The sequence below is a fragment of the Salvia miltiorrhiza genome, chromosome 5 (assembly GCF_028751815.1).
Source record: "Salvia miltiorrhiza cultivar Shanhuang (shh) chromosome 5, IMPLAD_Smil_shh, whole genome shotgun sequence".
Lineage (NCBI taxonomy): Eukaryota > Viridiplantae > Streptophyta > Magnoliopsida > Lamiales > Lamiaceae > Salvia > Salvia miltiorrhiza.
This window is the reverse complement of record NC_080391.1, coordinates 12,890,223-12,962,311: the sequence shown is the minus strand read 5'-3', so window position 1 is coordinate 12,962,311 and position 72,089 is coordinate 12,890,223. Positions and strand designations below refer to the sequence as shown.

Below are 72,089 nucleotides of genomic sequence, written 5' to 3'. Positions count from 1 at the left end.
AAAATCCCTAGCCTAAGTCCCCGATTACAGAGAGTCTGTTCTCTGTAATCTAGTTGGTATTTCGAACCTCTTTTCAATCGAGCGAAAAGAGAGTTTGAGAGAGAGAGAGTTCAAGACGGTGGTCTGAACTCAAGAGTTCTTAGCCCCGTAAGCAAGGTGTGTGTAGTCTTTGCAACTGCGAGCTGAGAAGGAGACAAGACCAATCCAGAGTATTGGCACTAAAACCTTGTTTCAATTGAAGGTTTGTTGTGCACCCGTAAGCACAAGCCCATAGTGATTGTCAGTGTGATCAACTGACCGTGGACGTAGGAACTTGTTTCCGAACCATTTAAAAATTTCGAGTTGTTTATCGCTTTCAGTATTTACTTTCCCTTTTTGTACTCAACCTTCTTACTTAACTAAAACTGATAAATTGAAAAGAGAAACTTTAAATCTGATCACAAAGTGCTAATCACAAAGGCTATTTCTTAAGTTTACTAACAAATCTTTGGATAGTCAGTAAGATTCATAACTCTTATCTGATTTCAAAATCTAGACTGAAACCTTACGTGGATTATCAGTTAAAGATTTGTGCCTAACTGAAATCAAAATACTGAAGTTGTTTCAGTATCAGTCTACACCCCTGTTTTAACTGAAACTTTCTTTGACTATTGTATTTCAGTCTAAACCTTTCAGTATCAGTTGATACTCTTCAGTCATACAAAAAAAAATTAAAAATAGCCTACTGGTGTATCCCCCCTCGCCCCCCCCCCCCCCTCGTACACCACTTCAGTGACCCTCCGGGACCTAACAGACCAATTAATTATTTCTTAATGCAAACGGAATTTCATAGTCTTAATACTAAGATAAACTTGGTGAGTTTGTAACTAAATTCGAGTGATATAATTATAATTACTCAAATATAAGAGGTACCAGAAAGTTTAAAAAATATTTTTGATAATTTAGAATATAACTGATGGTCTGATAATGCAAAAATAGTTTGATGGTCTGATAATGCAAAAATAGTTTGAAGTTAAACTAATATTTACTCCAAAAAAAAAAAACGTTGTTGATCGAGTACAAACTAATACTAATATTTTGTCTAAAAAAAAAACTTATACTCTACCACTCAAGTTTGATTTAGTGAAACTATGAGTTACTCAATTATAAATCAACTAATTAATTCTACGCGAATCCGATAGTTTTAGATACTAAAAAATCACTATATATAATAAGTGAAATATTATTACGTATAAGTTGCACCCAACATGGGCCGGCAGAAAAAAAATATTATAGTCCGAAATATGTGTCTCGTTTCCATTTTATTATCAAAATGAAAGTTTCATGAAGTAATGACAGACATGGTTAGCTTACTACAGGGTGTAATAATAGTAGCAAACATGTCAACGTGATATTTCGCAATCTGGAGTTTCAACATCAAATGGGCCCCATATGATTAGTTTAATTAATACCAACTTCCCCATATATATTAATCATAATTATATGGAGTATTGACACACTCTTGGTCTTTCTTTATTTCTAAACTTCATATTGACCAACCGCAGCTAGCTAGCACGACTTAATTAGCTATACTAGACTACTAGTTTTGAATTATTTATACTTTTTTTTTGTGGTTTTCAATGCTAAGGAATGAATGTCAGCGTGTAAGAGCATCCACTATGGTGTTACGTACCTCATAGCGGTGTCATCTCAACAACTACCTTCTTTTTTAACTACCTCATATTTTTTTTACTGTGCCACTACTTCATTTTTAATTATTCAAGGACTCCACTATCATTATTACTACTTCTACCATAATACACACATAATATATATATATATATATATAACTTGTGTATTTTAATTTGAGTAAATTACAAGAAAATACCCCACTTTATACTCAAATCTGATTTTTTGACAATCTTTTTAATTGTAGCAAAAATTTCAACGAGATTTCAATTTGTTGCAATTAACTTCCGGAGTGATTTTCCGGCCAAATTAAATCTGAGTTGGCAGCCGGACCACCAATGTGGAAGCCGGAATGCCAACGTGGCATCAAAAATGCCAAATCATACCCACCCACACACTCTTCACTCTCTCTCTCACACACACACTCTCTCTCTCTCAACTCCATTCTCTCTCTCATCAGAAATGTCAAATCTGAGTCGCGCAAACCTCTCACAGCCGGAATTCCCTCACCCCTCCGTCGACCTCCCCCTTCGCCGTCCCCCCCCACCAACAGAATCGACACACCAATCGCCTCAAACACAACTCTCCAGCCCTCAAATTTCAGATACCGAATTGCAACGACGGTTGTGGCGGCGGATCTTCCGGGAGGTATCCAGGTGATTGTGACTGGGGACGAACCCCAAGCCCGACGGCGAATCGAGAAACCTAAGCGTGTCGACTCTTGCTGGTCTCCCAGAAGCGGCAGCAACATATCTGTTAAAGGAGAAGTTGGGGTTCGACTTTTCTCCCCCAATTGTGTGTTTCCGTTGAGATTGAGGAAGAGAGGATATTTAGGGCTCAACCGCAAATTGTGAAGTGAGAGAAGATTTAGGGCTTACTGGAGTGCAAGGCAACATCGGTCGCGGCTGATTTCTTGGGGCAGAATTAGGGATCGCCCATTTCTCCTTGAGCATATGAAATTAAGGCAAAGAAGTCGGCGTTCGCCGGATTTGCAGAGCCGCGGCGGCTGCGGCAGAACTTGGCAGAGAGAAGGAGCGGTCGATTGGGCTAAAATCAGCCGCTTATGGAAAGAGTAGGAAGATTGGGCCCCCCCTTCATTCCTTTGTAATTTCCTGCTTGAATCCACCGGGAATCGAGTGGATGAGAGAGTGAGAGAGAGAGGGGGAGGGAGCGGAGGAAGTGGCAGCGGTGGAGAAAGGGGGAGAGCCGACTGGGAGAGGGGGAGGGGGAAGAGGGAAGAGTGACGTGGAGGAGGATGAGGATGGTGATGTGGTAGGAAGAGGGTGACATATCAGATACTAATGACACGCAAGAAAAACCCCTAATTTAATTTGGCCGGAAAATCACTTCGGAAGTCAATTGCAATAAATTGAAATCTCGTTGAAATTTTTGCTACAATTAAAAAGATTGTCAAAAAATCAGATTTTGGTATAAAATGGGGTATTTTCGTGCAGTTTACCCTTTTAATTTTTATATTATATTTTACTTCAATAAAATTAATATAATTATATGAATAAATTAATTTTTTAATAATAAAATATAATTGAAAAGTTATAGTTATGCTATAAAAATGAAAAGAAAAATAAAACAGAACCTAAGATTGTAAAATAAAAGTAACAAAAAAATAGAAAAAAAAATAAAATAATTAACGGGAAAAAAAACAAAAACTCAGAAAAATAAATAAACAGAAGGAAACTCAAAAGCAAAATAGAACAGGGTTTAGAATTTTAAAACAAAGGTAAAAAAAGAAAGAAAAAAGAAAAAAAAAACTAAAAATCGAAACAAAATAAATAAAAAGCAACTTGAATACTTGCACAAAAAGAAAGAAGCAAAAAAAGAAAGAAAAAATTAAAACAATAACATACGAAAATTATAGTAAAAAATTAGCGTGGGACCCATCTCTGAGATAAGGAATCGGGTAGCAACATTGCTACCTCAATTTTTTGCTACCCCATTTTTTAAGACCTCCACTATGGTACTATCCTCTAACTACCCCATTACTACCTAGCGTAGTAGAAGCCCTAAGTAAAAATCTGTTATGACTGTTATGGTCAATTTATACTCCCTCCGTTCCAATATTGTATTATCCTCTATTATGGTACTATCCTCTAACTACCCCATTACTACCTAGCGTAGTGGAAGCCCTAAGTAAAAGTCTGTTATAACTGTTATGGTCAATTTATACTCCCTTCGTCTCAATATTGTTGGCCACATTTCTTTTTTAGTTTGTCCCACTATTCTTGGTTACTTTCTAAAAGAAAGAAAAATTAGACTTAATTAAAGTCACTAACTAAACCCTAAATCCCCTTTAAACACATACACTCACAAAACACACATACACCACAAGCGCCACACCCTCTCTCTCGTCTGCACTCTCCAGTCGACGGCGGCAGCGCCGCCGCTACGCCGTGACCGCGTCTCCTCCCCTTCTCGCATCTTTCTCTGTCTTCCACTCTTTCACCCTCTACCGCCGCCGTCTTCATGTCGCCGCCAGCCTCCATCCTCGCCGCCTCCACCTCGCCAAAAATTATGGCTCTTTCATCTCACGTCGCCACCGTTCTTTCCACAGCTGCTTCCACCCTCCTCCCTCCTCCGTCGTCGCACCAGAATTTAGGGCTCTTTTGGGTGTGCTATTTTTTTAGGGGCTCTAATTTTCAGTTTTTGGGGCTCTGTTTTTAGTTGTGCGATTTGGAGTTTGGTTTGGAGGAGAAATAGAGTGGCGATTCAGAAAGGTGAAGGTGCGATGGCTGCGCCTAGTCGGGGAGAGAGAGGCGATGGCCGTTGCACCTTGTGGGTATCTGGTTTAGGGCCTTCGCCGCCGCCTCTGAAATTTTCAGCGAGGTCGGTGGGCTTCGTCCCCACGGTTCCCTTCCTCAACTCTCTCTCTCACCTCTTTGATTTTGGGGGAAATTTTGAATTTTGGTATTTGGAAAGATGAGATTTTTAGGGTTTGGATATTGAGTGGAGTTGGCGGTGTCGAGGGTGGTGGTTGTTGGCAAATTTGAGGAAGGCAGACGGTGGTGGGGGTGGTGCTCTTGAATCTAAAGGTGGCGGCGACGAGAATGGAGAAAAAAGTGAGGGTGTGTTCTGGTTTAAGGGTGAGGGTGGCTGATTCCGGCGACTTCGCCGGAGGTGAGGGTGGCTGATGGCGGTGACTTCGCCGGAGGAGGGAGGCGGTGGATGAAGAAGAAAGTAAAAGGAGGAAGAAAGTCTCTTAATTAACTCATTAATTTTGGTGGGTCACACTCAAATAAAACATAACACTCAAATTCTTAATCTACGTGCCGAAAAGAATGTGGCCAACAATATTGGGATGCAGGAAGTACAATTTTTTATGTGGAAATCATTAGCAAATTATGGTCTAGTACAGTGTATAGTAAAATTTGGCAGGACCCCACAGCAGAATTTCCCGGGCTCGTCGATTTGGGATTTCCTGCGAGGATCAACTGATTTGGCGTTTCTATTTAATTAAAAGCACTCTAATAATCACTAATAATAAAAATCAACCCTAGGCCTACTATATGAATACAGAACTTAATATAAGGAAATATAATAAACGGCTACTAATACAATCGAACATGTTATATTTATATTTGATTATTCACGAAATCCAATTACCGAATTTTGTAATAATTACCATACATATATAGACACGGATAGAAACTTCATATTATATTTCATTTAAATTACTCATAAATTACAGTATATTATCTACACACGAATTAGAAAACATAAATATAAAAAGTTGCATTAGTACGTACAATTTTGATCATATATATAATTAAACATTGATAAGTTTTATAAACGAAAAAATTGGATTGGATTATATTAGTGGGTCAACAAACCTTAACTCGTCGTGTGGTCCAAACGAGCCAACCATTTGATCCCACCTTCAAGTTGGCCTTTAAAATCTGGAACAATGGGAGGGACAGATAGTTTAATACATATTGACACACCTCTCTCTAATTAGGAAAATCCTTCTCTTCACCAAATTCCACTTCCTTCATTAATATATTATCCGTTCCCGTGAAATTTTCATTGTCGATCAATCAATCTTTTTTTGTCCTATATATCAAAAATGAGACTTGTCAATTATTGTCCTAGTGGTAGAATGGTTAATGTTATCAAAAGTTTTGAATTCAAGTTTATCGTGACACAATCTTTAAATTTAATTGTTAGTTGATAAAAAACATCTACGTATAATTGAAGCTTTAGAATTTTATCAAATTTTGAATAGCTTCTCTTAGTACATACTATATATTATTTTCCCCATCCCCAGCCGCTATGGACTCATGACCAGTTCTTAGTCTTTCTTTATATTTCAGCTATATATAATCGTATCTTCAATTTCATTGTGCTATGCATGACTTTGTTCATCTCAGTTTTCATCAGCATATTGAGTCCATAATTACTAATATAATGTCCATGAAACGTATCAATTTTTCTCAAATTCTTTTCAGAAGTGCTTAAATCTTCTTAAGGCGCATTAAATTAAGTTTTTTTTTCTCTCTCTCTTAAAAATTAAAGAGGTTCAATAATGGCTCCTCATTTTCTTCCCTTGATGATTTGAAGTTACACGTTAATTGTTTATATCCCGATCTCATTACAAGAAAATGCAAAAATAACCACAGAAATTAGCGACGAAAATGATGCCATCGTTATTTCTTCCACCTTAAACATCGATCAATCTGAATATTTAAAACATTCCGCCGTTGATGAATCGCTAAAATTAGTGTTATTAACTGTTAATTTTATTAAATAAATGATGCCTCAATAATTTGTTGCCTATTTATTTTTTTTTATTTTAAAACCTTTGGCGCATTAAATAAAATACTAATATTTTTAGTTTTTTTTTATTATTTTAATATCTCGTCTTTGTAGCATCGCTATTTAACATACTTTATATACATATATATAGGGAAGGGATCAATGAAGAATGCTAAATATAGAAGGAAACAACGAAGGCTGAATAACTCAATACATTTACTGAATAAATCACGCGGGCGCATAAACGAAAAATGTATGTGTTTATTCAGTAAAATAACTATTCATGCGGTCGCGTGATTTATTCGGTAAATTTATTGACTTATTCAGAACGAAATATAGTTATACACTAAAAATATGCATTGTTAATAATGGAGTACATTTTTAGTTCTTTTTTATATAAAAAAAAAATCATCGTAAATGCATCATTGATTTTACTTTTTTAAAGCTCGCGGACAAGGCATCGGGAGGCTGTTGTAATTTACCGATAAACCTGATCATGACCGGCTCCCGAAATAAGTTCTTAACCTAAGCTCCAATTTCCTAATTCAAATGGGTTCAGGTAAGTAACAGTATTTAATTATATATGTTTGAGACAAAAATAAATATAGTAAAATCACTTTTTAATTGAATTTGAGGCAATACGAACACATAAATTATAGATGGGTTTAAATATTTGAACTGCATATATATAGCATCATCATTTTGGTTTGTCGTCGGTATACTTCGTTATCAATGATTCTAAACGGTTTAATCTTACCTTAATACGAAGTTACTTTTATAATTTTAAATTATAAATTACTCCAACGTAGACTGATTATTCATCGAAACTCGACGTGCTAAGCGCAAGTAACTTCTTATACAAGTTTATAACCATTGTACTATATATCGATCCAAGGAAAACTAGGCCACTTACCCGGTCAGTATTTGTGTTGTTATTGCTACAAATAATATTCCTAAAGTTGAAAGTATTATTAGAAATCAGGTTAAACAAATACTCCCTCCGTTTTTTTTTAAGTGTCCTATTAAGATAAATTTATTGTTCCTTTTTAAGTGTCATATTTCAAAATTTGAGAATAAAAAATGACAAAGTTCCTACTTTATCCCTTTTTAAGTGTCCTATTTCAAAATTTGAGAATAAATTTATTACACTTTGAAAATAATAAATATGGGCACAAAAGTAATACTTCAACTTCCTTGATATATGTACTTTTTTTTCATGGGACACTTAAAGAAAAACGGAGGGAGTATGTATTTCTAACAACTAATTACGAAATAATTTATTGCGTTAAGATTGTACCTGTTTATTTGTTTAGCTAGCTAAAAACGAAATATTTAATAATTTAATATGAATAGTTATAAGCAAAAAGGTGACATGTTAATCAAATTTAGATTTAAAAACATAACTAGGAGTGGGGATAAAATACATTTTCATGTACATAAATAAAACAATACTATATATATATATATATATATATATATATATATATATATATATATATATATATATATATATATATATATAGGATTCCAATAAATTAATAAATTAAATAAAAATTGTCGTGCAAAAAGAAATTAAACCAGCCAGCTATATTTCTAGTGCTTCCAAATATACTTAATTATCTCTCTAATTTAAGTAATATTGTCACGGTACAACAAAGTTGTACGGTAAACTTTCTTTGTTGACAAATTAAAGTTTGTGCATGTGCCGAATGAACAATGAATAATAAAAAAATTAGGTCAACTGCGAAAATGTCATTCGGTAATTGAAAAATATTGTTTCAAGACAGCCACGCTCTTACTTCCTTTTTCTTTGTTTCCGTTGAAGTATGTAGTTGAGAATTCGTAACATAATTTGATTATTGGCGCCGATTTTTTCTTGCTTTTAATGGTGTCCGAATATAGTTTCGTACGTGTGTGTATGTGAATAATATTCAAGGCATGCATGATTTATCATAAAGATTTGGAAAGCTATCCAAAATTAATTGATTTACGAGACCTGTGAGTCAAAATTATTTGAAAATAATAAATTAAGGAGAGTTGCATATCCTGAGAAATTGCACAACGTATGATATGATAAAATCATAAAATATAGTGAAACAAGCCGCGTGGATTGATTTATGGGAAATTGAAGACTATTAATTTGGTTTCTGTTATTTGTTGATTAATTAATATCGTACTCTAGTTTAAAGTGGTCGTTCAAAAGGTTCCTTAGTCTCAATATATTTATTGATTTTTAAACTTCAATATGAAAAATAGAAGATAATGTCCTTCCGACCGTAAATGATATTATTATTAATATTACCAAGTTAATTGAATTGGTTTCCAATTTCTTCCCTATTCTACGTAAAATATGTTGGTCGGTCTTCAAACCACACACGGTGCATGACACACATTTTCATACATATTTAATTTTGTCATGCATGCATATACAAAATTGCAAACGTACGCAGATTTTTCTCCCTATAAATTGCAAGATTTGTGCAATGAAACTCCCAAATTGAGGAACCGACGTGAGCTCCGGAATATGCTTTGCTCAATCAACACATGCAGATGACTAATTTCATTTGCATATACTGAATGATTTAATTTGTTCTGTAGCAAAAGATTGTGATGCATGTGCCCATGCACAGTGACAAGGCTAAGTCCAAGGCCATGAAGATTATGCATATATATACAGGGACGGAGCCAGGGGGGGCTAGAGCACCCTCCCAAATTCTGAGTTTTTTTTTTTTTTTTAATATATATAAATATATGTTTATACCTATTATAAAATACTCTAATTTTGTTTTGTAAAAGAGTATTTGGTTATTATATTCTATCATATATACTTAATTTAAGGATAATTCTGTTATTTAAAACTATATAATCTATTAAATATTGTTTGTTATTATTACTATTATACTTGTCTTTTAATAAAAAAATGCCTAATATGTATGAAATGCTAAAAAAAATTATAATGTATTGAAACTAATTTGTAATACATAGAAAATATATAATCTATGAACATGTTGTTTGTTATTATTATTATTATGCTTGCCTTTTAATAAAAAATATCTTAAATATACGGAATGTCCAAAAAAAGTTTTGTGATATATTGAAACTATATAATCTATGAAAATATTGTTTGTTATTATTAGTATTATGCTCGTATTTTAATAAAAAAAATACCTTAAATATACAAAATGCCCAAAAAAATTTTCTCGGGGGCTGCCGCCCCCGAACCCCCGCACAAGTTCAGCCCCCCGAACTTAATTCCTGGCTCCGTCCCTGTATATATATATACATGCATAATCTTCTTGTTGTAATATGTAAAATCGAGTACGGAATACGAAACATTCACTATTAATTCAAAGTAAGATTATAAAAACACCCCTCCAAGAGTAGTTTTGAACTTTCAGACATTTAAGTTATTTTGATACATCCTTGTCTTATCGTCCTCTCACAAAAGCATATCTTATTCATCTCGCATAACATAATTCAATCATAAATTTTCAATCGTTCTCTCTTCAATTATTTTAATTCATCCTAAAAAAAAGAATTTTTTAATTCATTACAATTCCCATAAATACTTGATAATGTAAACACACGTACGCACTCTCACAATTTGATCCTCATTAATTGAATGACTCCAATTTAGGCCTGCTGTGAGAAACACTTAATGAGTTTAGATTATTTAAGAAAAGATGAAGGATGAAAATGAATCAAATAATTTTGGTTCAAATCGGTATTTTATTCGAATTTTTTATATTCGAATACGAAATTTTATAATTTGAATATGTATACAAATATGTTTTTATATAATCTTACTTTGAATATTGAATACTTCTTTTGATTCGAGTAGTTATCAAATAAGATTCAAAAATTATGGTATTTGATTCGATATTCGATATATATATATATTAAGAAACGTTTATATTTTATACACTTAACAGTGTTTTTATTCTAGCCCTCCCCTATATATATATATATATATATATATATATATATATATATATATATATATATATATCTTAAGAAATGCTCTTATTTTAGCCAGGGAGGGCTAGAATAAAAATACTCTTAAGTGTATAAAATATAAATGATTTTCAGCCCTTAGATCATCAAGATCTACGGTTGATTCGTAACCCAGTTGGATGAATTCGTGGTCCTGAGTTCGAATCCCAAAGGTAACAAAAATTTATTTTTCGCAATTCGTAACTTTGTTGGATAAATTCATACGTGTTCTACATAAAATTCGTACATTAAGAAACGTTTATATTTTATACACTTAAGAGTGTTTTTATTCTAGCCCACCCTATATATATAGGGAAGGGCTAAAATAAGAGCATTTCTTAAGATATAAAATAAGAATCATTTTCAGCCCTTAGATCATCAAGATTTACGGTTGATTCGTAATCCTGTTGGATGGATTTATGGTCCTGAGTTCGAATTCCAAAGGTAGCAAAAACTTATTTTTCACAATTCATACCTTTATACAGCGAATTCATACGTGTTCTATATAAAATTCATACATTAAAAATTGTTCTGATTTCTTATTTTAAGATGTGTTCTCACGGTAGCTCACCCATATATATATATATATATATATATATATATATATATATATATAAGTAAAGAATTAAATAAATATAAAGTAAAATAAATAAAAAGTATTTATTTAAATAAGAATGAACAACAATAATAATAATCAAAGCTTTAAAAAGACTTTGAATCAAAATATAATTCAAACGAAAGTGTTTTATTTGAAATATTATTTTATAAACTTTCTCTATATTATATATATATAGGGGAGGGCTAGAATAAAAACACTCTTAAGTGTATAAAATATAAATGATTTTCAGCCCTTAGATCATCAAGATCTACGGTTGATTCGTAACCCTGTTGGATGAATATGTGGTCCTGAGTTCGAATCCCAAAGGTAACAAAAATTTATTTTTCGCAATTCGTAACTCTGTTGGATGAATTCGTAACCCTGTTGGATAATATTCGTACATTAAAAAACATTTATATTTATATTTTAAAAAGTGTTTTCACTGTAGCCCTCCCCTATATATATATATGAGCGCGCACGCTTAGTGATGACTTTTGTGCTTGTCATCATGTTGTGAGTACAAGCACCGACACTAAATGAGGGATGTGATGATGGTAAAGTAGAAATTAAATTAATAAACTTAATAACCAATTTGTGTGTTAATCTAGAGACTGGGTGATTAATATTTGAAGTCAAAAGTCTCAAATATTTGAATTCATCGTAACACGGTATCTCAATTCATCGGGGAAGCTGGCGTCTCACTGGTTATTACGGTTTCCCTGAAAGAAATAGACGAAGGGATTCTTGGCGTCTTCTCAGACAACTTGCTCATCTTCACTCACTCCCTTGGATCATTTTGGGAGACTTTAAGAAGTTTGACAGTTTTATGTTGGAGATTGGCTACGCGAGATGCCACGCTGATCATTGTTGCTACTACAAGAGGTTCGACAAAAGTTATCTTATCCTTTTGCTATACGTTGACGATATGTTGATCGCAGGAGCTGATGTAAAGGAAATGGATAAGTTGAAGAAGCAATTGTCTGAACGATTCTCCATGAAAGATCTTGGAGAGGCCAATCAGATTCTTGGCATGAGGATCAAAAGAGACAAGGCGGCAGGAAAGTTGTATCTTTCACAAGCCAACTACATTGAGAAGGTATTGGAAAGATTTAACATGCAGAATTCGAAGCCGGTGAACATCCCGTTGGGTTGTCACTTCAAGCTGTCGAAGAAGGAGTCGCCATGTACAAAGGAGGAACGTGCCGAGATGATAAAAGTTCCTTATGCATCGGCAATAGGCAGCATTATGTACGCCATGGTGTGTACCAGGCCAGATATTGCGCATGCAGTGGGAGTAGTAAGCCGATTCATGGGTGATCCGGGCAAGCAACATTGGGAAGCAGTCAAGTGGATTCTTCGTTACTTAAGAGGTACCACGGACAAGGCTTTATGTTTTGATGGCAAGAGTGCCAAGTTGGTTGGCTATGTTGATGCAGATTTGGCATCAAATGACCTGGAAGGTCGGAAGAGTACAACCGGGTATGTATTTACTTTTGGTGGTACTGCTATTTCTTGGTCTTCTAAGTTGCAGAAGATTGTCACGTTGTCTACTACGGAAGCTGAGTATGTAGCCGTGACGGAAGCAAGCAAGGAGATGGTATGGTTGCAGAATTTCTTGGGAGAACTTGGGAAGAAGCATGAGAATAGTACACTCTTTAGTGACAGTCAAAGTGCTATTTTCTTGGCTAAGAATCCAGCGTTTCAGTCAAGGACAAAGCACATTGAGTTGAAGTATCACTACATCCGTCACCTGCTGGAGATGAAGATCTTACAACTTGAGAAGATCCAGGGAAGCAAGAACTCAGCCGATATGTTTACAAAGGCAGTAACCATTGATAAATTGAAGTTGTGCTCAGCTTCAATTGGTTTGCTAGAATAACAAAGACAGAAAGGCTGCTGCGTTGATCAAGGTGTGAAGACAGATTGAAATCAGTCTTCAAGTGGGAGATTGTTAGTAAAAAAATGGAGGTAGGTAGCTACCTACCACCTCCACCATTTGCCACCTACCACCATGAGTGCCACCTACCACCATGAATTTGCCTATAAATACCTTCTTCCTCAACATTGCAAAGACACACCAAAAACACAATCAAAGCATTCTCTAGAGAGAGAGAGATAGAGAGAGAGAGATAGAGAGAAAACTTCAGTGTGGAAGTTATACACGAGTGATAAAAGTGAGTCGAGAGATAGCCTCTGTGTAGGCAAGATACAAAATACAGTGTGGTATTGTTGTACTCCTCCTTTTGTGAGATTCTCTAATATATTGGGGTGGGTCCGTGGACGTAGGCAGTTTGGCCGAACCACGTTAAATATCGGTGTCATTATTTTTCCCGTCTTAGATAATTAATATCTTTGATATTGCTTTCGATTTGATAATGGGTGGAATTATTTGTGTATATTTCCCAACAACTGGTATCAGAGCCACGTTTGTGGCGGTCTGATAATTTTCTTGTGCTGTTACTATTCATCGTGAATAGTGATTTCGTTGTGAACAGTTATTGTTCTTTTGTAATTCTTAGTATGCTCTGTGGTTGCAGTAATTACTGAACCTCCACATCAGAAAAGAATTACTTTGAGAAAATTATCTTGTTTATCAATTGGGAGCAGTTACGATGGGCGACGGAAAGATTACGATTGAGAAGTTCGATGGTACGGATTTCGGTTTCTGGAAGATGCAGATCGAGGATTATCTTTATGGAAAAGATCTACATCAGCCCCTCAAAGAAAAACCAGATAAGATGGATCCGGACGAGTGGGAGCTGCTGGACAGAAAGGCAATGAGTGCAATACGTTTATCGCTGTCCAGGAACGTTGCCTACCACACGACTGGAGCAAAGTCAACAAAGGAGATGTTGGCGATTCTGGCGGAGATGTACCAGAAACCATCAACTGCAAACAAAGTACATTTGATGAGACGATTGTTCAATCTAAAAATGTCCGAGAGCACACCAGTGCAGAATCATTTGAACGAGTTCAATATGATCACCACACAGCTGAGCTCGGTGGAGATCGAGTTTGATGATGAAGTTCGTGCCCTAATATTGCTATCTTCTTTGCCAGAAAGTTGGGCCGGAACAGTGACAGCAGTTAGCGCTTCATCGGCAAAGGCAAAGTTGCGCTTTGACGAAGTAAGAGATCTGATGATCAGCGAGGAGATTCGCAGGAAAGAATCTCCATCTACTTCAGGGTCAGGGACTGCACTGAACACGGAATATCGAGGAAGATCGAAAGGAAGGCAGAACAGGGGAAGGTCAAAGTCCAGAGGAAAGAGCCAATCCAGGACGGATAAGGGTTCAATCCAGTGCTAGAACTGTGAAGAGTTCGGGCACTTTAAGAATCAGTGTAAAGCGCCACCGAAGAAAAAGGATCACAAAAAGACAGCGAACGCAGCCACAACAGAAGATGTAGGCGAGGCGTTGGTCCTGAGCGTGACCAGTCCGATGGAGTCGTGGGTGCTGGATTCTGGAGCGTCTTTCCATTCATGCAGTAATAAAGATATAATTGAAAATTATGTCTCTGGCGATTTTGGACAGGTGTATCTTGCTGATGATGAGCCCCTGAAAATCGTGGGAAAGGGAGATGTGCGAGTTGTGACATCCAACGGATCCGAGTTGAAGCTGAATCAAGTCAGACATATTCCTGGACTGAAAAGGAACTTACTTTCAATTGGGCAGCTTGATGCAGAGGGCTACACAGTGACATTTGGCTGCAGTAATTGGAAGATAATCAAGGGAGCTATGATTATAGCTCGTGGAAAGAAGGAGGGCACGTTGTATATGACAACTAACTCCAAAGATTGCATTGATCTTGCAGGAGGAGTGAACAATGCAGATTTGTGGCATTGTCGGCTTGGCCACATGAGCGAAAAGGGGATGAAGATAATGTGTTCGAAGGGTAGGCTGCCTGGCCTGGAAACTGTTGAAGTTGGCCTGTGCGAGGATTGCGTGTTCGGAAAGCAGAAAAGGGTAAGCTTCTCGAGAGGCGGCAGAACCTTGAAGACGCAGAAGCTGGAGCTAGTCCATAGTGATCTATGGGGACCGGCGCCTGTAAAATCCCTTGGTGGCTCGGAATACTACATAACCTTCATTGATGATTCCACTCGAAAGGTATGGGTTTATTTTCTTAAAAATAAATCCGATGCATTTGATACTTTCAAGAAGTGGAAAGCCCTTGTAGAAACTGAAACAGGGCTGAAAGTAAAGTGTCTACGATCCGACAATGGAGGAGAATATGAACTTAAGGAGTTCAAAGACTACTGTGCTGAGAATGGGATTCGTATGGAGAAAACCGTGAGAGGAACTCCCCAGCAGAATGGTGTAGCAGAACGGATGAACAGAACACTAAATGAGCGAGCAAGATGCATGAGGCTGAAAAGTGGGTTGCCTAAGATGTTTTGGGCAGATGCAATTAACACAGCTGCATACCTAATCAATAGAGGTCCATCAGTTCCATTGGAGTTTCGGATACCTGAGGAAGAATGGACAGGAAAAGAGGTAAACCTATCTTTTCTACGCATCTTTGGATGTGTTGCTTATGCTCATATTGATCATGTTAATAGAAGCAAGTTAGATGCTAAATCTCTTAAGTGTACGTTCATTGGTTATGGTGGAGACGAGTTCGGTTATAGGCTCTGGGATGAGCAGAACCGAAAGGTTATTCGAAGTAGAGATGTGGTTTTCAATGAACAGGTGTTGTACAAGGAAAGAGTGAAAGCATCTAGCCCTGGCAATTCTGATTCCCAAGTAGTTGAGTTAGACATCTCAAACTCGAGTGGGAGCAAGGAGAGCCAAAATTTTGAAGAGGTTCCAGATGAGGAGCCAAGAACCCCACCACCAAGCAATCCGCTGCCAAGACCGGTTAGAGAGCGACGTGCACCTGATAGGTACTCGCCCTCTAACTTTTATTTACTACTTACTGATGGTGGTGAGCCTGAATGCTATGCAGAGGCAGATACTGGTAGTAATAAGCGGATGTGGAGAGTTGCTATGGATGATGAGATTGCATCTCTTATCCTAAACGGCACTTGGGAACTTGTAGAGCTCCCGAAGGGGAAGAAGGCATTGCATTGCAAGTGGATCTATCGAATCAAGATTGAAGCTGATGGTAGCAAACGCTACAAGGCAAGGCTGGTTGTCAAAGTGTTTGAGCAACGATACGGTATTGATTATACCGATATTTTTACTCCTGTTGTGAAACTGACCACTATTCGTTTAGTGTTGAGCATGGTAGTTGCAGAAAACTTGTTGTTACATCAGATGGATGTAAAGACAGCGTTCCTTCATGGTGATTTGGAGGAAAACTTGTACATGACACAGCCCGAGGGATTCGTGGTGAAAGGAAAAGAAAATCTTGTGTGCAAGTTGAAAAAGAGCTTGTATGGCCTAAAGCAAGCTCCGAAGCAGTGGTATAAGAAGTTTGACAGTTTTATGTTGGAGATTGGCTACGCGAGATGCCACGCTGATCATTGTTGCTACTACAAGAGGTTCGACAAAAGTTATCTTATCCTTTTGCTATACGTTGACGATATGTTGATCGCAGGAGCTGATGCAAAGGAAATGGATAAGTTGAAGAAGCAATTGTCTGAACGATTCTCCATGAAAGATCTTGGAGAGGCCAATCAGATTCTTGGCATGAGGATCAAAAGAGACAAGGCGGCAGGAAAGTTGTATCTTTCACAAGCCAACTACATTGAGAAGGTATTGGAAAGATTTAACATGCAGAATTCGAAGCCGGTGAACATCCCGTTGGGTTGTCACTTCAAGCTGTCGAAGAAGGAGTCGCCATGTACAAAGGAGGAACGTGCCGAGATGATAAAAGTTCCTTATGCATCGGCAATAGGCAGCATTATGTACGCCATGGTGTGTACCAGGCCAGATATTGCGCATGCAGTGGGAGTAGTAAGCCGATTCATGGGTGATCCGGGCAAGCAACATTGGGAAGCAGTCAAGTGGATTCTTCGTTACTTAAGAGGTACCACGGACAAGGCTTTATGTTTTGATGGCAAGAGTGCCAAGTTGGTTGGCTATGTTGATGCAGATTTGGCATCAAATGACCTGGAAGGTCGGAAGAGTACAACCGGGTATGTATTTACTTTTGGTGGTACTGCTATTTCTTGGTCTTCTAAGTTGCAGAAGATTGTCACGTTGTCTACTACGGAAGCTGAGTATGTAGCCGTGACGGAAGCAAGCAAGGAGATGGTATGGTTGCAGAATTTCTTGGGAGAACTTGGGAAGAAGCATGAGAATAGTACACTCTTTAGTGACAGTCAAAGTGCTATTTTCTTGGCTAAGAATCCAGCGTTTCACTCAAGGACAAAGCACATTGAGTTGAAGTATCACTACATTCGTCACCTGCTGGAGATGAAGATCTTACAACTTGAGAAGATCCAGGGAAGCAAGAACTCAGCCGATATGTTTACAAAGGCAGTAACCATTGATAAATTGAAGTTGTGCTCAGCTTCAATTGGTTTGCTAGAATAACAAAGACAGAAAGGCTACTGCGTTGATCAAGGTGTGAAGACAGATTGAAATCAGTCTTCAAGTGGGAGATTGTTAGTAAAAAAATGGAGGTAGGTAGCTACCTACCACCTCCACCATTTGCCACCTACCACCATGAGTGCCACCTACCACCATGAATTTGCCTATAAATACCTTCTTCCTCAACATTGCAAAGACACACCAAAAACACAATCAAAGCATTCTCTAGAGAGAGAGAGATAGAGAGAGAGATAGAGAGAAAACATCTTGTGAGAGAAAACTTCAGTGTGGAAGTTATACACGAGTGATAAAAGTGAGTCGAGAGATAGCCTCTGTGTAGGCAAGATACAAAATACAGTGTGGTATTGTTGTACTCCTCCTTTTGTGAGATTCTCTAATATATTGGGGTGGGTCCGTGGACGTAGGCAGTTTGGCCGAACCACGTTAAATATCGGTGTCATTATTTTTCCCGTCTTAGATAATTAATATCTTTGATATTGCTTTCGATTTGATAATGGGTGGAATTATTTGTGTATATTTCCCAACAATTGTTGGACCAACTTAAACGGCATCGAAATCTTGGATAGGCTCACGGCTGTTTCGGATTCTATTTCCACTTGGGCACGGCATCTCCACCATGATGAGCGTCAAACTAAAGCTCGTTTGCAGCGTGAAATCTCTGCTCTTTTGGGGCGCACGGATAACCTCTCTATAGGAAAGTTTAACCATGCTAGACGTCAACTCGCAGATCTTTATCTTAGGGAAGAAGCTCATTGGAGGCAGCGAGCAAAGCAACATTGGCTTAAAGATGGGGACGGTAATACCAAATTTTTCTTTGCTATGGCGTCAGCTCGACGCAAGAGGAATTCTATTATTAAGTTACAACGTGGGGATGGCAACTGGACTACCAGTATTGATGACCTCAAACAGGTTGCAATGGAGTATTTTGTGAAGCTCTTCGACGCCCCGAACTATAATGTTGATTACCATCAAGTGTTGGACAGACTTCGTCCTTGTGTCAATGATGCTCAGAATATGGAGCTCACTAAGGATTTCACAAATGAGGAATTTCAGAATGCTATTTCACAGATGCAACCCGACAAAGCGCCGGGTCCTGACGGTTTTAATCCTAAATTCTATCAGAAATTCTGGTCTTTGCTTGGGCCGGATATCACTCACAGCTGCTCCTCTTGGTTAACAGCAGGTATGTTTCCTCCCGGTCTTAACCATACGCTAATCTCCTTGATTCCGAAGGTGGACTCTCCTTCTAATATGAAAGAACTTCGCCTCATTGCTTTGTACAATGTGCTCTATAAGATCATCTCCAAGGTCTTATGCAACAGATTGAAGCATGTGCTGCCAGGGCTCATTGACCGGGCCCAATCGGCCTTTGTGGAAGGTCGTCAGATTCAGGATAATATTCTTATTGCGTTCGAGGCAATCCATACTATGAAGAGGAAGGTTAGAGGTAAATTTGGCACTCTTGCTTTGAAAATCGATATCAGCAAAGCCTATGATAGAGTGAATTGGAGCTACCTCGATGCGGTGCTAAGACGTCTTGGTTTTTGTGACAAATGGCGCGAATGGATGAATCTTTGCGTTCAAACTGTGACGTATGACATTCTGGTGAATGGCGCAGCGGTGGGGCCGATTACTCCGGGGCGTGGCCTTCGTCAAGGGGACCCCCTCTCTCCCTATCTCTTTATTTTGTGCGCCGAAGGTCTTTCGGCTATGATGAATCACGAGATTGATAGAGGTTCACTCCATGGCATCCAACTTGGGAGAGGTGGTCCGGCTATTTCCCACCTTATGTTCGCAGACGACTGCATGTTCTTCTGTAGAGCCTCAGCACAAGAGTGCGGTGTTCTTAAACGAGTCTTGGAGATGTACGAAGGAGCATCTGGACAGGCTATTAACCTACAAAAGTCTGGGGTTTTTTTCAGTGCCAACGTGGGTGATGATACTCGTGGGGTAGTCTCGGCTATGTTGGGTGTCTCTGCGCCCCTCAACACGGGCCGTTACCTTGGTCTTCCTTCGCTTGTTGGGCGAAAGAAAAAGGAGATATTCCAGTTTCTCCGGGATAGAATGTGGAATAGAATCCAAGAGTGGAACAACAAGAAGCTCTCAAAAGCCGGAAAAGAAATCCTTATCAAAAGTGTCGCTCAAGCGATTCCGTCCTATTGCATGGCAATTTTCTCCCTCCCTATAGGGCTGATGGATGAGATGGAACGAATGCTCAACACGTTTTGGTGGGGTCACAAAGGAACGGTTGGAAAGGGCATTAATTGGATGAAATGGGAGAAACTTTGTGTTGATAAGAAGTTGGGTGGCCTTGGTTTTCGAAGCTTACAACTTTTGAACGTAGCCATGCTCGGGAAAATAGGCTGGCGGCTCATCGACGAGCCGGATTCGCTCTTGAGTCGTGTTCTCAAAGCTAAATATTATCCTCGAGATACCTTCCTCACGGCCAAGCTTGGCTATAGTCCGAGCTTCACATGGCGTAGCCTCCTTTCTGCACAGCATCTTGTTAGAAAAGACATAAGGTGGAGGATTGGGGACGGCACGAGGGTTCGTTTCTTTGAGGACCCGTGGCTGCGCACCAAAGAGAATTTTCGAGTTTCAGCGGTCTCTCCTACTGAACTTGCTGGTCTCACGGTTCAGGAAACGATATCTCCCGGCTCTCTCTACTGGAATGTGGACCTTCTTCAACATCTTGTCGGAGAGGAAGATCTCAAGGCGATCCTCAGCATCCCGCTGCTCCCTGGCTCAGGGCCGGATAAGCTTGTTTGGCACTTCACTGAAAATGGCAGGTACTCGGTCAAATATGCTTATAGACTTGCGAGCTCTCTCATCCTCGATGATTCTTACAGAGTCGATGGTCATTGGGCACGATTATGGAAGGTGGAAGTCCCCCCGAAGGTCAGAAATTTCCTCTGGCGAGCGGCGCGTAATAACCTCCCTACCAAAGATCGGCTCTTAGCGCGTGGCGTGGCTGTGGGCAGTGAATGCCCTATTTGTCGGCAAGGCTATGAGGACCTGTGGCATGTTTTCTTCCACTGCCCTTTCGCGGAAGATTGCTGGAGAACTAGCCATTTGCAGGTCTTTATTAACATGGTCACGAACAGCTGCGATTCTTTCGAGGATGCTCTCTTCCATATTTTATGCAACTCGAGAGATGATCTCAAGGTGAAAGCTTGCATGCTTATGTGGCAAATTTGGAAGGATCGAAACATTGTGGTGTGGAACGACTGCACTCTGGTCCCAGCCACGACTGTGGTGGCTGCTGCTGTCGCTCTGTCTGGCTGGAGGATGTCTCGAGCTCCGCCTGCTCAGCGGACCGCCCAACGAATGAATAATACTCATTGTCGGGGCTGGCATGCTCTCGCTGCAGGTTCTATACGCTGCAATGTAGATGCGGCTTTCTTCGAGCATGACCACACCATGGGCCTTGGCTTAGTCATCCGCGATAGCAATGGGAATTTTGTTGTTGGGAAATCGATCAAGCTGCCGGGGAGACGTAGTGTTGCGGAAGGAGAATTGATAGGTATAAAGGAGGCGCTCTCATGGATAAAGGAACTTGGGTACACGAGAGGCGTGGTGGAATCTGATAGCAAGAAGGCGTGTGATGCGATTATTTCCGATAAGAGGATTATTATGGAGCTTGGTTTGATTGCTTCCTTTTGTCGGAAAGAATTATTACTGTTTCCTGATGTTAGTATTCTTCATATTTGTCGTGAGCAAAATGCCATTGCCCATGATTTGGCTAAGGCTGCGAGAGATTTTTTAACACATCATGTTTGGAATGAACCCCCGTCCTTTGTGGAGGGTCATCTCCATCTCCCATGTACGTGTGTTCTTTAATATAATCTCTCTTTTCCCTCAAAAAAAAAAATTACTAAAATGATGATGCAAATGAGTTTGCAGGAGCTTACATGGAGAAGTTTGATCGTGCCGTGACGAAACTTTAATTACGTCTGCTCTCTTTTATTTTCTGTTGGTTTTCTAATTTATTTGATTATATTAGACGCGTAAAATATTTGATTAATTCCGATGCCTATATGGCTATATATGTAGGTAGTTCGTTGTAGCCAAATATACTTTATGTACTGAATTGGTCCAAACATATATACAATAGAGAAACAGTGTAACTCATACCTGGCCACGATGCTTCAGAAACACATACAAATTTTAGTTTTCCTTTTCCGGATTTTTAAACTTCAACATGAAAATAAAATACACTAAACGAATTGGTCCAAACATATATACAATAAAGAAACAGCGTAACTCACATACCTGGCCACACGATCGATGCTTGAGAAACAAATTGCAAATACCAATTTTAGTTTTCCCTTTTTGGATATATTTTTAAAGCATTACATGAAGAATGTTGGCCCAACACCAACTGAAATCACGAAGACCTACCGCCATAATTAATTTTCCTCGTGCATATAAAAAATTGCAAACGCAGGTTTTCTCCCTATAAATTGCAATTTTGTACAATATACATTAAGTAGGGTTTAATTTAGGTCTCTAAAAACGAGGAACCAACACACATCATTTCTGCGACGTGAAATGAAGGTATGGGCTTTGCTTAATCAGCGCAGATTGCTAATTTCATTTGCACATAATTGAACGATTTAATTTGTATGTAGCAAAAGATTGTGATGCATGTGCCCATGCACAGTGACAAGGCTAAGTCAAAGGCCATGAAGATCGCTGTGGCTATACCAGGTATATACATATGAATGCATATATATATATGAATAATCTATATACATATATGATGATAATGATGATGATGTAGGAGTGACGTCAGTGAACATCGGAGCAGAAAATGACCGGCTTGAGGTGACCGGAGAAGGGGTAGATTCAGTGTGTTTGGCCAACTCTCTCAGAAAAAAGTTTTGTTTTGCTGATATCATAAGTGTAAATGATGTTAAACCACCAGTTAAACCGGTCAAACCGGTTTCACCGCCTTGGAAACCAACTCCCTTCCCGTACTGCCCGTCGGTTTATTATGAATGCCGGCCGGTATACGATTCCCCTCCTAATTGCTCTATATTTTGATTCACTAGATTTTGATTTTTCTAGCTTGTTTTTATATTTTAAGAGTTATCATATGATCATATATAAATGCTGCTACATATACTTCATCTTTATTGAGGGTAATTCCATCATTTAATTTGGAGTTGTTTAACAAGTCTACTCTTTGATACTCAGTATTGGGAAATTTCTTTGTTTGCAAATGCAATTCACTATCTGATTTGAAATAGGTGGAGTGTTAGAAAATGGAGGTGATTATATAGAGGTTTGAGTGTGGTGAGTGATTGTAGTGAAGTGGTGTAGAGAATATTGTGAGTGTAGTGTGTGTAGAAGATAGAGAGAATGATTTTAGAGTGGAGCTCTTGTCTCCAAAGAACTTAGATAATATTAGATAGAGTGATGTTTTTGAGATGTTTTAGATTATGTGAGATTGGTTACAAATGGCTCACAAGAGCTCTATTTATAGGTGTGGGAAGATCTCTCTAGATCCCACTACACTAACTTGTATCTAGAATTCTCTACTAGCATCAACTTAAGGAATTCTCTAGATACTATATAGAAAATATCTAATCTCTAGAATACCATACATGTCCTAGGTATTATTTAGAATACTCTAGAGTAATCTAGCTAGTGGTGAATTCTCTAGAATATACATAGCTTATTCTCACCTAGAATATTCTAGATAAATGCATCACACTTCAATACTCCTCCTTGATGCATTTATCGGTTACTCCAAGCATTCTTCGTAGAAACTGGAATCTGTCCCTTGGTAGTGCTTTTGTGAAGATGTCCGCCAACTGCTCTTCTGTTGGACAATACTTCATCTCGATAAGTTTCTTTGCTTCAACATCTCTCAAGAAGTGATACTTGATGTCGATGTGCTTGGTGCGATTGTGCTGAACTGGATTCTTAGCCATTGCTATAGCTGACTTGTTATCGCAGTAGATCTCTGTCGATGAGTCTTGCGGTTCGCCCATATCCGCTAGTATTCTTCTAAGCCATATAGCTTGACATGCTGCTTCGGCTGCTGCAACATACTCAGCTTCTGCTGTTGATAGTGCAACTGAGTCTTGCTTCTTTGATCCCCAAGAAAAAATTCCTGAGCCAAGCTTGAAAGCATAGCCTGATGTGCTTTTCATGTCATCTTGAGATCCAGCCCAATCGCTATCACTATATCCACTTATCTGTGAGTCAGACTTTGGTTTGTACCAGATACCATAGTTGAGCGTACCTTGCAGGTATCTGAGAAGTCTCTTTGCTGCTCCATAGTGGGTCTCCTTCGGACTTTCCATGAATCTGGATAGAAGGCTTGTTGCATACTTGATGTCAGGCCTTGTTGCCGTCAAATATAGTAGACTCCCAATCAAACTTCGATACTTTGTAGAATCCGTCGGTTTTGACCCATCTTCTTTCTTCAACTTCTCATTTGGAATGAGAGGTGTAACCACTGGCTTACAGTCTTGCATCTTGAACTTCTTGAGCATATCTTCAATATACTTCTTTTGTGATAGGAAGATGCCTTCTTCCTCTTGACTTATCTCCATTCCGAGAAAATAGTGCATTAATCCTAAGTCCGTCATCTCAAAGGTGCTCATCATGTCTTTCTTGAAATCCTCGATCAATTTTGTGTTATTTCCTGTGACAATTAAGTCATCAACATAAAGAGAGACAATCAGGATGTCTGTACCTTGAGTTTTGATGTATAGAGTTGCTTCGTTCTTGCTCCTCATGAACCCTTGACCGGTGAAATATCCGTCTATTTTGCTGTACCAGGCTCGTGGCGCTTGTTTGAGCCCATAGAGTGCTTTCTTGAGGCGAAGAACTTTGCCTTCTTGTTTTGTGAATCCTTCTGGCTGCTCCACATATATCTTGTCTATTAGATCTCCATTGAGAAATGCCGACTTAACATCAAGTTGATAGATTTTCCATCTCTTTTGAGCCGCCAGAGCTATGAGTACTCGAATTGTGTCCATCCGTGCTATTGGAGCAAACGTTTCTGTGTAGTCAACTCCTGGTATTTGAGCATATCCTTTTACGACAAGTCTTGCCTTATGCTTCTGGATCGAACCATCAGGATTCAGCTTTGTCTTGAACACCCATTTGACTCTAATGACTTCCTTGTCACTTGGAAGATCCACCAACTCCCAAGTATCATTCTTTTCTATCATTTGTATCTCCTCCTCCATTGCTTTAATCCAAACTTTCTCTTTGGATGCTTCTGCATAGTTACTTGGCTCCAAAGAACAAAAGTTGCATGTCTCATATATATCAGTGGATTCATATAAATCTGCTAGAGTTCTTACCCGAAAAGGTGGAAAGTCTGGTGAGGAGTCTGAGTCGGATCCACTTGAGGTATTGGCTTCTGAAGAGGACCTTGGTGGGCTTTGTTGATCTTGTTCTCCATGTTCTGTGACTTCTTTTAGGAGTGTAGTTGTTGTCCGCCTTTCAACACTTTCTGTCTCCCAATTCCAAGAGGCTTGTTCGTCAAATTCCACGTCTCGACTTGTCACCAACTTCTTGGTCTCAAGATTGTAGATTCTATAACCCTTGGATTTAGAGCTGTAGCCGAGGAAGATTCCCTTCTCCGTCTTGTCCTCCAATTTGTGTCTTTTTACTGAGGGAATGTGGATGTAGCAGATACTTCCAAAGACCCTCAAATGTTTGGCTGAAGGCTTTTGTCCTGACCAAGCTTCGATCGGCGTCTTGTTTAGCACGGCCTTTGTTGGACATCGGTTGAGTAGGTAGACTGATGTATACACTGCCTCTGCCCAGAACTTCTTTGGCAATCCTTTCTCCGCCAGCATGGATCTCGCCATTTCCATGACTGTTCGATTCTTTCTTTCCGACACGCCATTTTGTTGTGGAGTGTAGGCCACCGTTAGTTGATGCTCCACACCTTCATCTTCACAGAACTTGTCGAACTCTTTTGAGTTGTATTCGGTACCTCGATCGCTTCTCAGTTTCTTTATTTTGCGACCACTTTGTTTCTCCACAAAGTTCTTAAATCTCTTGAAGATTCTAAAGACTTCTGATTTTTCTTGGAGGAAATATACCCAAGTCATTCTGGAGTAGTCATCAATAAAGAGGATGAAGTACCTGTTTTGGTTTACTGAAGGTGTGCGCATTGGACCGCAAACGTCGGTGTGGACAAGCTCTAGTATCTCCTTGGCTCGCCATGTTTTCTCCGTTGGAAATGGTTGTCTGTGTTGCTTTCCGATCATGCATCCTTCACATACACCTTCTCTTTGATTTAGAAGAGGCATGTCTCTCATCATATTTTTCTGATGAAGTAGCCTTAAGGCATTTAGGTTGAAATGCCCAAATCTCCGGTGCCATAGACTCGTATCGTCGAGTTGAGCCACCATTGCCTTTTGTGGATATTGCCATTGAATGGGAAAGTTTCTATTTTTTCCCATTTTTACTACTGCAATATCTTGGTTATTTTTCTTGTCGTAAATTCGACAAGAATCTTTCTCAAAGTGGATGGCATATCCACTTTCCATTATTTGGCCAACACTTAATAGACTTTGTGCAAGACGAGGTACTAGGAGAACATTTCTAATAAATCGCGTACCTTTGTTAGTTTCTATGGCAATTGTACCTTTCCCTTTCGTCTCCACCAGTTCTCCATTGCCCATCTTCACCTTCGTCTTGATTGAAGTATCTAACTCACGGAAGATGGTCTCGTTGGATGTCATGTGGTTGCTGCATCCGCTATCGATGTACCATTCTTCTTCTCCTGCTTCCGTTGCCGAGTGACATGCATAGAACATGTACGCCTTCTCATTTTGATTTTCTGAATAGTTGGCTTGATGATTTCTTCTATCTCTGCAATCTTTTTCCACATGCCCGAACCTTTTGCAGTTTTTGCACTGTGGCTTTCCTCGATGATAGCAGTCCTTCTCTAAGTGATTTGTCTTCTTGCAAATTCCACATGGTGGAAAATTTGCCTTGCTCTCCTTGTTGCTGGAGCTTCCTTCCTTGTGATTGCTTTTAAAATTTCCGCCGCTGCTTGACTTATTGCCTCTAACGTTGAGCTTGGACTGAAAGGCACTCTCTAGTGAACTTTCATGTCGCCTGCTCAATCGTTGCTCGTGTGCTTCCAAGGAACCCATCAGCTCCGCGACAGACATTTTTGATAAATCTTTTGATTCTTCAATCGCCGCCACTACTGGATCATACTTCTCGGTAAGGCTGATTAAGACCTTCTGTATGATCCTTTCATCGGAGACGTTATCTCCGTATGACCGCATTTGATTGATTATTTCCATTATTCTTGAGAAATAATCTTTTGCGGCTTCTGAATCTTTCATTTTAAGATTCTCTAGTTCTCGCCTTAAACTTTGCAGTTTAATGGTTCGAACTTTAACGTTTCCTTGGAACTCCTCCTTAAGGATATCCCAAGCTTCTTTTGCAGTAGTGGCTCGAATAATTCTTGCCATGATAGAATCACTAACAGATTGTTGGAGAAGATAAAGAGCTTTAGCATTTTGTTGCTTTAATTTCTTACGTACCTCGGATGAGGATGTCTTGTCGATATCTTCTCCCGGCATGGTGATTCCTTCTTCAATGACATCCCAAAGATCATGGGATTCAAGGCAAGTCTTCATACGAACACTCCAATAGTCATAGTTTTCTCCATTGAATATTGGAGTCGTGATGGAGAGACTTGACGACGCCATAACGCCCGCTTATGATCGAACAAGCTCTGATGCCACTTGTTAGAAAATGGAGGTGATTATATAGAGGTTTGAGTGTGGTGAGTGATTGTAGTGAAGTGGTGTAGAGAATATTGTGAGTGTAGTGTGTGTAGAAGATAGAGAGAATGATTTTAGAGTGGAGCTCTTGTCTCCAAAGAACTTAGATAATATTAGATAGAGTGATGTTTTTGAGATGTTTTAGATTATGTGAGATTGGTTACAAATGGCTCACAAGAGCTCTATTTATAGGTGTGGGAAGATCTCTCTAGATCCCACTACACTAACTTGTATCTAGAATTCTCTACTAGCATCAACTTAAGGAATTCTCTAGATACTATATAGAAAATATCTAATCTCTAGAATACCATACATGTCCTAGGTATTATTTAGAATACTCTAGAGTAATCTAGCTAGTGGTGAATTCTCTAGAATATACATAGCTTATTCTCACCTAGAATATTCTAGATAAATGCATCACACTTCAATATGGAGATATATTTTGTTCTTTGAGAATGAAATCGACTTAAGAGATATATACCCTTTAACTTTTGTTTTCATGTGAGCCTTTCTGTACGTCTATGATAGGAGGTCCACAACGACGACTTTATATATACATGCGTATATACTTCCATCAAGAATCAAGATTATCTAAGTTTTTCATTAATTTGGTGTTGCATTAAAGTACATTGCAATAAAATTGTATATACTGTGATCTTCTTACAGTATCCAAGTACTGATCTCTTTCTTTCCATTTAAAACATAAAAAAATTCAATAACTTCTTATAATATGTAAAGTCGATTACGGGATACGAATTCAATATTCAAAGTAAGATTATAAAAAGGCCCCTCCAAGAGTAAGTTTCTGAACTTTGGGACATTTAAGTTATTTTTGTTACATCCATGTCCATTTAATTGGTCTTTGTTCTTATGGTCCTCGCACAAAAGCAATTTATTGTTCATCTCGCATAATATAATTCAAACGTTGTTTTCCAATCGTTCTCTCTTCAGATATTTTTATTCATCCTCCAAAAAAAACGCAAATTTTTCGTTTTTTCTAATTCATCACAATCCCATAAATATTTGATAACGTAAACACACGCCCACTGAGAATTTGGTCCTCATTAAATGGATATGACTCCAAATTAGGCCCATTGAGAATTTGGTCCTCATCAAGCTCAGCCCAAACTCACTAGGATCATTTTCTCTCTCATAAATCTATGGGTAATTTTATACATAGCCCCCATTTTACTCAGTGTAGCCTTTAATTTTAAAAAAAATTAAAAATATTAATGAATGTACTATTTTGCCCTTGTAGCCTCCACAATTAAAATTTTAATAACTAAAATTCTAAAGATACAAAAATACGCTAGAATACAATAAAATGTATAGCCCCAACAAAATTGAAGATCAAAATCTATTTTCAATCCATAAAACGAACTGGAAAACCAAATACCCCAGTTATCCATGATTGATATGCCTAATTAATGAGGAAGAGAAATTGGTTAATCCCACACAGAAAAGTCGACTTCTACGACTTCCCTCAGCAATTCAACATCGAAATCGTCAAAAATTGCGACGACATAAACTCTTGATCGTTCCACTGTGACGCCCTCTCCAACTTGGGCTTCAGCAAATTCGCCAACGATGGAATTTCAGGAATTTCGTTGGAGCTCTCTACCACAACCAGATGTCTAATTAGCGGTACAAGGCGGTAGAGCCCAAATTCACCAGAGCTTTCTATATCCTATTCTACATCGGGTTTGCAATCGAGAAGTATCTATTCACCAATGAGCATCCTTGTATCATTGTATGTAATGATTTGATAGGATAAATGTTGTAAGAGAAAGGCAATTTGTGCAGAGCAGTTACTACCTATTCGATTGAAAATATATGTTTTTTTTCAAGGAATTGTGTTCTTCTTCAATTTTCTTTTGCATGTTTCTTTTTGAAGGAATCTCTTGAAGGTTTCTAATAATTTGGGGCTGTAAGTTTTATTGAAATTCTTTGTCGTATTTTTATGTTTATAGATTTTTAATCGGTGAAGTTTTAATTTTGGGGGCTACAAGGGCAAAGCAGTCTATTTATTACTATTTTTTATTTTATTTTTAATTAAAGGCTATAGTGAGTAAAATGGGGGCTGTGTATATAATTACCCTAAATCTATTTATTTACCTGGAATCGGGGATGCGTCCAAGTCCAACAACTAGATTTATTTATGGGTAACTATATTTACAGCCCCATTTTGCTTTATTATAGCCCTTAATTAATAAAAATAATAATAATTTGACTATTTTATCCTATAACCTTTAAGTCAAAATTTTAATAAAGTAATCTTAAATAGAAAATAAAAACACTCATTGGTTGTTTTCTGCCATTAAATTACTTTAAGAAAGAAAAGGCTAAAATCCTCCATCATAAGAATGGATCGATATATACTGCAAAGGTTGTTGTTTAGCCCTTTCCTTGCCACAAAATGTTCAAAATCATGGGAACAAATTCGACCACCTATATAGCACATACCATAATGCCTTTAATTAATAATTAATAATTAATAATAAATTTAATGTGATGTATATTCTCTTTAAGAGGAATTTGATGTTTGAATCTGCTTATTATTCTCTGAGTGAGAGAGAGAGAGAGAGAGAGAAAGGGTGGGAGGGAGAGTATTTTGTGATTCTAGGGAATTTGCAGCATTTGATATTTTTTGGTGTTTAATGTGAATGAGAGATAGAGATTTTATTATGTACGGATGGGCTATAAAATCGTTTAATTTGGGGGCTGTAGGGGAAATAGTATTATTTTTATAACTATTATTTTATTAATAAAAGGTTATAGTGAGTAAAATAGGAGTTGTGAATAGAATTACCTTTTATTTATCTGCCACAGTTTGCGGTATACTTTATACTCCAAATGTCAAGTCCAGCACGTGTATGATCAAATTATAAGGTTTCGTATTTGTAAGTTTATACAATTGTATAAATTATACTCGCGTTCCATAAAAAAATACATAGTTTTTCTTTTCGTCCGTCCCATAAAAACATGCATAGTTCATTTATGGTAATAATTCTCTCATTAAACATCACAATCAATGTGAGATCATTTCTTCACTCACACTACACTTTACAGGATTTTTTTAAATCCGTATCATCCTATACTATGCATGTTTTTATGGGACGGATGGAGTACTTATCTACTCCTTCAGTCCACAAATCAGAGTCATTTTTTTGTCATTTTGGAACGTCCAAAAAAATTATTCAATTTTCATTTTTGAACAATAAGTTTTATTTTTATTAGTCAACTTTTGAACAATAACTCATGATTTATCATTTCAATACATCTACTTATTTTTCTTTTCTACCACATGGTGACTCATTTCTCCACAATACAATTAATTACATAACAGTGAGGTATTGGATTCAAATTCTTCATCGCACGGTCTTTGAATTTCTTTATTTACTTATATAATTTATCAAAATAAAAGGAACAATACTCATAAAGGTAAAAAAAATTGAAAACAATAACAATTAATTATTACTATTATTTTATTAACATTACCTTTTAAGTAAGATTACTTCTCTACTCACAATACATACAATTATGTTTTATTAAAATTCGTGTTGTCCGCTTTTAGTAGACTAATAGAATATTAGAAAAGTAACTTTTAGAATTTTCATTTTGTATTGCTTTAATCCTAAATCTTTAATTTTACTAATTCTAGATATTGTTTTTTTTTTTTTTCATTTGCAATACATAAAGGGTAACCGGCTAATAAATAAACCTAAACGTGTCTCTTTATCCATGAATATAGATTTGTAAGAACTGAAAGATTCATACATGGGAAAATGACAAATTTTATATTTAAATAAAAAAAACAAATTGTATCTGTTTATTTTCAATTAATTAACCCTCGTATTTATATATCCATTGGGTTCATCATACATACCATGACCATCTATTCAAGCACCCATTTCACTAACAATAGCTATCCCCTATATATAAAATAACAATAAAAAATAATTACTCCAATTTTATTATTTAATTTATCCTATAATATTCATAATCCTTCAATTAAATATTTGATTCTTTTCATATTTCTACAGTCCATAACCTCCAAATTAAATATCTATTTTGTGTAGCACTCAACCACACGCAAATACAATTCACGGTATAGACACTTCTTGATTCCGGCCAACCTCAGTATCATACAGCATCTTCATTCTCAACTGTGAAGCTAAAAAAATCAATGACATATTTCGAAATCCAATTTTATGCAACTACATGTTTTTAGAATCAGTTTTCAACGTGTGATCATATCAAATTCATTTTTTCCACCAAACATACAATTTGGGGCAAGGGTAGGAAAAGCAGATACAAAACAAGAGCCTTTTTATTAATTTTTAACACAGGATTGGAACACCGAACAAACCAATCACTCAAAAATGCTTGCACGCATTTGAGTTTAGTATTAGTGACGAGGAAATTGGTGATCTTGTCGACTACTGCAATATAGATGAAAGGAATTGATACTGTTAGAGTATTTTTATACTCTTTGGGGGTGTTTGATAAATTATGTGGGTTAAGGAATGATAATTTTTAACTAGGAGGCCCATGCTAGGAAATGAAACCCATGTAATTTAGCCTAGTGTTTGATAGTTTAAATTAAAATCTAGATGAGTTGTTTGATAATTTAAGTTAAAATTTAGATTAGTAGTGATATTACTATTTTAACCTTACATTAATTTAAAAAATTAAATTAAAAAATGAAACACTCTTCTTTGGTGAAAGATGAGATCTGCTACGTACAGATTTTCTTTCATCTTCAACCCCAACCCCCACCTAAAGGCGCAGCGCCTCCATCTCTCCTTCCAGCGTCCCGCCGCCTCGCCCCACCCCACCTCCAAAAATAATCGGCGCATCACTGCCTCCCTTCCTCCAGCGTTGCCTCGCCCCGCCCACCGCCAACAAGAATCGGTGCATCGCCGCCTCTCTCCCTCCAGCGCCAACCCGCCCTGCCACCGCCAAGAAGATTCAGCCTACCGGCGCCTCCCTCCCTCCCCTGCAAAACCCCTAAAAAAGAAACAACCCATCTCCTCCCACTTCCCCTCCCCCATCAAAATCAAAGATGATTCAGCCGCAACGATTTCTTGAAGGCAAAGATGGATTCGACGGCGACCGGAAATTTTCGATTTCTTGAAGGCAAAGATGTGTTCGGCGGCAACTGAAAATTTCTGATTTCTTGAAAGCAAAGATGGGCAATTTGGAGATGAATTCTTTAAACAATAGTTACTGTAGCATGAAGGAAAAGTAACAGAGGGTCTACCCCGCTTCTCTTTCAGCTATAGAACAGTGTTTTGGACCGGGCCCAAAGTCAATTAGCGGGCTGCTGCTTTTCGGAAGATTGAATATCAAACATTGAGTAGACGGCTTATATCTAAGTAATATGCCTTTAACTAACTAATCAAACTAGCCCTTTGTAGTTGTCATTGCGTAGACAATACATGTCTCTTCAAATGTTGTCTCCGATGTTATAAGTCCTTCTGGAGACTTATACTTGCGGGTTTTGTGATAGTTTTTGGAGCTATCTCTTTTTCATATATTGTGGATAGATATGGAATCAAATCTGATGAGATTCAGTCAGTACTTTCAGATAGACTTCAATCAGCCTGCATTTCGTGCAAGTGTGTGAGAGCATACAGTTTGTGAGGGTGTGTTCTTGTTTGATGCTTTATTACTTTATAAGCGTGGCGTTTCCGTGTTTATTACTCCAGCCAGTTGGAGTAGTATTATTGATTGGAGTTGAGCGTGGAATGAGTAGCATTCACGCTTAGAAAGTAAGTTGTTATCTTGTTCTCCGTTGTTCACGTAGGTGACGGTTTGGGAAGATAGAGAGACTAGGAAGATCGAGTCTTCACGTGTAACTCATTTGTATATCTTATCATTACTAGTGAACTGTTCCAACTGGGCGTCGTCCCCCTGACGTATGTGTTTTATCACCGAATTGGGTAACCATTGTTGGTGTTCTTGTGTTCTTTATTTTCTGTACGAGCTTCTGTTTAAGTGTCTCTGCTAGTTCTAACTTTGTGTGTGTGTGAGACATATGATTATTGGATAGGTACAATTTCAGATACAATAAAAGGAGTTTATAGTTCTTGTATTTCTCATTTATTTCCTCATGGATGCTCCAGCCTCATCTAACACAGCGTAAGCATCGATGTTTTCTTCGCTTGTACAAGCTCTATTACTTGGTGATTAACTCACTGATATATCTGAACTTGCTGCAGAAATTGAAGATATATTAATTTGCTTCAATCTTACTTCTTCTATTGAGTTGCCTGATTAGAGAAACTATAGTAAAATTTTAAATTTAATTTGTCTATGAAAATAATTAAGAATAATTTTTGCCGTGAATTACGGCTATATGAAATAAGGAATTAATTTAACTATAAAAAATCACATTTAATTAGCGGCTAAAGACTAGATATATAGGATAAAATAATAAATTTAGAATCATTTTTTATTATTCCATCCGTCCCAGCAAAGATGAAGCGTTTCTTTTGGTCACGAGATTTAAGGAGCTAATGTTTAGTAAAAAAATGAAATGAAAAAATGAATGAAAAAGTAAAATGAAAGACAGAGAGTGAACAAAAAAGTAGCTTTAATTTATTCCAAAAAGGAAAATGACTCAACTTCGTTGGGAGAAGGGGAGTATTATTTTATAGGGGTAATTGTCTATAAATTCCTAACGTTTACACGGAATTGGTTTTTGCACCATTTTTTATTTTTCTTCTTTTAAATACCTAACCTTTAGTTTTTTATCTTAAAATTATCCGGCGACCGGTTTTTTCTTACGCCGGCGCCAGAAATGTCACTGTGGCAGCCGAAATTGATGAGGTGGCAGTCGGAATTGCCACCTAGACCTATTTTTTACATGTGAAAAAAAAAAATTTAAAAAGAAATCCCCCCCTCGTCTTCTTCCCTCTGCTGCCGCCACCATCGCCGCTCCCTCCCCCCAGCCGCCGCCACTCTCATCAAACACCCCCACACAACACCTCTTCTCCTCAGATTCCACCGTTGCCGATGAACCTTAAGCTCCGGTGAATGGCCGCCGATCGTTGTTTTGAGGGAGAAGAAAACCCAAGGACCATGGAAACACCAAGGACCACCAGCGCGCCGCCCCCAACCTCTGAAATCCGACCACTTGCGCCCAACCCCAGCCATACACCACCGGAATCACACCTCCAGCCACCATCTCCAACCGCGGCCCACCCACTCCAAACTCAGCTGACCTCCCCACTCTGAAATTCTGGCTACAACAGATACTTCTCTTTCTTCCTCAACAACCTCCGACCTCCCCCCTCTCTAAAATTCCAGCGATAGCAGCGGCGAAGCTGCCGCCATCGTCTCTCCCTCAAACCTCATCCCTCTGAAACCCCTCCCCCCTTCAATCCCAACAGAGCCCTAATTCAACCATCACAAAAAGATACTCCCTCCGTCCGCCAAAAGTATGGCACTTTGGCCGGGCACGGAGATTAATAAAATTGGTGATGATGTTGATGTAGTGGAGAAAGGGTCCCACCACTTTTTGAGATGTGTGGTTGAGATTGAATTTGGGGTGGGTTTTTTGTAAATAAAGAGTGTTTGTAAGGATAAAATATAAAGGTGGATGGTGGGACCATGGCTTAAAAAGGAAAGTGGAATACTTTTTGCGGACGCCAAATATAGTAATTGTGTCATACTTTTGGCGGACGGAGGGAGTATTATTTTTCTGTCTTCCAAGCGAGGGAGTCGTAGAGTAGTCGGGAGATGGGGTTGCGCTGGGCTGCGGCGGAGGGTGGGGAAAGGGGAGAGAGTGGCGGTGGGTGGGGGAGCTTCTCGAACTGGAGCTTGGTGAGGCGAAGGACGGCGGTAGGTGGAGCTTAATCGAGATCTGGAGCTTCCTCCGCTGCTCCAGGCGGTGGAACGTTGGTGGTAGTGGCGGTGGGTGGCGCCGACGGTGGTGGAGGTGGCAGGGGGCGGCGCCGGGTGGGGGGAGGGAGGGTTAGGGTTTGGGGTGGCGGAAGGGGGAAAGGACAATTGGGGCGGGGGGGGTGGGGGGTGGGATTGGGGGAAAGGACGATTGATTGGGGGGAGGGGGGTGATTTTCCTTTTTTTTCTTTTTTTTTAATTTTTTTTCCACATGTATTTTTTATTTCATTTTTTTTAGATTTTAGATTTTTTGCCACATGTCAAAAATGAGTTAACTGGAGAATTCCGGCTGCCACCTCGTCGATTCCGGCTACCACAGTGGCATTTTCAGCGCCGGCATGAGAAAAAATCGGTCGTCGGATAATTTTCTGACAAAAAACTAGAGGTTAGGTATTTAAAAGAAGAAAAATAAAAATATGTGCAAAAACCAATTCTTTTACAGGCAATTACCCCTATTTTATGTAAAAACTATAGTGAATAAAATAATTAGCGTAGATAAAATTACACATCTATCAAATCTATAAGTACATGTTAGAAAGCGAGTGCAATAAGTGAATTCGATCAACTTCCTCTCCATTTTCCTTCAGAAAAAAGGTTGCTAATTAATTTGTGACATGAAGCCCAAAATCTCGATGCCAAGTATACATCCTATTATTCATGGAAAAGTACAAGTCCGCAAGGACCACAACTACCATTGATACGTGGAGTATAATATGAAGGTTTGATTGATATATTAGAAAAAAACATATTTCATTGTGAAAATTCATCTGAGTTGTCGTCGATCACACGACATATAGTAATCACAACTAAAATGTTTATACCTGCGCTGCGTTTTTTTACATAAATTAAATAAAACTCACTATTTACTTTATGTGTCGAGCACTCAAGATTATTCGAATAATGTCGTGTACATACGACAACATCTGCAAATTGCGTTGCACATTTTTGATCTAATTTAACTAAATATTTTTTCCACCAAATGTAGAATATTTGATCGATTGCCTCTCTTCAAAATAATATTTTCTTTAATCAACCATAAGAATATTTTGTACCTATGTTGAATTTTGAATCATTGTAATTTGGAGTGGGTCCTAAACTCCAGAAAGTGGCCCTCGTGACCTAAAAATCAATTGATCGCGACACTCCCAAGTTGGAATTTTTAAGAACAATAATTCAAAATATCAAGCATTTCCCCTATTATTTTCTAACATTTTAACAATGATGACTCAATTTTCAACTTTCAATTTTCTGTCATGTTTTAGTTTAAAAGTATAATTTAAATTAACGTATAGGTAAACATATATCCTGGTTACATCTATATGTGATTTCTAAGGTAAATTATAATTGAGAAAAAACAAATCTAATATGTTTTATTCTTTAGAAAAAACTGTTATTCTTAGCTTGCTCTTTCACTTTTCAAGAAGAGGGGATATGATGGTAAGGTAGAAATTAAATTAATAAAATTAATAATCATATTTGAAGTTAAATATCTCAAAATCGAGTCTATTAATATTACAATTACCAAAATGATATTGACTTTTCATGCGGCCACCAACTACTATTTTATGAAGTCTTTTTTTGGTAAATGAAAATTTTATTCACGCACGAGAAGTGCAACCCAAAAGCGAGAACTAGAGTTACACGGAAAAAAAGAGTCAAATTACAACAACTTAAGACAATAAGATGGATTACATATCCAATCACTCAAGCTATAACAAGCAACACTAGGAAATAGATTAGATACCCAAAACTAAAACTTCACTTTAATCATCTCGATAAGGTTCTCATAGAAGCTCGACGAGTTCTTGAATACTATCGCTTCAATGAATCCATAAGTTCCATACGACACAAATCCATAGAGCTTTCCACCATTCCATTGAACTTTTCTTCCTTGTGATGAGGACTGAAATGTGCACCAGCACTGTGCTAAACATAACGGGAATATTTCTAGTTATTATTGTTATTGTGGTTATTTCTGATATTTGGTACAGGATTGCCCTGACTCTCAGCTTGGCTCAGCTCGGCTCTGCTTTCCAACTCTGATGGCTCGAGTTCAAGATGTAAATTAGAATAACAGGGCTTAGGCTACTGGGCTTTAGAGGTCTAATGAGCCCAAGGGCCTTAGGTTTATGTTCATGCTTATAAATAGGGCCTTGGGGCATAGATTAGAGGATTATCTCATTTTTACTCATTCATCTCTTGTAAACTGTAAAAACACTCTCTCGATTATAGTGGAAAAACCCCCAAAACCCCGTGGACGTAGGTCTTCTCGACCGAACCACGTAAATCCGTGTCGTTTACTGCTTTCTAGTTTAGGTGTTGGTTTCACGTTTCACCACCTTGGAATTCCCAAATGTTGCAAAAAGTGACAAGACAGAGTCTCATGCCCGACATAATAAATTTCAAATCAACTATAACACTTGATCCGCACTCTATATGCAAACGAGCAGGAGAAAAATAAATGTTCAACAGATTCACCTTGTGTCGAGCAAAAAGGGCACCTGTCATCAAGCTCGCGTATCACACCTCTTTTCAATAGATTTTGTCGTGTTAGAATTCTATTTTGAAGATCCAACTTAAGTTGAAAGTTTCGACACTTGGAGGGAATCTCGTTCTCTTTCAGAGTGCATGCGGAGATCCAACTGAAGAAATCCTTAAAGAGATGTACGAATGGTTTCAGTTCTGGTTCTTGTGGAGTAGGAAATGGAAGATCGGCGATGTTTCGCATCAAAGAGTGGTCTGGACCAAATGGGTGGGTGTGCCTTTACATGCATGGAATCCTCGTTTTTTCAACGATGCATGTGCTAGCTTTGGTGCGGTACGTAAAATTCATGAAGGCACCGCGACAAATGAAAAGTTCGATGAAGCCTTCATTCAGGTTGCCACGGGCCTCTATTCATGCGACAGAATTTTGGATTGCGTGATCGAGGGGACGTGTTTCAAAATTCGTGTCGAGGAGGTCCGAGATGCACCCAATCTCTGTGCCGGATGTAAGGCGGAGGAGGAGATGACGGAATCGGACTCCGATTGGTCTTGGGAGGAGGACTCAACGGGGCCGGCAAATGCTATTATCGAGGATGACGACAAGCAATCTTACAACAGCGGCGGGGTTTCATTGTCCCAAGGAACAGTCTCTTCGCTTCCACCATCGCGTGAGGGGGGTAGAACAGAGGCTCTGATATCCAATGATGAAAATGCGGCGGAGGTTGTTTCGTGCGGGAAAAAGGTGCCTAAAGGGAATGTGGGCGGCAATGTCAGAGGAAGACCTGTTGAGCCGAAACAAAGGAGTCCCAGGTCAGGTCCAACCGAAGCCCAGTCCAGTAAAGAAGATGAAGGCCCACATCATCTAGAGAGTGGCCCAGGAAATCAGGAAGCATTTTTGGCCTAGCCCTTTCTTGACTCTTGCGGTTTAGTCTCCCAGAGCCACCAAACAAGTGGAAAATCAGCGTCTCTTTTTGAGGAAGAAGTCACAATGGGAAGGGAAAATGGATTCGCGGAAGGTCAGGTGGGAGAGAGTTCATCCTGTCAAGTTTTTGCCAAAGAAACGAGGCTTTCAGCCGAGTCTGGATCGGAGAAAGACAAAGAACGCGAGGGCCAACCACGACAGTCAGAAGGTGAGGAGAGAAGACTTTTTCTTCAGGAAATGACCGAGAAAGATACCACTGGTAAAGCTCTCGAAAATAACAAAAAGAAAAAGAGCAAGAAATCGAAGAAGGTGTGCGAAACACAGGGAGAAAACAATGGTTGGGGAAACTTCATTGCGGATTTGGAAACCGAAAGTTTGGAAATCTGGAAATTAGGGAAAGCTTTGGGGCTTTCAAGCCAACTTACAGATCAGGAGATGGCCGCGCAAATTGAGGACCAAGAGGAAGGCAGCGTGAGGACAGAAGCTGGGAGTCAACCAAGTAAGTGTTCATGAATTTACTGTCATATAACATTCGGGGCCTTGGGAGTACTGGGAAACAGAAAGATGTTAGTGAGATTGTAAAAATGCAAAAGATTGACTTCTGTTGCCTTCAAGAAACAAAAATGACTGAGTTTGATTCATTGGTGTGTAACTCTTGGTGGGGTTTTGATAATTTTGATCTTGCGGTTCGGAATTCTGAAGGGCGGTCTGGTGGTTTGGTTAGTGCTTGGAATAAAAACGTTTTCCAAGCTTCTAGCAAATGGGACGTGAGCGGGGCTGTGGTGGTGAATGGAAAATGGGTTCAAGATGATGTTGGGTGTTGCATCATTAATGTCTATGCACCAGTTGGTTCGGAAGAGAAATCTAGACTTTGGGATGTTATCAAAAATATAGTGGAACAAAATGTCGATTGTGGTGTCTGTGTGATGGGGGATTTTAACGCGGTGCGGAAGCGGGAAGAAAGAGTCGGAAGTGGGGATTCTTATGGGGCAGCAGATGCAAGAACCTTCGACAGCTTCATCGGTGATAGCGGCCTTACAGAAATCAGATCTCAAGGGCGCAAATTTACGTGGTTTAAGCCGAATGGGATGTGTAAAAGTAAACTGGATAGGTTTTTGGTTAACGACGCGTGGCTGCGTCAATGGGAGGGGTCGATGGGACGTGGTCTGCAACGCACCATTTCGGATCATTGCCCTATTGTTTTGGTGTCAAAAGCAGAAGATTGGGGACCAAGGCCTTTCAGATTCCTCAATGTGTGGGTGTCACATCCGGAGTTTGAACAACAGGTTAGGAAAGTGTGGACAGCGGACGGAATGACGGGATGGAGATGCTTTGTGGTCAGTGAAAAATTGAAGAAATTGAAAACGGAACTGAAAGAATGGAATAAATTCACTTTTGGGAATATTGATGAGAAGATACAGGTTTTGAAGACTGAATTGCAAACTCTTGACCACAAAGATGAAGAGCATGGAATTGAGGAGTCCGAAATCATTCGAAGAAATGAAATCCAAGCGAATATTTTCCTACAGCTGAAAGACAAACAAAGGGTCTTGCAACAGCAAGCTAAGGTTCGGTGGCTCAAAAGCGGTGATCTTAACACGGGATTCTATCACCGAGCGATTCTTGGGAGAAGGAAAAAGAATGAAATCTTGGGATTATACTTTGGAAATCAGTGGGTGTCTAATCCAGGGGAGGTCAAATCCAAAGTTCGGGAACATTTCGAAGTATTCTTCAAAAAAAGGACACAGGTTCTGCCAAACCTCCCCAACGATTTCCTCAAGAAAAAACTCTCTGATGAAGAGCGGAATTGGCTGTGCAGGGAGTTCGATTTGGAGGAGATTAAGGAAGCGGTGTGGAGCTGTGGTGGCGACAAGAGTCCTGGTCCAGATGGGTTCACGTTCTCCTTCTGGAAGAATGCATGGTCGACAGTCAAGGATGATCTTCTCCAAGTTCTGAAAGAGTTTTTCGAGAACGGGAGGATCCCCAAAGGAAGCAATACTTCGTTCATTGTTCTAATTCCGAAGAAGGAAGGGGCAGAGAAGATGGATGAGTTCAGACCGATCTCCCTGATCAATAGCTTATACAAAATCATTGCAAAAATCCTTGCAGGGAGGCTGAAAATGGTGATGGGGTCTATTATCTCGGACAAACAGTGCGCTTTTATCAAAGGACGGTTCATTCTTGATGGTGTGGTTATTCTCAACGAAGCAATTGCGGAAGCAAAGAAAAAGAAGATTGGTCGTATTTTCTTCAAGATCGACTTTGCAAAAGCTTACGACTCCATTCAATGGGATTTCCTTGATGCTTTATTCGGTCTTATGAACTTCGATCAGAAATGGCGTAATTGGGTTAAGGGATGCCTCGACTCGGCGTCAGGCAGCGTGCTGGTGAACGGATCGTCCACAGGTGTCTTCAAAATGGAACGAGGTCTAAGGCAGGGGGATCCGTTGTCCCCTTTCCTCTTTTTAGTCATCGCCGAAGGGTTAAATGCCTTGATGGAGAGAGCTACTGATCTCCAGCTCGTGTCTCCGGCTGTTTTGGGGATGGATAAAATTTCTGTGTCACATCTTCAATATGCAGATGACACAATATTCCTGTTGGCAGCTAACGAGGGGAATGTGACTTTTATTAAAAGGATCCTTCTTCTCTTCCAATTCCTTTCAGGGCTCAAAATCAACTTCGACAAGAGCAACTTGATGGCAGTGGGTGTCGAAAATACGTGTTTAAGGAGGTGGGCAGGTTATCTCAACTGTAAGGAGGGATCTCTTCCTTTCAATTATCTCGGTATCAAGGTTGGGGGACGGATGAATAGCAATGTGGAATGGAGTTGCGTGGTGGAAAAAGTGTTGAGGAAAATCAGAGGTTGGAAGAAGAAATCTGTTTCTTTGGCAGGGCGCATCGTTCTTGTGAAGTCGGTCCTTCAAGCCATCCCAGTGTTTCAATTGTCTTTTTCCTTCATTCCTAAATCGGTAATTCACGACCTCAACTCCGTTTTTGGAAAATTTTTGTGGGGGGGAAGTGGCGTGTCTAGGTCTATTGCTTGGTTCAAATGGAAAGACATGTGTGTCGACAAGCTTCAAGGGGGATTGGGCTTTCGAAACATTGAATGGTTTAACAAGGTCTTGGTGTTTAAATGGGTGTGGAGGTACTTGGTCGAGAGGGAGGCGTTGTGGGTCAGGGTGATTAATTCCTTGTACGGGGATTTGTCAAGAGGGGAGGGGGGGAGTGGAGGGTGGAGAAAAGAGGCGGGATGAAGGGATGGTGGTCGAAAATTGTTGGGAGGGTGGGGAGGGAGGAAGAAAAGTGGTTTAGTGGCAATATTCAAAGGATTATGGGGAATGGTAGAGAGGTTAGTTTTTGGGGTGAGACGTGGGTGGGGAACAGCAACCTCAAGATCCTCTTCCCTAGACTTTTTAATCTTAGCCTCTTTAAAGATGGTAATGTGGAGGAGGCTGGGAAATGGACGGAGGAAGGGTGGGTGTGGGATCTCAAGTGGCGAAGGGAGCTGAGGGAGAGGGAGAAAGAGATGGAGGAAAATTTGCGGTCAGTCATTGGGGCGCTTTCTCCTTGCCCAGACCTCAAGGACGGTTGGAGCTGGAAGGACGCAGCGGGGGGAAATTTCTCGACTAAAGCGGCCTATGAGGAGTGCGCAAAGGCGGAAGGTGATCATTTTGGGAGACACATTGAAGCTAGCGCACAACTGTGGACGGCACCGGCCCCTAACAAAGCCAGAGTGACAGCTTGGAGAAGCATTTGTAACAGGCTGCCAACATGCGAAAACCTTCTCAAAAGGAATGTCCTCATCCCGGCCGAAGAACAGTGGTGCAATGCGTGTGTGTGGAAGGAGGAAACAACTGAACATTCTTTTCTCCATTGTCCGAAAGTCGATCGCGTGTGGGACAAAATCAATCAATGGATCGGAATGAAAACGGCTAAACCACAAAAAGTCGAACATCATTTCATGTCTTTCATTGGAGGAGGAAGAGGTAAGAGAAACAAGAACTTCCTTAAAGCTCTTTGGATCGGGACTGTTTGGCTGATCTGGAAGTATAGGAATGAGAGTAGGTTTGAGAACAAGAATTGGGAGGTGTCCAATCTTGTTAATGAGGTCAAAGGGAGGCTTTGGAGCTGGAACAAAATCTTCCATGTGGTCGAGTCCAATGTTCCTTTTACCTTGTGGTGCTCTAACGAGTACGCACCACTTGTATGATGTTTTTGGTACTCCTGGTACCGTCCCAGTTTTTTAATAGATTTTTAATTGATCAAAAAAAAAAAAAGAATTCTATTTTGAAGAAGTTTCCAACAAAATGAGCTTGCCTTGCTTAGAGCGAACTTGCACCAGATATTTTTCAAATTTTCATCTTCTCATCTTCTTTGAGTTGCTTTCTTTTCGATCTCAATATACGCCGACTTTGAGGAGTACATTCCACTACTTTGTGCAGCCCACGTCCAACCATCCTCTCTGTTTTTAGTTGGCTTGAACCTGTCAATGAGGGATAGTAAACGAGCAAATAATTCTTTCTCCCACTCAAATAAATTCCTCCTCCATTTCCACTCCCATTCCCACCGACTATCAATCCATTTTCCTTTATCTTTGAGGCAGATTTCCTTATCTACTGCTACTCTAAACAGCCTGTTAAAGCCACTTAGAAGGTTGTAATCACCTACCCATACGTCATGCCAAAACCTTGTTAACTACTAAGAGGGTGTAAAACAGTTTATAAGTTGTTTAGTAACTCATAAACTCTTTTAAATTATAAAAATAAGCTTATAAGTTGTAAAAATAAGTTTTAAGAGTCTATAAGCTCCCAAAACAAAAACAAAAAAACAAAAAAAGTTACTCTACTACCCCAATTTATTTTCTCATTATCTTATAAGCAATACTCATTTTTCAAAAATAATTCAACTATAATTTTTTATTTTCATCATATATCATTCTAATTTCATATTTTTTCAATTTTTTCTCTCTAACAAAAATTTTCTCTCTCTTGCTAAAATTTTTTTCTTTAACTTATAACCTCAATTATCCAAACATTTTCACAATTTATAAGCTCTTAAAAAACTACTCATAAATTCTTGAAACATATCTTATGAACTCCAAAAACTCATAAGCTCTTTAAAATAGCCAAACACCCTCTGATCGTCACTCAATATATCATGATATTAAATCAAGTGAGATCAGCAACGAGCTAAGCTCATTCCGCCTTCAATGGTATAAATTTCAAGATTTTGATAGCAATCCTATACAACATGTATAATCGAGATTTACACAAGTATTAAATTAGATCTCAATATATATATATATATGTAGTGAAAAAGACATTGGAACAGACAGAAACAGGTGGCTGCCTAATAAAATCACGGTGTCCCTAGCATGGATACATTTCTTATAAAATTAAGTCCAAAAATTGAACAGCTTTCAACAAAAAAAAAAAGACTTCAATACCTTCTAGACTCTAATCAAAGCTAGCTCCCATGAATTTCATCTCATAAACAAGGGATGTGAGGTAGTAGTAATTTGTAAGTTTTTTTTTCTTTTTTTTTTCCAAGTTTCGTCCATTATATTTATGAGCACTAACTATATTCCATAAGGACTATTTAGCTAAGTTAATAATGATGAATTAATCCGGCAAGATCAAAAATAAATGTGGTGACCGACCTAATAAATAAGAAAGCAATAACCAAGGTAGGTGAGATGATGATTCATGCATGCAAGACTAAAAAAGAGTTGAAAATAACAATATGTAGTTGGGATTATGGATGGAGACATTTCAAAACTTCATTTTCATTATTTTTCTCACCTTAGCTTCATCATGGTCACTATTAGTAAATGTTTGAGCTATATTATAAACCGCAGACGGTCTTTTACGTATTAAGCTTAAACTGTTGCAATATCATGTCTGCAAAATCACACTCTTCCATATATTCCCTCCGTTCACGAAAGAACTTCCGAAGAGGAAGCGACACGAATTTTAAGAAAAAATGTTGTTTAGTGTATTGAAAATGATGAAAAAATATTTTAAATAGTATTGAGAGTGGTAAAAATATGAAAAATAAGGGTAAATGAGATATTTATAAGTGGTGGGATACATTTCAAAAATAGATATGAAGTTCTTTTGTAGACGTCCCAAAAAAAATGAAGTTTTTTCGTGGACAGATGAAGTATGTTATAACAGTACTTTAAAATTTTTATCCCGCCACTTTTTGGTGTTTATGTGTCCCACTTTTAATTTTAATTTGCTTTGTTTGCTTTGATTTTAACTTCTTTGTTTTATGATTGGTCAATTCTTAATTAGTAGGATTGATTATATTCAGTTAGGGGGCGTTTATTTTGTCTCTGTAGATTAATAAGATGCATGATTGACTAATTATATCTTCAAATGTAGGATTTCTTCAATTTCACCCTTTCAATGGGATAAGAATCAAGCAGAATTAGCTTAAATGATAAAAATAATCAAGGGTATTGGGATATCTCAATGTTTTAATCCATTAAAATAAATAAGAAATTAGTCTTACTATTTTTATCTATCAATGTTAATCATTTAAAGTAAACATTCCCTTAAAATATACTAACATTCCCCCGTCAGCATTTGACTTGATTTATATTTTGTTTTATGGTGTCCCACTTAACTTGACACTTATTTCATCCCCCGGCCCGTTCCACGTTCCATGTAACTTGGTTTGTACTATAATCCAGTTATGTTCCTAATCGTAATGCTTAGAGTTCATATTGATTATTGACTACAGTATATACCAAAGCTAATTAATCATTAATTCTACTTTTTCTTTAGTTGCTTAAGAAAGTGGGACTGCAGCCTGTTGACAGATGAGTGTTTGTCACCCTTCCGGCAAGACGTTTGTCCACATGCTTATTCTTTTCTATTAAACTCATAAATAAAATTCAAATCAAATTAATAAAATAACATAAAATCTCACAAAATTTTAGTCAAATCTAACTAAATACTATATGAATTGAAACTTTATTTTTTTCATTTTTTATAGATGTCGAACTAGATCTACAAAATTAATTACAACTTACAATATACTCTCTCTGTTCCACTTATATGGCTCAGAACTTTTCGACACGGGAATTAAAGAGAATGTGTAAATTGATTAAAAGTGATAGGGCCTACACTTTTTTAAAGATTAAATTTTTTCATTTATGAAAAAAGGCCACTTATAGTGGGACGACCCAAGTGGGACGGATGGAGTATATAATAAAGATGACTGCAGACAGCGGAGTTCGTCGTCGGATTCTAGCTAGAGAGACAGGTGGTGTTTTCGCCGATTACATAAAAGTGTTGGGCATTAGTGGCGATGAATCGAAGAAGAGGATGGCTTAACGTAGGTGATGGTGGCGACGTCGCTATTTTCAAAGGACGGTAGCGACGACTGATGAGAAGAAAAAAAGAGAACCGAGAGAGAGGGGGAAAGCAGAAAGAAAGAAATGAGTTTTAAAATAGAGATTCCAATTTGAAATGGGTTCAGTAGTATTTTTATCTGAAAATTTGAAAATTAATTAAATTTTATTGAAAATAATATTGATGAGCAACTATTAATTTGAACTATTTTTAATGACTATCTCAAAAATTACCTTTTATTATAAGTAATTGTAATAAATATTTTCAAATAATTACCCCTTCCCCCGAAAAGTTGAAGTGTTTACTTTACAAATTACACAATTCAAAAGAATATCGAGAAGTCAATGAGGAAACTTCCTTTGAGTATTTTCGATTATAACTTGGATATTTATACTGTGATAAATTTTAATATATTTGATGTACTAATATTTATACAAATATCTCGAGAGAGAAATTGAAAAGGTATGTATGTATGATATTTGAACACGACAAATTATAATTCGCCATTGCACAGAACCCATTAAATATCTCAAATATTTGTCAATCTCGCGTGCAACATCAAGTAAGGACAGCCACATAGGAACAATATTCACGAAAAATAGCTTAATCATGCCTTAATCCTATTTCAATTATTAGGGAGAGATGTACACGTACACTAAATTATACAAATATATATAGGTAGTTTTCCGACAGACGACTGAAAAACAATTCCATCAAATGAAATTAAATCGAAATTGTTGGAAGGGGAGAATTAGGGTAGAAAATGATCCATCAAGATTATAGTTAAGAGTTCCCAAGTGTACATCCAAATGATAAAAACTCCTAACTATATACAGTGAGGTCTAAGATTCAAACTCCACCATTCCTCTAAAAAAAAAGATTATGTAAAAAAAATCGATTATAATTAAGAGAATTTGTACTAACTACCAAGTTTATAAAAGTTAAAAGCAAATTGGGGTTGTTTAGCTTAACTTTAGAGTGTGTTCCCTTTTATTGATAAATTTATCATTGATAAAATGAGAGATAATAAAAAAAATTTATTTAAATGCCTCATTTTTCCCCCCTCATTTCCTATAAAAAGTGAATTTCATCATTTCTCATTCATTATTCCCTAAATTCTTGGTGTGATAATAGTATTCCTCCTTAGAGTAAAAAGAATGAATGAGAAATGATTAAATTTTTTTATTTAATACTGTTAGTTTATAAAAAAATAAATTAATAAGTGCTATCTTTTAAAAAAATATATATACTACAAGATTAAGCATCTTTAACATAATAACACTTCGATTTATAAAAGAACACTAATCTAATGGCCAATTGGCCAGAATCCTTCAGATTAATGTGGAGAGGATGATAAAGGGAAAAATAAAGTTTTTTTTTGGCTTTGAAAACGTGGAAAATGGTCAAAAAGAAGGCGCCAATAAGGAAAGGAAATAAACAAAATTCTTTGCGTGAAAGGATCAAAATTCAAAAACATAAATTCGTTCTCGGAAAGCATACGCATCAATGGAAAATGCCAGAGTCTATGCATCGCCAAAGGTCCGAATGTTTAGATTTAGATCTTATAATAATAATAATAATAATAATAATAATAATAATAATAATAATAATAATAATAATAATAATAATAATAATAATAATAATTGGTAATTTATTATGAAATGTAAAATTCCTTAAAGTGACGAAATATAGTATTCCTAGATAAAGTAATCATAAATAAAAATAAAAATTTTACTAAATTCAATGTTTATTTCTTCTAATATATATCTTATAAAAATAAAATAAGTATATATAATATTTTAAATACAAAAGTAAAGTAAAATATATAATCAATAGAAAATAATTTTTTGAAGAAAATGAGTACATGAAAATTTTCAAATTTGATGTCGGAAGAAAGCAACATATATGTCGGAGGAGAGAAAATATATTAAAATTCATTTTGATTTGAGCTTTGACGTGGATTGGATATGCTGGCGTGTTACTTTTCACCCACATAAACTTCGGAAAAAATCTTAAATATGAATTAAAAAAGTATTAGAAAGAAAGGATAAAATGTAACACAAGTATGAGAGGTGAAAATACTAAAACGTAAAAGTAATTAATTAAGTATACGTTGAGGTTGAGCCTTAAAAAAGGATAACATTTGTCACTCGAATTAGGGAACAGGAGTTTCCCCAACATAAATAAATCAGCCGTCAACCAACCTCAAGTGAAGTATAAGCAAACAAATCAACTAAGCAAACACCACTCTCTCTCTCTCTCTCTCTCTCTACAAATACAAAGAGAGAACAGAGAAACAGAGCCAACGCAAATACTTGAATATCAATGAAGTAATATAGTTACGATCAACAATAACCTGGCTTGCCGGCTACCTCGTAGTCTCTGTGAGATATCCATTCTCTTCACCCTGATAAAGAACAAAATAGTGTAGAGAGAGAGAGAGGTGTGAGTGAGAAGTGAGTAAATATATGAGGAAAGCAGAGACAAGCAAAGCTGGGAAAGCTCGGCGATCACTTCTTGGAAGGTATTTTGGACTGCATCCATGATATCACGGCGGCGCTTGTCTTCTCCAGGATGATCGGCGCCGCTGCTTATCAGGTCGAGACGACATCGCGTCTCGCTCAATGGCGGATCGACGATTTGGCCTCCACCTACAGGAAATCCGATCCTTTCAAGATCGGCTACTGGAATTGGTCAGTTTATTCTCCACCCTTACTTTTTCACTTTTTGTTTGTCACTTATGAATTCATCACCATAATTTCAAACAGAAGCTGAACATGACAAAATATAAGAATTTCATCATTCTAATTATGGTATTAATTTGAATTGAAGGCATTTATCTGTGGAGAAGAGTCGGACGCTGATCATTAGATTGTATCCGGAGGTATCAAGTTTAACTAAAGAAACTCCTCCAATAGCATCTTTTATGATCAAACTCATCTGCCTCGCAGCAGGGGATCGTAAGTGTTTTATTCATCCAGGTAAATCATCTAAAATCACTCTTTGATGGAAAACACATATTTTTCACCAATTTTCAACTCGTTTCACATCTTCTATATGTGTATAATTTTCCCGGGCAGCATGGGAAAGAAGAACGGGCAGTCCCTTTTCCCTCTTTTTTGCTCCAATTCATGATGATGATGTATTGGTGTGAAAATAGTTTCCCATGTTTTCCACCCTAGAGATCATGAGATAAGAAAAGTGGTGTAATCAAATTTTCTCTTATTTTCTTATCCATTCTTATTTTGTGATAAATTTGCAAGCGCACCCTAATGGAATTAGTGTTTTCCTAGTGGAAGATGAAATTTTGATTTTGAGACTTACAACCTATAATTACATGCAGAAATTATTGATAAGCAGCTCAAAAGCAGTGAGGATTTTGTATGGACAATCGAGGTTCCTTTGACCGGAAAGTTCATCATCGACATTGAGTTTCTTGATATCAAAACTGCACCTCCAGATGTAATTTATTATTCATTTTTCTTAGTTTATCTTGCAATAAATACGTGCTGCAGTAACTTTTAGCACAGCCAGTTTTCATTATTGTATTTGTAACTAAATGAATTGGAAAACTTACTTGTAATGCACAGGGGGGAGAGGCTTGCTCGATTTGGAGTAGAGGGCTCGCTTGTAGACAGTCTAATCATAAGGCTCTTGCATTACTTGGTCGAATGCTGTCTGAAGGCATCCAAACTGATATAATGATCAATGCATCTGATGGTAGCATCTCAGCGCATCGGGCCATTCTTGCTTCCAGGTCTCCTGTTATCCGCAGCATGTTCTTGCACAAACTCAACGGGAAGGAAACAGCTGTCATAAACATTTCGGAGATGTCAATTGAAGCCTGTAGAGCTTTACTGAACTACATGTATGGAAATATAAACAAGGAAGAATTCTTGCCCCACAGGCTGTCCCTTCTTCACGCAGCTCATAAGTACGAGATTTCAGACCTCAAAGAAGCTTGCCACGAGAGCCTGCTGGAGGATATTGACACCACAAATGTGCTGGAGAGGCTCCAGAATGCCACTCTGTATCATCTGCCAAAACTCAAGACCAGCTGCTTGCTGTATCTTGTGAAGTTCGGCAAGATCTTTGATATCCGAGATGATTTCAGAGACTTTCTACAATGTGCAGATAGAGAGCTCGTAGCTGAGATATTCGACCAAGTTCTTGGCGCCTGGAAGGGGTTTTGAAATCAAGGATGGGCATTCTTTAGTTCAATTGGCAATTGTTTGTTGGCTAGTAAGTTAAAGGTATTGATTTACTGTAAAGTGGGCATATCACCAGAGTCCATGTGTATGCTGGTGTGGTCTATACAGAAACGACAAGGTAAGATGTGAATATGATTGAAATCAAGAGAAAGAATGTTTGCCATTTGTGCTGTTTAATGAATACTAATGTAAGATGTGAATATGATTGGAATCAAGAGAAAGAATGTTTGCCATTTGTGCTGTTTAATGAATACTAATGTAAGATGTGAATATGATTGAAATCAAGAGAAAGAATGTTTCTCATTTGTGCTGTTTAATGAATTCTAATAATGTAAGATGTGAATATGATTGAAATCAAGAGAGAGAATGCAATTTGAGGTGTTTACTGAGTGACTTTGTACCAAGCAGCCATTGAAGTTGACTGTATGACTCCCCAAGTTCACATACAACCCACACCAGGAATTGTGATCAAGCAGGTTGGTTAGAGAAGAAAATGAAATGAGACAAATCATAATTCAAAGCTTAAAACATCAGAAACCATCTCAGCTTCAATTCCACATTAAATGCAACAGAATCGAAGGAACCTGGGCAAAATAACTTTTGCGGAGGAGATGAGATCATCAGCAATCCATCTGATTTGGCAAACATGTGATCTGAGAGGAGATCCTCCATCACAAAATTTTATTTCACTTGTATTCTAATCAATATAGCACATGGTGATTCGAGTGTTGATCATTTTCGATATAAAAAGTTTCAGATAAAGGAGACGACGGCAGTGCCAGTACCTGATAAAAGGGCAGCTTAATTGAAGAATTTAGATGAGAGGTCGTCTTGTTCGATCTGCATTTTCTCACTCTTATTTATTTTTCAAACATCGGGAAAGAATATGGAGGGAATATTATCAGGATCTCCTTCCACTTTATTCTAAGCTACCGAGTATAACGGGTACTGTTTACTTTGAGGTGCTTTTGTTTTGGTGGAAAATGAGAGAATTTTTTTTGCAATTTTCCAATATTTTTATATATTTATTATAATAAAAATATTTCTCCAAACACGATTAAATATAATCTTAGATAGCCCCTTTTCACTCATTTCAATCATTTTTCACTCATTTTCTCTTCAATATTGGATAATACTATTATCTAAGGTAGGGGTGTGAAAATATTTTTCATCATTTTCTCATCTTTTCATCTCTACTAAATATATGATTACAAAAAAAGAGAGAGAGAAAGAAAAGGATAATATTTTCTTATCCATCATTTTCCAATAAAAATTTTACAATCAAAGTAAACACATCTTTATTAATAAATTTATCATTAAAACTAATAGATAATAAAAATTTCTCTCCTTAAACACCTTTTTTTTCTCTCTTTTTACAAAATAGAATTTCACCATTTCTCATCTCTTCTTTTCACTTCAGATAGGGATAATTTCACACCGAAAACGGAGGGATAATATTATCCTTTTGAAGTGAAAAGACTGAATTAGAAAGGATAGAAGTCTTATTCGTAGAAAATAAGGGGAAAAAAAATAAGAAATTTAAAGAGAGAAATTTTTACTATTCCTCATTTTTTCATGATACATTTATCAATCAAAGATAATAAATTAATATCTATTATATTTAAAATTGGTATTATGTATACTACCTCAGACGTAGTATGGCTAATCACACAAATCTATATTACTTTTTCGGGCTTTCGAATTTATAAAGGGCCGTGTGTTTCGTACTATTTCTTAACAAACAAGATATTAAAATATCATAATTATATTATACACTCTAATCACTCCTACCAAATCACCCCTAAAAGTAGATAGATTGATCAAAAACATTTGCGTACATGAGTAAATTACATTACAAGTTAGATTTATAGAAGCTATCAACAACATTAGTTTTAGAAAACATTTTATGATTTTCAAACAACCCACGACTAATCTAATGGTTACTTTTTCCCACCAAAATTTCTCTCTCCTCACTTTTCTTTTTGTTTTGATTCTTTTATAAAAATCGTCAACTTTGATTAATATAAAAATATTCAACATGGATGTCAAACTAAAGATAACGAAAAGATCTTTAATTTTATATAAAATTATAAAAAAATAAATTTAAAACGAATAAGTTACTATCAATTAAAGTTACAAAATTATTTTTTCTCTCTCTCATCTTTTATCTCTCCGTTCTGTTTTCTAATTTTTTTTAATTATATGGCTCTTTCTCCTTCATTCATTTTTCATTTTTCATAGTTTTTATTATAACAATTAAATGCAACTAAAAAGATTAAACTTATACTTATTCATTTTAGAATTCTTTAGGTTAAACATAATTTTTTAAGTGAATTTTATATTAATATAAATTTATATGTGTGTGTGTATGTATATATATATATATATATATATATATATATATATATATATTAAAATAGATTTTCATATACGATTTAGATTTATTAAATTTTCAATATGTTTTTATATGGTTTTTTATATTTATTTATATTAACATATTTGTTATTATTATTTCATAATTAAATTTAATATTAGATTGACAATTACGTATCTATTAAGCAAAAAAAATGATTAATTGGAAAATCATTAATTGGAGAATCATTATTGATTCTCTTTGAAATATAAAATAAAAGTAAATTGAAAAGTTTAGTTTTGTAGTAGCATATCTATTCAAATTTACTTAAAGCATATACTGCACATTTTATTTTTGAAAATCAATGACACGTTCAACCCTTTATTTTTTCTGTTAACCCATTGATAAAAAAAAATATTTGTCAGTAAAATACACAAATAAAAATTTTGATGCATATAAAAATAATTGTTGTCATGTTTATTTAAATTACATGGCATGTATGCAGTACTTACGACTCACCGATGAAACCATTTTTCAGTTAAATTTTTTCTTATTAAAATTGAAACCTCAACTAAAATAATGCAACATCATTATTCAATATTATAAAATTAAACTTAATAAATTGACTATTTTTATTATGAAAACGAATCTTGTCTTTTCGCAAAATCAATTCTTTGGATGTTGTATAGGAACTTTATTTTAGAATTTGTATTTAAACAAAATGACCACATAAATATGATTAAATATGCAGTCCAAATATATAAAATTAAACTATATGCAAATAAATAGTTTTGAACATCTTAGAATATTATATGATATATAATTATACTCATTATCATTTATACTTATTTTTTATGGTGAATTTATATATTTATACATATTATTAATGAAAATCAATTGATTGGTAATTGATAATTCAAAATTGTGCATATTTATTTATTTAAAATATCGTTTAATTTCGATATTGATCGTGCATCGCACGAGTGGACATGTGCTAATATCTAAATAAAAACAAAGTGAGTTTGAGAGTTTATCGTCTTCGCCAACCAAGTAGTTTCGAAATTTAAAATAATTTTATAATTGAATCATTTCTTTCTAGTCTTAATGAAATTAAAAACGAAATCTCAACTTGTTGCGATTTAATGCACGGCCTTAAGTCCTAAACAAAATAAAATAAACTTTGATTCACACTTATTATTAATCCGAAATATCCCATCATTATGTCATATTTTTATACTACAAATGCTGATATACACAAACTAGCTTCAATTTAATTTCATGGAAATTACGTATAGAGTATTGAAACAATTTGATATAACATAGCAAGAATTCAAAAGACGGGACTAAATCAGAGTAAAGGTCCTAAATTTTTGTAAATGACAAATGTATATGTGAAAATAAAAAAGAAAATAATCAGTCGGTGCAAGTGTAAACAATTATCCAAAAAGGGGTAAAAGTTTCTTCTGTCGAATAATTAAAGAATAATCCATAAATGTATGTTGAACGAATACATGAATAACGCCCAATTCCGTTTGGAATGAAGCAACCCATTCCTTAAAATCCAATGTTTCTATAAATATTCCAACTCACACAAGACCAAGATTTTTCTTTGCAGTTGCTGACAAACCCATTATAGTGTACAAGGGCATCCCCTTCACCCAAAAAGAAATCCAGCAGCTTGCTCTTCGTTGCCATCGAAAAGCTTCAGAGCCTGGATTACCTGTTCTCTTCCAAACCCGAGTTCGACTAGCTTCGCAACTTTAGCTTCAAACTCAGCTCCCTGCAAACATTCCTCACTCTGGTTACAAGCTCATAATTATACCTAAACATATCAAGACTTAACATCTTCACTCGGTTGGAAGTAAAATTCATGATAAGATCCCACATCTTAGTAATGAGTTATAAACCTACAAGCCTCTAACCAACAAAGCAGCTTCTAAGAAAGGTTACAGAAAACAAGTATAACATGAAAGAGCAGATATCTTCACCAGATGAAGCAAGCAAACATAAACTTATTGATAAAACTAAATTAAAATTGAAAGTGGCGAAAAAGAGCGTACTTGGGAAGCATTGTTGCCGATACTTCCTGCAGAATGTAACAAAGGGGAATTAGTTTCACCGAAGAAACTTCTAGATGCGCATGTATAGCAATGCCAATGAACAATAAGGACGGAATATCCAGAAAAATGACGATTGGAATTTTAGAATAGTAGAAATAAGTGCAGAAACAACATTATCACTGCTAGTTTACCATATTAATCATGTGTCCCATTTTTGCCATTCAACAGTGTATACTCAACAGACAATACCCCATAGCCTTTTAATTTTACTCCTCTGAGACTTCCAGTCTCCATGCTTTTTGTAGAATTGTTAAATGACTCATAAAATAGGGTCCAGGTATAAACAAATGGAAAGTCAAAGCCCCCATAAAATAGTAAAAAGTTAATCAAAAGAAGACATAAAACTAGCTAACATCACACGGCATCTACAAATAAACACAGGTTCTAAATTGTCCGAACTAACCAGAAGGTCCACTTGGTGTATTGATGTTCTCTCTAGTTGCTGATGTTGCCTGAAAGTCAGAAGACATTGATGAGATTGCTTCTTTTGATTCACCTTGCAGACATACATTCAAAGCAGACAAAATCTAAAACAAGAAGCATAAAACATAAGGAATGCAACTGCACAAGCATTTGACTTTCTTGGAGACTACCATTTATGTAGAAAGCAAGATCTAGAACAAGGAAAGAAACATATTTACTAGACATACAGTGATAGCAAGTCACTGCTATGCCTATACTAGCCGGGACTCGGTCAACTCACATAAAGTAAAACTCTGTACTTGACATACAATTTAAAGTAAACCAGCGTAAGAATTACTTCTATCTGGTACCAGAGTTAAACCTTCGCTGCCAAAGTAACATCATTAGCATCATATGGATTTCGATACTTTCACAAACATATTAAACATTCGGGACATTTCCATAATCCAAATATGAGAGAAAAGAGGGAAAGAATTCTACAAAATTCTTAAGAGATTCCTTCTGTATACTATATATCAAGGGAAATGAATTGCATGGTCGTATCCTTACTTGTGCTCCTGAGCTAGAAGCTTCCTTCGCATACCTCTCTTCATCGAGAAACTGTGATGGAATGTCCTTCTCTGAATTTCAATAACATTTGTCAAAGGTGATCAAAACAATAATTTGAGCCATAGATTCAACGATATCAAATTTCTCCATAAACATGATTGCCTTTAAACAGATATTACAATGCCAAATAACTACCTGCTAGGAAAGGTACAGAAACCTCTCCTCCACCGACTCTCAATACATTCTCCTTTAGATCAATAATGCACTGCATATGATGGTTTTACATCAAACCAATCATTCTAAAAGGATTAAACAAATGGAAAAGAAAAAAGAATTGAACAAAACAAAAGAAAGTTACTTGGTGCTTGCGAAGCATATCCAGGCCAAAGAGAAATTCCATGTTGGGTGCATCCAACACCATAAAGGAACAAGGGTAGAATATGCTTCCAATCTACAGTGTTATGTAAGAAACCAAGTCAGGCTTAAAAGGATAATGTGTAATGTGATAGAACAGTGGTCAGTTAAAAACACTAAAACGCACCTTGGAACTCGTGTTCCCAGGATACGTTTGTTAAGAATTTAGAAACAATTCACCCAATTCTACAACTTAGACTCCCAACACATCAACAGTAACATCTCCCACATTTTTAAAATAAATATTAAATTCTTAGTCGCATAAATATTTATCTCAACAATTCACTAAACATACTTTAAAATATAAAATCAAAGTTCTATCCACCATTTCCAAAACAAACACTAACTTTAAGTCTTTAACCAAAAAATATATTCTCGCAAAACCAACTCTACCAATTTCAGAACTCCCTCTCTGACACCTCTTAGTTAACATAGAAGAAGTTGCAGCTAATTTTTAGGTATACCTTGATAGGAGCAACATGTATCCGACCCAAAATCTCAGACTGCCCAACTCCATGGGCAATACCCTTGTAGCGAGTATCTAAAAGCCTCAACAATCTGTAACGAAGAAGAAAATTGTATCAGCACCCCATTCAACCAACAAATATATCATCTAAAGAACCTATAATTTATATCGTGCAGCAAAAAAGGAGAATAACTTACCCCAAACGTTCAGCACAGCCTTTAGATATAATTGTTGACTGAGCTCCACTGTCAACAAAAGCCTGAAAGAAAGAAATCCAGAATGTTTCACCTAGCTTAAAATAAGAAAGCATATCTGCACATTAGCAGGAGCATTATCCCCATCCTTTTCTATATTAAACACAAATAAGAGCATTGTCCATATTGTCAAATTGATTTTACATTCCAATTGATTCCAGTGCAGTCCAACTTGAACTTAGTTTGAAAAGTCTGGCATACAGCTCACGGTTACCCTTATAATTGAGTTAGATATTGCAGCAGTTTAGATATTCATTTGATCCCGGATCCATCTAAACTTTTCCAAGCAATATAGGCAGTACTTCTTCTATGTTAGACGAGTGGGTTCACCAAACATGTAGACAGGAGATGAGAGGCAAAGTGCCTCATCTTTTAGATCCCCGATCCATCTATATAGCCCCACCCGTATCTCCCTTTCATAGGACTTGCTACATATTCCCTCTCTGGTTGTGGTCTCTTGAAAAAGCAACTAATAAGAAACAAACCAAACTAGCTTTACCAAATCATTACCTTCAATGGAACACCATTAACTTCCATGTCAACATACAACATTACCTGGAAATATTGAACATAGATGTAAATTTCGTATTGAAAAAATAATTAAGTACTATGACTGTAAAGCTGGAAATCATAATTACCACTCTTGCAAATGCCTCAGGATTGTATTCCAAGGCTGCAGCCCAGTTCTCATCAATGCCTTTCTGTCAAAAACAATTGCAATTTGTTGGAACCAATAATCTTTTTACAACAAATGTTCTAAACAACAATGTAAAAGTTGAAAAAACCACAAATAGTTGATTTAAGCAAAAAATTGTCATCCAAATCCAGAACCCACATAAAAACCATGGTGAAAAATTATTCTAAACTGAATTCAAGATCCCCTCAGCAAGATTTTTGTCATTGGACACACAAGAACGTCATCATGACACTGATACCAACTAAAACCAATTCACTTGAATGGATCTTCATGTTATTTAGCCACCAATAAACACCGGCAGGATAAAAGATGATAAACATTAATCTAAAAATTCTTTCAAATTGAAATATTTATCAGTTGCAGCAAATAGAAAATGAATATTTGAAATACATTTTAATACACCAAGAGGAAAGACTCAAAACTGGGTTCAGAAACTGGTTTAGCATAACTTTGAATGATATTGGATGAACTAATAAGAAATAAGGTTCTGAACATAGGATCAATGTCAATCTACCCACTGCAAATCCTCTTGACATTAGATAGAGGAAAACTGAGTAACCTGGCGAATAGAGGCTTCTATTTTCTTTTGTGCCTCCACATCAAATGGATCTGCATAAAGTAACGCCTGTCCAAAATATAAAGAAAATAACATTAAAAATAAAGAATATGAGTTTATTAGATATAAGAGGGTAATACGTTAAACAAACAAACAAAAAAAAAAAAAAAAAACTAAAAGGCATGGCAGATAAGATTCATATATCTATGATATTTTCTATGAAAGTGTTTTTCAGTTTCTCAGATTGAAAAGAAGGAAGCAAATATTACAAAACAATGAGCAAAGAGGTTCGAGATCACAGCAGTTTAACAGTGATCAATCAGGACTGTCATTGAAGAAATTGCATTTATCATTTCAACCAACAACTTTTGCAGGTTCCAGCTAAGGATAGCATATGATGTGTTATGAAATGAAAGTAAAAAGAAAGGTGCGAAGTTAGTAATGTCTTGAGAAGCAGTAAAAACAACCTCTCCTAAAAGAATCATGAAATAGGAAGTATATAAATATAGCCACATGAATTTACGGTAATTACGACACATGATCATTCATGTGATAGGAAGCATGTACTGTTAAATTGAATAGGGGAACTATAGAATGCAAACAATCATAGATGAAGGAATAGCTAAGACGATACTGACCATCTCCTCTTCTTGTTGACGCCTTAATTCAGATTTCTGGCGATGACGTGCACGCAAAATATCTTGTAACCTGTTGAGATCATTTCCAAGTATAGCTTGTGCTAACTCCGGATCCCTCTATCAGTTCAGATAGCCACAGTAAGCATCAGCAGCAAATCTAACTGTTATTAATTTTAGATATTTTTGGATGCATACATACCAAGAATCATAAAACCTAAAAACAAACATGGAATATTTACAATGAAGCCAATCACCAGAAGGGATGCAAATATGCCAAGATTGGGTAATCTTTATCATTTTCAAGTTGTACATTGTCAGGTTTACATCAAGAGCAGGGCCACAAGGGATATTTTTTTCAATGAAGCTCTTTATTTGGTTTCCCGATCATTATACCTGAAACAGTTGTGCCATCAAATTTGAATCACTGCGCAATTGCTGTTGGAAAGCTGAGGGATTTACAGCGGATCCATCGGGATTGAAGCCCACAGCTTCGCTTGAAGGTGCCCCAGCTCTATTAGAGATAACAGGAACAGCAAAAACCCATTAATTCCAAGGTAACACTTTTATTCCCATATATACTCCCATCCTTAGAACAAAACTATGGTTTTGCCAAAAAAAAAAAAATCTTTTTTTTTGGGGGGGGGGGGGGGAGAAGAGGGATAGAAAAAAGTAAAACTGATGAGAAAGCAAGTAATCAACACTACAGCATTATATCCAAACAACAATACCACGTACAACTTTATAGAAACATTCCTAAATAGTAAATCCCAATGCCATAAATATTAAAACTTCTGGAATTCTCCTGATATAGAATGCAGTACTCCAAGTTCTAAAGAGAAACCTTGAACCAGAAGACTGCGTGGCGTTCGGAACCATCATAACCAAATCTCCATCAGCAATAGAGAGAGCACTCAATTTCTCAGAATTCCTCATTTCCTTTCCATTATGTAGCAATTGTTGTTGCTGCAGCGGCACCTGAGTCTGTTCATATACATTGAATCGCACGCAATTTCAAATGAAGAACCGCAAAATATCCAAAAGCCAAGCAATATTAGAAAGAAAAAAATAATAATCATCCCACCTCAACTTCAAGCAGAGCTTTCAAGTTCTCAACCTGTTAATAATGCATGTAAAAACGAAAAAGAAAAAATCATTAATGATACTTCACAAAATTGAGGGATTTAAAAAAAAGAATTATTTCATCAACCAAATCTAGGGTTCAGAAAGTTAGGGCACATTACCGATTCGTCGCGATCGACTTCTAGCGTGACGATTTGCTCGTCGGTGGTCATGACAGTGATCTTCATCTTTTCCGGCACGATTTAATTCGATTGAATTGAGGTTCCTCGACGAATGAGATTGCGCTATCCAAAATTAATAGTATTAAGTTATGTATTAACGAGAGGAAGCTTTAGATTTTCTCCTACAGCATTAGCGGATACTTTACTACTGCCGAAAGTTATCTTCGTCACCGTTGACTGATGGCTTTCTAGGAAATTGGTCGGTTTACTTCTTCAAATATTTTCCTCGGCGGTAACTTTTCGGCTGCGGTAAAACCTGTTGTTGACAAATTTTGATTGAGAGGACGACTTTCTTCTCTTTTATATCACCACCATTAATTACTTGGGTTACAATTACAAAATATCGAATCTATATAATCTATAATAATATATTAAAAGATAAAGTTTAATTTGAAATCAATTAAAAATATCTTTTATATTTTTATTTTGTTTCTTTTTAAAATGTGAAATTCAATTAATTAAATACTGATATGAATATCAAATTAAAGATTATGACAAAAGCTTTAATTTGATATATATTTTATTTAAATATTAGATTTAAAATAGAAAATTTATATTTATTTAAAGATAAAAACATAAGAAAATTATCTCTCCTCTCTTTCATTTTTTTTTTCTTTTAACTTATTTCTATTTTCTTAATTTTATATTTTGTTCATATTATCAATTTTTTATTGTGAATTTTTCTTTATTTTTCTACTTTTTCTATATTAAGCTCAAATATATTAGCTTAAAATTATATTTTTTATTATATTTACAAGGATTGAGTAGCAATTACACCCCTAACATAGACACGTCTATGGCGTTTAGCCCCCTACACTCGACATTAGATCAAGCAAGCCTCTAATGTCCCAATTTCGGTGCAATTAAGACCTCCCCCTAACGCCCGTTTAACTCCGTTAAGTATTTTAATTTTTTTAAATTTTATCGTGGGAAATAGAAACTTATAAATTTATTTGTGCGAATAGTCAAAACGATGCTCTAGGCCAGGCGGTAAATGGTTAATGCTTAAAGTCAAGCGGCCTTTAAATTTCTTTATTTAATACTGTTAATTTATTAAAAAAAAGAGTAATATTTAATTTTTGAGTGGATTCCAAATCTAATTATTTTTATTTTGAATTTTAATTTTGATATACTTTTAGTAGTGATAAGTTTAATGAAACTATGAAATTCTCTCGTCTAAGACGTAAACCCTAAACACAGCTACCATGCAATCTCCGGCGGATACGCCGGAGCGTTGCTCCGGCCTCCAAACCCTTCATCTCCTTTCACTCCCATCCCTACTGCTACTGTCTCCACGATTGTTGCTATTGACTCCTCGACAGTTGCTCCTGACTCCACGACGACTGCTCCTGGCGTACTTGCGACGGTGACGACAACCCCAGTAATGGTGCCTCCGTCCAATTGTGATCCTTACGTCTTAATCTCCCTATCGTCTCCTCCAACTTTTTGAGGCGGTCTAGTAGTTCTGAAACTAGGGTTTCTGAAACTATACAGCAGCAGACAACAGATAGGACTTCTACAAGTATACCACAACAATCTACTGCTCCGATTCTGACCGCCCCTAATGCTCTCATCTCCCCCAACTATGTGAGGCTATCTAGTCCTGAAACTAGGGTTTCTGATACACTAGCACTCCAGCAGCAGACGATGCAAGCTACTGCTCTAAATCAAACGACCTCTAATGCTCCATCTTCATCTAATGGTGACACACCCCAAGACTGCCTCGGTGAAGGCTTCCTATGCGTCGGTTTCCAGAACCTTTGTTGCTCAGAAACCCGATGTTATGGCTCATCATTTAACGATTGTTCAGCCCGAAAAGAAGAATGATATCATCACTGTCACCATCCCTCTGGCCCTTTTTCAAAAACGTGTTGATGAGTTTAAGTTTGCTCTCATTGGCAGGCTTGTTCTCCATAAAGGAGATCAACCGAGAACGACGCAAGACCTCAAGAACGAGCTCACGGAGATTTGGCGTCCTCATGACGCTTGGAAACTGGTCCTTATGGGTAAGAGCTTTTTCGCTATAAAGTTTCATAATTCAGATGACAAAGCCTTGGCTAAGAAGAAACAGGTGTTGAAGCTTTCTAAGGGTACGTTGCGCCTACGGGAATGGACTCTCAACTTTGATCCGTATAAAGAACTCTCTTCGCTTTGCCAGGTTTGGGTACGTATTTTTTACATACCTGTGGAATATTGGACTCTTGACACTATTGCTAGCATTGGTCGTGCGTTGGGGACACCCATTAAAGTTGATGGCGCCTTAGCTGATGGGGACGTCGGACATTATGATAGGGTTCTGGTAGAGATTGATCTTGCCTTACCTATTCCTGAATCTGTTCATATTTATTGCATTGATAACACTTTCTATGTTGAATTCAGATTTGACTGTCTTCCGTTCTTTTGCATTAATTGTGAGTTAACAGGGTATACATTAGATAAGTGCAAAAAGTTTCAAAAGCAGGTTGAGAAGACTGCCACTGCTGTTACTAAGGTTGCTCACGGCGATGCTAAGAGGGTTGAGAAGATTGTTCCTAATGGTGATGCTAAGAAATCGGAGTCTCCTATTTTGGTTGAGGATAACACGGCTAAGCAAGATGAGGGGTTCAAGCAGGTTAAGAACAAGAATAGTTGGAAACCCAAACATGGGCTTGACTAGGCGATCAGTAATTCGACGAAGAATACTTTTGATGTTTTGGAACGTGAAGCCACATATTTAGATTATGGGTCGGATCTTTCGGCGGCGATGACTATTCCAATTCAGGTAGAGAAGGAGGATCCGCTGACGATAGAAAATGTGGAATTGGATTCTGATTGCTCGTCGAAAGAAGAGAATGGCACTATAGTGGACAATAAGTCTGTGTAGGATGGCGAGTTTGAGCCAGAGATGGCAGATCTTCCAGCTGGTGTTCAGTTGGGTGAACATAGAGATGTGATTGACGAAGCTACCAATATAACCGTTGTTGCTTTTGTTACTTCGGATGCAAGCAATGTGGCTGAGAACAATTCATACGATGTTGTACATGAGGCCATCCTGACTGAGATAATTGCTCTTGCTATTTCGGCTGTCAAGACAACAGGTACTTCGGCTAACATGGCAGCGGGTGATTTGGTAGTTGTGGGTGACTCAACTGCCAAGGTCGTGGGCTCGGTTGAGCAGCAGGAGGTTGTTTTGGATCGAGCTCCAGCAATAGGCAGTCCACTCCTGCTCCGGAGAATATGGCTAATCGTATTAGTCGGTTAGAGGAGCAGGTTAATCAGGGGATGCAGATGCTCTCGGAGACGAAGCGAGGTCGTGGTCGTCTAAAGGGCTTGGGAAATGGCATGGTAAGGGAGCCTGTGCAGGCAGTTCCGGAAAGTGGCATTAAAAGTCGCCTCATGAATGCAGGTGAAATGAGTTACAAGCCGATAGACTTTGTGGTTGACCCTAGCAAGAGGAGTATGCGTGCAATGAATAATATTGTCCATGGACGTTGGTCGGATGAAATGGATGATTATCCTGATATTAGGTTTTGATTTGATGTTTTTATTTAGTCTTCTTTAGTTTTTACGATCTCTTTCTGAGTTTTGTGCCCTTAGTCTGCGTCATTGTGCTTTCAAGGGATACTATTTTTCCTTTTTCTTTATAATAAACCTCAATTTCATCAGTCAAAACGATGCTCTCGCTAAACACCGACCCATTTGTAAAAGTTAGGTTTAGTGTTTAAAAGTAGAACACAAGTAAGCGACGAAGTGTTACTCATATCACAGTCTATATGGAATGTGCATCATGTTTACAGGATCATAGTCTGAGGGATCAACTAATGGCTCAGCTGATTAGTTTGATATCCAGTCTATAGAATACTCAAATCTCACTAAGTAATACAAAAGAAACTAATTAGGCATTGCATCTGACTTTCTGTCCACAATTAGTGGACCCCACGTGACAGACTGTAAAAGAAAATTTAAAATCGCAGGGTTTGTCGTACAAAAATATTAATATACAAGTTTGGGATAAAAATAAGTAGTAATTTTTTAATTGAGTTTGAGACAATTACATGTATGTAAATTTTAAATGGGTTGAACACAATTTGTATGCATACGTATATTTTTTTTTTACAGAAATCACTATTTATTCGATTTTGGGACGAGTATGAATATATACATTCCATAATGAAATACATATTAGAGGTGCTGTATATATTTAGGACGTGTTTGGTTACCTATTAAAACCCACATTGTAAAGCAGTATTGCCCATTGTAATTTAGAAGTTTGGTAGCTCATTAACACATCAAGCAAGGCCCGTCTCTGAAGTAAAGCCCGCTCTAATTCTACTGTTCATCCACGTTTTGAAACTAGTCTCGACCCTTGGTTCCATTTCATGGGATGCTACAATGTTCCAACTTATTATTTTCGAAGTCCAATTTGAAATTGGTTTACGGGATCTTTCCACAGCCTCATTTCTCTATCACAACTCACAAGATATTTTTCTGCACTATTGAAGGTGTTGTCGTCAACTTTCGCGGTGGCGTAGGTAACCACAGATATGATTAAGCCCTATTTTTTGTTAATTGCTCGGCATCCCACAGACTGAGATCCACATATCTGCGTCCACGATTCATTTTTTTCCGAACAAATCTAGGGTTTTTTTAATTTCTTTTTCAGATGTAGCAGCGAAATATATTTGTTGATTGCTTACTTCTACAACTTCGGCATCAGAAGAATTGATTTACCCCTTTCATATATTTTTTGGCTTCGCGATTGATTTACCCATTTCACCTTTTTTTGTTTGCGATTTTCAGGGGAGTAAACATCTCGCTCGATTCTGTGATTCGGTCAATTGAAGTTTCTATTCTCGGCCAAAGATTCGTTGTCTTCTTCGTGTGATTGACGACATTGCGAGGTAATTCACTATTATATATTTGACTTTGACGTACATGAACTTCGTAGCAAAATGCAGTACAATATTTGCAAGAGAGATTACTTGTTGGTGCCTTGCTGAATTCAGTTCGTTCCTTTTAAATTGTTGATGTAATTCATGTTGTTGATGTTTTGTGGGTTATGTTGCCTAATATTCTCATGAAGTTTCAATTCCTTGCCAAAAATGTTAGATATGTAGCTCATTTTCACAAAATTATCCTGTTTTAATATCTGAATATTCTTGTGTTTTGTTAGGTGATGGTAGTGTATATTAATTCATAGTTTATAGCTATTTAGTGCACCTTTCTACCAACATTTGCAGCTGTTAATCTAATAATCTTCACCATCTATTCGACGTCAAAAAATGACTTCTCGTTGCCATCTGAACGCATATGTGTATGCAATGTTAGAGGAAATTATGCATCTGCATTTGTTGCAACTGGTAATTGTTGTTGATCACTTTATCAAGATTACGTCCCGAAAAAGGAAACAAAATGGGCAGGCTGAGCCATATGGCATGATAGTCCGTATTCCCGAACAAGTTAGAAACCTCAATAGGCTTGTATATGTGAATGATGTTGACTGCATTGTGAACCTTCGAATGGATCGAAATACATTTGGGAGGTTATGTCAACTATTAAAACAATTGGGTGGACTAAGAGATAGAAGGTATGTAAGTGTGGAAGAGCAGGTGGCCATCTTTTTGTCAGTGTTAGCGCATCATAAAAAAATAAGGTGGTAAGATTCGATTTCTGGCGGTCGGGACAGACCATATCGAACTACGTTCATATAGTTCTCAAGGCTGTTCTATCACTCCATCTGGTTTTGTTAGTCAAACAGAAATCCGTCGACAAAGACTGCATCGACTCTAGGTGGCGATGGTTCCAGGTATATGTTATTCACAGTATTGGTGTTAGCTAGATTTTCATAAAAATTCCTAAAGTTGCTGCCAAACAATTGTGTGTTTTATATTCTTGATTAGTTGCTCAATTAACCATTTCACTATGTTGCTAGGGTTGTCTAGGGGCATTAGATGGGACGTATATCGACGTTATGGTGCCCAACAAAGATAAACCGAGGTATAGGACGAGAAAGGGTCAGAAATCCACAAATAACATTGTCGTCTGTGATCGATATTCGAAATTTGTGTACGTGCTGCCCGGGTGGGAGGGCTCGATAGCAGATTCTAGGGTCTTGCGAGATGCACACCATATGGACTGAGAGTACCGAAGGGTTAAACACATTCAAATCTAATTTCTTACAAGCACATCAAGATCTGATTTCTTAATAATTGATAGATAAACACTTATTTCTATTGTCATAGGAAATTATTACTTGTGTGATAACGGTTATGCAAATTGCGATGACTTCTTGGCACCGTATAAGGGGACTCGATACCGTTTGAAGGAGTGGGAGCCTATGGTTGCGAGACCACAAAATGCGTTGGAATTATTCAATTTAAGGCACGCGAAAGTGCATAACACAATCGAACGTGCATTCGAAATCATGAAAATGCGGTGGGGGATTCTCCGAAATACATCGTATTCCCTATCAAGATTCAAAACAGGTTAATAATGGCATGCTTCATTATTAACAACTTTATCTGGAGCGAGATGGCCGTCGACCCTATAGAGCAAGATTTCGACCATTTATTCGAGGAAAACGTTGACATCGAACTAGATCATGGAAAATATGTTGATGGAGTGGAGACATCACCGGAATGGAATACTGCAAGGGATGCATTTGCAAATGCTACGTGGCACGATTATATTAATAATGTTTAGAACAATTTGTTTTAGGTATTATGTGTGTTGCAACTTTGGTGAAGACAATTGTATGACCTGACTTCTTTTATTTAAATCTCTTTGGTGTGTACTTGGTACATTTCATAATGTATGTACTTGTTAGTTGTTTCTATCTTTCTTAACTGTGGCAATTCATATGTTTGGCTCATTATTGCTTGTAATGAAATATTTATATACCTTTTATGCAGATATAGAATGGCTGAATGAGGCGGCCGCAGCTATTCCATTTTGTTCATATCAAAGAGGAGAAATGGTGCTTCATCGCGCTGGCGCACACACCGCCAACTCCGAACGTTATTTTTTCAAGTGCCCTGCAAATGGTAAGCACCAAGATGGTTTCTATTGGCTAGATGAACTCCCTGGCATTCTAACAGCATTGGGGCAGAACACGATTCCGCATGGTACAAACTCGCAGGCTTCGTCTTCTCACATGTTCGTTGGTGATCATATGCCACCCCCACGACATTCTACTACAATGCGCGAAATCTTAATTCACATTGCTGTTATGTTTATCGCGGTGGCGTTGGTGATTCTGGGTTTCATCGCAGATAAACTTGTTTAGTTGTGTGGAGTGGATAAATGTTCTCGTTAGTTGTTATGGTATTTTGCTAGCGAAGCCTTTATGGGTACTTATATTTGGTATGTTTCAATTCCTAATGCTTAGGAAATCCTAAGACATTTTAATTATGTGCTCTTGGTTTGGGAATTAATGTTGTTCGATTTATGTGAGAAGTTGTGTCTGGTAGTTGGAGTGTTATGAAGTTTTCTGATGGTTGAAAGTCTTTTCGATCCAATAAATACCCAATATCAGAACTTGACATTACTTGAAGCATACAAAGGGTAAAGTTCTACCCCAACACGTAACGGAATCAGCCTAGTTAATTCATTGCTACACTATTCGAGATTGTTAGAAGCAAGGTGTAGGCATTGATCACCAACTACCATAATATTATGATTAATGCTAACTACTCCCATCACCAGATCCTCAAATCAGTCTACAAATAGGAGAGTTTCTGCATCTATTTCACATAACTCAACATATTATCTATTGCTAAAGAAAATCAAAAGATGAAGCTCACCGATATCCCAGATGAGTCAATCTTTTTATACGACTCGAAGTGGACCGCGGAAAAGGATACATAGCTGCTATGTCATTTCATTGCCATGGAGGACGAGTGTTACGGAATACCGCCGCACAAATCGCAACATGCAAGGTTAACCACCTTGTTGACACTGAACGCGGAATTCCAGTCGTCCCTGCAGTTGAGCGACGTAGAGGAACGTGTCGATTTTCTGAAGGGGCGTTACGTATGCTTCAAGAAGCTTACTCGCATGTAGGAGACACACACTGGGATCTCAATGAAAATAAGTTGGTGATGTCTGACGCGGTTTGGGAGAGGGTTTTTGAAGTATATGTGACAGCCTGAAACCAAATGATTTATCCAGAATTCATTTATTTTAAATTATTTGAAATTGTAACTCTTGCAAAGCAATTTAAAAGGGTGAAGTAATTGAAAATTTTATGATATATATTAAGTTTATGAATAATCTAGTCGCGCCCCTAGTTAGATGTAAGACTTTGAATTATAGATTATGTCTATAAACATAGATATTTATATTTTCAAAATATTTTATTTTAAGTTGGACCTAAACAAAATTATTTACAGTCTAATATATATTGATCGTTAGTTTTATTTTTCTTTTGTTAACATTTTATTATTTTGGAAGCCCATTTATCATCATTGATTGGAAGCCCAATTATTATTTTTCACAAGCCCATATATTTTTAAAGCAGATTACATTAACTTCAATGTTTGTTAAAAAAAAGAGAGAATTTACGTGTGGTTAGCAGCTGAAGCCACCTAATCTGCTTAGCCACGTGCCACTCCACAATTCATCATATTTAAATTACCATCAACCTGCTTCATTCCTTCATTTCATTTTCCTGAAAATTTTGCCAAACTCAACAAACCCAAATTCATTCGCAGCAAACTCAGTGTCTTTCGTTCCTTACTCTCCAGAACTCCATATGGTAATACATTCAATTCCGTAAAACCTTTACAGCTTTATTTCAATACAACAACTAATCTTTTACCTTTTTCTTTCATTTACTTTCTACAGACACCACAAGTAGACTAAAAGAGCTCACAAGCATTCATAATCAAGGTTTCATAAATTTAAAATCCTTTATAAGAAACCAATTGAACAAGCTTTTATCTTTTGCACAAAGCATTAGAAATAAAATAGGATTTTCACATACAAGAAATAGAGGGAGATGGGGCCTTTGGGTAGATGGCGGGCTGGGCGGTGGCCGAGCCATGGGCGGCGCCGCTACTGCCGCTGCTGTCGGCCAAAAGGGGGAGAAAATGAGAGAGATCGGAGATGAGGCGGCTGGCGTCAGGACGCCGGAGCAGAGGAGGAGGTGGTGTCGGCGCTCCTCGCCTATGGCGTCTGACCGATAGAGAAAGAGAGAGATTGAGGGGGAGAAAGGTGGCGCCGGCCTCCGTTGGGCGCGCCGCTGTCCGGCGGCGGCGGCAGGAACTGTGAGAGAGGGAGCGCCTAGTGTGTGTTTTGTATGCGTGTGCGTGTAGAGAGGGGAAGGGCGAGTGGTTAAGGGCAAAAGGGGGAGAGAAATTGATGGAGGGGTGTTATGCGTGTATTAAGAGAGAGAAGGGAGTGGGCCCTTGATTTTTAGTTTAAATATATTTAATGGACTAATGATTTGGGCTTAAGTTTTTAATTGGGCTGAAGTAGTAATTTATACTATATTAAAAAGGGAGTTTTTAATTTTAAATTGATTTCAAATCAATTTCAAAATTAAGTGGCAATTTTGTAGTTAGAATAAAATTGGAGGTTTATTTATAAGTCATACATCTTCTTTTTTTCTTTTCTTTTAACCTCTTATTTTTCTATTTTATTTCTTTTTTAAAATTGTGAAATTCGGCTAATTATAAGATATTTGATACGTATATCAAATTAAAGATCATGACAAGAGCTTTAATTTGGTATCTGTTATGTAAATATTGGATTTAAAATATAAAAATTATATTTATTTAAATATTAAAACTTAAGAAAATTCTCTCTCCTCTCTCCTCTTTTTTTTTGAATATTTTTCTTTCAATTATCTTTTTTTTACAATATCAATTTTTATTAATATGAATTATTCTTTATTATTTTTATATTAAACTAAAATATATTTATCTTAAATTATAGTATTTTTAATTATATTTAGAATTTTTATATAATAATCAAATTAATATCAATTTTATATATAATAAAATATAAAAATATTTTTCGTGCGTTGCACGAGTGCAAATGCTAGTGTGTTTAAACTTGGAGTTTGCTTTTTAATTAAATTTGAATCTGTTCAGAATTATAATTCGGATTTAGTTTTAGATCTAAAGTTGAGCTGATTTTTCATAAGAAAATATTTTAAAATATTTTATTCGTATTTTATTACATAAACCAATATTTTTATAGATCTTATAAAGTATTAAATTATTTTCAAGTATATTTAGGCCCTTACATTTTTATTATTAAATTTTACTTGACTAGATGCGGCGCGACTAAGACGTGATTTTAATTGAATTACTCAAGTTAGCATTCAAATTGAAGTTGAAGTTGAGGTTTAAATTTAGGTGTGGGATTTATTTAAATACATGCCGTGGTTATTTATTGTCCATTTTAATAATATGTGTTTACCATATGTGTTATGAGTCTTATGACGTATATTTTGAGGAAATTGCTAGGGGCTCGTAAATAGGGTCCAGAACTTCACCGTCCTTGGATTGCCACAATGTGATTTGAGGTCTATTTTGAGGATGTCTCCAGGGGCCCGTAAATAGCGTCCAGGACTTCATAGTCCTTGGATTGCCACAGTGCGAATATTGAGGATATATATGAAGTGACCGTATGTGTTACCGTTTTATTAACGTTGACAATTATTGCATAATATCCCACACTGAGTATACTGTGTATGCTCATCCCATTATTAACATTTCAGGTTATTGCAGCTAGAGACGCGTGGAAAGTCGAATGGCCGCCTCAAGTCATTTTAAAAATAGTTGATTCAAGTATTTAAAGTTGTACTTAATAGTTAAATATTTTCATGACATCTATATGTCATGCTTTGGGACAGGATGTTGATTGTCGATTTTAAATCAAAGATAATATTTGAATGTATTATTAAAAAGTTGATTTCTTTTAAATCGTTTTAAAAGTTTATTTCATTTAAGGATTTATTTTCCTTAAATTGTTTTCCCCATAATATTTATTTTTAAAAGTTGATTTTAAATTTTTTAAAGACTTCCGCATTAAATATTTATTTAAAAGTTTTATTTAACTCCTTAATTAGATTAGGGTGTTACAGTATATGAGACGTCTATATTTTTTTTACCTATTTAACATTGGCCTCGTGTTTAAGAACAAACATGCATTTAAAGGCTTGTTGTTTGGCGTTATTTTTTATAGGCTGACCCATTTGCTCGAGCTTACTTCCGTAATGGGGAGCCTGAATATTACATAATGTGTTTAGTTTTCGAAGCAAATAATGTCAAGCAGGAGCACTCGCGAACTGTTATTCTGATTAGCGATTCTCAACATGGCTCGAAGCCCATTCCGACTGTAGTCATCGAGTCTTCAACTGATGAAGAGGTGAACTCACCGGCACCCCGAACCTCGACTCTTGCTCCGCGCAAGCTTTTCGAGGATGACGCCATGTCTAGCATCGTCCCTACCGGGAAGACTAAGCACAAAACTCACATTTCATGGTAGGCCGTCGAGAAGAAGCTGAAATGTGAGTTTTGTGCGTCATCGAGTCCTCTAAAGTAGGTGGCTCCTTTAGTGAACCGTGGTTTTAGGTGCATCATGCTTCTATTAGTAGTTTATATTCTGGTTATGACTATATTACTAGTTTGTCATATGTTCTGTGTATATGGCCAGCTGTATGAGCTATTTAAAGTCTCTGTTTTGTCATAATTGGCGGCCTGCATAATCTAGCGTAAAATATATTGTGTTCAATTATGTAATGTCAATGACCACGGTTCTTTGATTCTAGCAAAAAGAAGTAGCATGTCATCTATAGCATCGAAGTAGCACCATTTGTGTTCAAAATTTATTTCTAGAAGTAGCACGACATCCAATTGTGAAGCTTAAGTCTTCGGTTCCACACCATGCTAGTAATAAACAAGATGCATCTTCCTCTACTTGACAAATACAATAATGCACTCATAAAGATTCCTAATAAAGCAAGCCAAAGGGAGACACACACAAATATAATAACATAATTCAAATAGTTATAGCTTAGTTGGCACCAAGGCATAATCTTACTTACAAAAAGCACATTCCACACGAAGAATGTCTGCTCGAATTGCCCAAAATAAAGTCATAAGCATAATATAAAGCCAGCCAAAAGGTGCCTAATAAATAT

General features: G+C 37.1%; 3 protein-coding genes and 1 long non-coding RNA gene across 4 annotated transcripts; 2 read left to right on the top strand and 2 right to left on the bottom strand.

Moving 5' to 3' along the window:
• Positions 1–21,875: 21,875 nt before the first annotated feature.
• Positions 21,876–22,766, top strand: LOC130986116 (heavy metal-associated isoprenylated plant protein 12-like). The gene is made up of 3 exons (XM_057909407.1): positions 21,876–22,080; positions 22,155–22,233; positions 22,307–22,766. Exons 1-3 carry the CDS (start codon positions 22,075–22,077, stop codon positions 22,567–22,569), a joined length of 348 nt encoding a protein of 115 aa, XP_057765390.1. The 5' UTR covers positions 21,876–22,074; the 3' UTR covers positions 22,570–22,766.
• A 25,277-nt stretch (positions 22,767–48,043) lies between these two features.
• On the bottom strand, positions 48,044–51,098 carry LOC130986115 (uncharacterized). The gene is made up of 3 exons (XR_009089166.1): positions 50,974–51,098; positions 49,555–50,841; positions 48,044–48,658 (listed from the first exon to the last, which is right to left on the bottom strand). It is a non-coding gene; the product is annotated as an uncharacterized LOC130986115 (long non-coding RNA).
• LOC130986114 (BTB/POZ domain-containing protein At1g55760) lies at positions 48,537–50,421 on the top strand. Its single transcript, XM_057909406.1, has 4 exons — positions 48,537–48,670; positions 48,810–48,958; positions 49,321–49,439; positions 49,568–50,421. Exons 1-4 carry the CDS (start codon positions 48,552–48,554, stop codon positions 50,168–50,170), a joined length of 990 nt encoding a protein of 329 aa, XP_057765389.1. The 5' UTR covers positions 48,537–48,551; the 3' UTR covers positions 50,171–50,421.
• A 2,888-nt stretch (positions 51,099–53,986) lies between the features above and the next one.
• On the bottom strand, positions 53,987–60,262 carry LOC130986113 (protein DNA-DAMAGE INDUCIBLE 1). The gene is made up of 16 exons (XM_057909405.1): positions 59,900–60,262; positions 59,740–59,772; positions 59,500–59,639; positions 59,052–59,169; positions 58,659–58,775; positions 58,024–58,089; positions 57,406–57,468; positions 57,278–57,322; positions 56,711–56,772; positions 56,512–56,605; positions 55,992–56,084; positions 55,829–55,898; positions 55,634–55,704; positions 55,065–55,113; positions 54,602–54,627; positions 53,987–54,321 (listed from the first exon to the last, which is right to left on the bottom strand). Exons 1-16 carry the CDS (start codon positions 59,963–59,965, stop codon positions 54,196–54,198), a joined length of 1,239 nt encoding a protein of 412 aa, XP_057765388.1. The 5' UTR covers positions 59,966–60,262; the 3' UTR covers positions 53,987–54,195.
• Positions 60,263–72,089: the final 11,827 nt, after the last annotated feature.

Bases quoted from the DNA above. Each gene is read 5' to 3' on its own strand.
- LOC130986114 (XM_057909406.1), top strand. From the start codon at position 48,552: ATGATCGGCGCCGCTGCTTATCAGGTCGAGACGACATCGCGTCTCGCT. The intron at 48,959-49,320 runs GTAAATCATCTA...AATTACATGCAG, and splicing joins TAAGTGTTTTATTCATCCAG to AAATTATTGATAAGCAGCTC. The intron at 49,440-49,567 runs GTAATTTATTAT...TGTAATGCACAG, and splicing joins TCAAAACTGCACCTCCAGAT to GGGGGAGAGGCTTGCTCGAT.
- LOC130986113 (XM_057909405.1), bottom strand. From the start codon at position 59,965: ATGAAGATCACTGTCATGACCACCGACGAGCAAATCGTCACGCTAGAA. The intron at 59,170-59,499 runs GTTTCTCTTTAG...TATCTCTAATAG, and splicing joins ACGCAGTCTTCTGGTTCAAG to AGCTGGGGCACCTTCAAGCG. The intron at 56,773-57,277 runs GTAATGATTTGG...TCTTTCTTTCAG, and splicing joins TTAATGGTGTTCCATTGAAG to GCTTTTGTTGACAGTGGAGC.
- LOC130986116 (XM_057909407.1), top strand. The intron at 22,234-22,306 runs GTATATACATAT...ATGATGATGTAG, and splicing joins GATCGCTGTGGCTATACCAG to GAGTGACGTCAGTGAACATC.